This window comes from Papaver somniferum, chromosome 11, assembly GCF_003573695.1.
Source record: "Papaver somniferum cultivar HN1 chromosome 11, ASM357369v1, whole genome shotgun sequence".
Classification (NCBI taxonomy): domain Eukaryota; kingdom Viridiplantae; phylum Streptophyta; class Magnoliopsida; order Ranunculales; family Papaveraceae; genus Papaver; species Papaver somniferum.
Genome location: NC_039368.1, coordinates 127,810,117 through 127,882,205, shown reverse-complemented (window position 1 = coordinate 127,882,205; position 72,089 = coordinate 127,810,117). Strand labels below are relative to the sequence as shown.

Below are 72,089 nucleotides of genomic sequence, written 5' to 3'. Positions count from 1 at the left end.
TTGCCATTGGGTGATAAATGTGGATGTGTGGCAAAATGGGACAAAGTGGTGGACAAATTCATTGCTAGATTGCCTGGCTGGAGGAAACCATTTATCTCCCGAGCATGTAAAATTACTTTAATCAATAGTGTTCTTGCTAGTCTACCAGTTAATTACATGTCACTTTATGAAATCCCAGTTTCTGTTTTGAGGAAGCTTAAGCAAATTATGAGGAAATCCCTTTGGAGTGATAATAAATGGAAAAAGAAGATTCATTCTGTTAAATGGAATGCTCTGTGTAAAAAGAAAAAGTTTGGAGGTTTGGGTATAAAAAAATTGAAGCTAGTCAATCAATCTTTACTCTCTAAGTGGTCTTGGAGATATGCAACTGAAGAGGATGTTCTATGGAAGCAAGTTACTGATGAGAAATATGGTGTTGGCGAATCTGTGTGGTGTCCAAAAATTCCTAAATGCACATATGGTAGATCAGTCTGGAGAGCTATTATGAAGACTAATTCTTGTTTTGTAAAACATGTCAGGTTCAAAGTAAATGATGGAGTTCTGGTCAAATTTTGGCATGACAATTGGCTGTATGAGCAACCAATTAAAACTTATTATCCAATTCTTTTTGGTTTATCAAGAGCTAAAGAATTTTCAGTTGCTGCTATGGGTGTTTTAACTGGCAATGTTGTTACATGGAATCTGAACATCCCTAGAAGACTTACTGCTGCAGCAAGAACTGAGTTAGTCCTTCTTCTAGCTGACTTGCAATCCTTTAAATTCAATCAGAATCAGGAAGATGAGTTGTTCTGGCCTTTTACCTCAAAATAGATTTTTTAGTAAAATCAATGTATAACAAGCTCTCTGTGGAAGATTCTCATCAAAATTATGCTGCCTTTTCTTATATATGGAGTTTGAAATGTCCTCCAAAAGTTGAATTTTTCCTTTGGTTGATTGTTCATGGCAGACTTTCAACAAGAGATATGCTTCTCAGAAGAAGAATTAATGTGCCAGATAATTGTCTTTTTTGTGCTGCTCCTGAAAATGTTTCTCACTTATTTCTTCATTGTGCTTTTGCAAGATCAGTTTGGGATATTATGACTGCCAACTTAAAATGGCTTTATACAATGCCAGAAGATGTTGTACCTGCAATTCAACCTTGGCAGCTTTCTCTTTCTGACAATGCTAGAAGTGAAATCTGGAAACTTGTTCCAATAGCAATCATTTGGTGTTTATGGAACGAGAGAAACAATAGAGTTTTTAATGATAATCCTAATCCTGCTGCTGTTGTTGCTTATAATGCAACCTATGTCTTGTTCACTTGGTCACTGACTTTCAAAGAATTTGAGGATGTTGATTCAAAGGAAGTGATGAAAAATGGTGTAAAATCTACTTTGATATAGCTTGATGTTTTTTTTTTGTTTTGTTTGAGTGCTCTTAGCCTGTTTTGAGTATTCTTTATTTTTGTACTCTGGCAAGGATGGTATAATTTTTTTATACCCTCTTTTTTTGATCAATGCATCTTTTCTTTATCGATCAAAGGAAGAATAAAATCGGTATACATTAACCTGTAAAAGAATCATTTTTAACATAATCTTTCCTCATGTATTATGAATTTATGGTTTAAATAAACTTTGCATATGATATATGCAATATAACTGGCAAGTAACATGTACGTATGGGTTAGACTGGGATATGTAAAATTTGAAAAATAAAAAAATTGATAAAGACCATAAGATTCCGTAATCATAAATACTTATATAATTTAGGGGGATTTTGCATTACCTCCCATACCGAAGATCATAATTTGAGTTACCTTTCCTACAAAAATACAATTAGTAAAACCTCCTCTCGTTACATATTCCATCCAATACCAGTAAACTGAGTCACCAATTTTATATAGAAAAAAAATGAAAAAATCAAACTACCCAAAATATCCTCACTTTCTCCGGTTCTTTAAACCCAAAACAAAAAACACCCGGCCACATAACCGCCGCTCTCACGGTCGAAGAAATCCGATGGGGAGAAATCAAACAGAAAAAAAAAAATAAAAAAAATCTTACTGCTTCACAATTGTGGCCGCCATTAATTCCATCAACTTCCCCAGATCACCAGAAATCAACACCTTAAATCCCAGATCCATGCTCTTGTTTTTTGCTAATACCCATCTCAATTTCCCAGCAACATCTCTTATTACTTCTGTTTCTTGATCAAATCCCCTGAGTCATCAATCCATTACTTCTCCATATCCCCAATTTCTGCCTTGCTGAAAACTCAAATTCATCTTTATTCGAAGCTATGGCCATGGCAACACATACCCATCTGCTCTTGATACCAGCAGATCTACAACCACCGACACCTTTGTAGGGTAAATAATCGAATTCCATGAAAACTTGGTCGACTTTATCTCAGTTAATACTAGTATTTAAGATCATATGAAAAACCCCAATTAATTTCCTTTTTTCTCTCGTACAGCCACCGTCTATCACCTTTTCTTCTCAAAGTTGTTGTGTGTTTCTCAATTGAATTTCGAAGGAACCAAAACAGCAGTGAGCCTAGAACCCTAATTTGTTGTTGTCAATTGCCTAAATTTCAGCCGACAAACGAGCCCGATTTCAACCCAATCTGTATTTCCTTCTTAGCTCTCTAATATGCAATCTTATTCTTCATCTCCCAACCCATCTGACCTTCGAACTCTCAAGTGTTCTTCACCCTGTCTCAATTGAAAACAGCTACAGATCCCCTTCTTCACCAGCAGCAACTGATGAGAAAGAAAAGAGGAAGACGAGGATAACTCGGGCATTTCACCAAAAATTTTTACTTTTTTGCCACGTGTATAGTACTGCCATGTCAACTGGAAAATCAACGGAATATATAACGAGAGGAGATTTCAGTAATTTTATTTCTGTAGACGAGACAATTCAAATTATGATCTTCGGCAGGAAAGGTAACGCAAATTTCCCCTATAATTTATTTTAGTCTACAAATTCACGGAATTAAGTGGAAGTTTCAAACGATGACATTATACGGAAAATTCGCGAATTTACTAAGATTGGGACTACAGTCTACAGTATTACGTTATCAAAATCAGACAATCCATAAAACAGAATGGCGCAGCAATAGTTAATGTAGTGATTGAACCAGATGCCCACAACTCCACCTGCAACTTTTACATAACTCGAATAACATATCTTTGCTTTATCTTCGGTTAATTTAACTCGAATAATATATCTTTGTTTTATCTCCCGTTAATTTATTTAGCCGGTCCGCGAGTTATAAACCCAAAGTGTCACTATTCATCCACAAAAACCCGTCAAAACAAAAGTACCACAAAAACCTCAAATTTTTTTTTTTGATGAAACCTCATAAAATTTGACGAAACCAATTTTGAAATTTGGGATTTTTGTATCAATTTTTTAAAATTTGGACTTTTTGTATCAATTTAGTTTAAGATGGAGTTTTAATGAATGCCAACATTTGAGTGGGGTTTTTGTACCACAAGTTTGGTCTCCTTGGGTTTTTATGACTAGTTTTGTTATTTAGCTAGCAATGGATGGTGACAAATATTGAACAAGCCGTTGAAGATGACCCTTAATTACAAATCCATTTTTTTTAAGTGTTTCCAATGTTAACTGAATTTTAATAAACTTAAATCAAACTTTTTAAACTCCTAAGTCATATAAGGCTCCACGTCGCGCGGTGAGAATACCCACCCTTGGATGAGCGTCCCCGCCCCCTTGAAATTTCTCCATTCCGCTTTTCCTCAAATCATATGAATGTAACACTAAATATCTTTTTTGTTTAAAAAAAAAACAGCATAAATACACCGGATAAAAAAACATAAGATAAGGCTTTCTCTTTCAGCAAAAAGAAGAAATCCTATTCTCTGATTTCAGAACCCTAATCTGATTAACTAACTCTTTCGTCTTATCTGTTGCAGAGATTAACGTTGATTCACGGTTGGGTTTTTCTAAAAAGAAGAAATCCCATCGAGACCAAGCTAATATGAACCAAGTTTTGTGTTTAGGGTTTCAATTAAATCTTTTTCTACTGTTGATTCTTCGTTACCAACAGCAGTATCTGATCTTTAAAGAAGAAATCCCATCGAGACCAAGGTAATATGAACCAAGTTTTGTGTTTAGGGTTTCAATTAAATCTTTTTCTACTTTTGGTTCTTTGTTACCAACAGCAGTATCTGATCTTTTTTAGTATATCTTTATCTAATCAAGGTATTATTAGGGTTTTCTTCTTCTCTTTTATTAACGATAACAATATGCTTTCCTAGGAGCAGAACCCTGTCTTTCCTAACACTATTCTCATTCATCAATTTCTTTGATTTGTGTTTGGGGTATTTATTTTTCTCCTACCGGAATCTTCACAACCCTAATCCAAATCCTGCCTATTTTTGAATTCTTCTTTTACTTATTGTTTTATTACAAACGATCTTTTGTTGTAGGTTATGAAAAAGCGGGGGTCTAACAACACCACCCAATATTTCGATTAGCAATCTGTATGGACTAACTCCGAAATACTTTGTTAGAGAATCAACTAGACAGACAGACTCAATCTAGATAAAAAGTATCTCAAGGAGTTAATATCTCTCTCTTGATTTGATTTTTACTCAAGCTAAAAACAATAACGAGTCTTTATCAAATACTAGGAATACTTGGTTGGATTTCCAAGGATCAATCAATATCAATCAACAACCAAAGGTTGGATTTCCAATTGATGATCACAAACGCACAACCTATATTATTTCAATTATATAAAATATAATGCAGAAAAGAAATAACACAGACACCAGAAATTTTGTTAACGAGGAAACCGCAAATGCAGAAAAACTCCGAGACCTAGTCCAGATTGAAAATACACATTGTATTAAGCCGCTACAGACACTAGCCTACTGCAAACTAACTTCGGACTGGACTATAGTTGAACCCCAATCAGTCTCCCACTGATCCAAGGTACAGTTGTACTCCTACGCCTCTGATCCCAGTAGGATACTGCGCACTTGATTCCCTTAGCTGATCTCACCCACAACCAAGAGTTGCTGTAACCCAAAATCACAGACTTGATAATAAACAGATCTGTCTCACACAGAAAAGTCTATAAAAGGATAAATCTGTCTCCCACAGATAAACCCTAGGTTTTGTTCCGTCTTTTGATATGAAATCAAGGTGAACAGGAACCAATTGATAATCCGGTCTCATATTCCCGAAGAACAACCTAGATTAATTAATCACCTCTCTACAATCCTTCTTGACTACATAAGTGGATTGTCGAGGAATCAGAAACAGTGAGGCGAAGATGTTTGTGACCTCTTTATCTTGCCTATCGGAGAACTCTCACGATCTCAAGCCAATAAATCGATTGTACTCGTACGATAGAAGATGCAAGATAAGATCACACAACTACGATAAAGTAGTATCGGTCTGGCTTCACAATCTTAATGAAGTCTTTAAGTCGTTAAGATGATTTTAGAGAAGAAAATCAAAGGTCAATGAAGATCGACTCTAGCAGGCGCACTAGTAGCACACAGACGTGTGGGGATTAGTTTTGCACAATGCTAGATGTCTCCTTTATATAGCCTTCAAATCAGGGTTTTGCCTTAGTTACAAAGCAATCCTTATTCACCGTTAGATGAAAACCTGATTTAAATTCAAGCTAATATTTCTCAACCGTTAGATCGAAAACTTAGCTTGTCACACACACTTGGGTACACGTTTACTGGGTTTGTGAAAACCATGCCCAAACGTGTACGTGTATGTTGGTTCAACATAGTAACCCAAAATGTTAACCATATGAGCATTTCATATTAACCTTGTTCTTCTTCACCACAACTAGTTCAATTGACTCAAATGAACTAGTTAAGGAGTTGTTCAATTGCTATGAGATCTTATGTAACTACACAAGACACAATTAAAACAAAGATGATTCGATTCGATTGAATCGGCTCATGAACATTATATCCACGATTTGCATATAGAATTCCTTAGTAATTTAATATTTCATGTCCAGAGCACATCTTTAGATCATAACCTCTTAAGTTCACAAACAAGTTCTCGGTTTGCATAAAACTATGATATCTTTTCATGACTTTCGTCACTAGGTGAAGATAAACTTGATCAAAGCGAAACACTTTACCTTTACCAACACATGATTTCGCGATAAAAGATAAGCAATGAATGCTCAGCTCGAAATGTCAAATGTGTATGATCTAGTCTATATAGCATACGACTTTTGTCTCATAAGAAGTAAGAGATAGAAGAGATAGACTTTTGAGTGATAGATAAGTTCAAGTCTCCACATACCTTTTTGTTTATGAAGTTCCACGGTTCCTTGTATAGATCTTTGTCGTTGTATGATGAATCGCCATGAAGTCCTTGAGCTCAACTACACTTTTCAATCCTAGTCTGAGACTTAGCTATGTAGGCTAGAAATCAAGACTTATAGTTTTGATCACTAACATTGACAAACATGCTTGAGATAGCAACGCATGCGAGGTTGACCGAGCTATGCTCTAACAATCTCCCCCTTTGTCAATTTTAGAGACAAAACTATTAATACATATGGAATAAAAAAAAGATAAACTTTAGTGGCTCCTATTCCATAGTCTAATCTTCAACGTTCCTTGAAATCTTCGTCATTCCAAGTACTCCAATGATCCCAAAGGTTGTAAGTTTAGCACCATCGTTGTTGAAGATCCGTAGCTACAACAATGAGAGAAATCGAGATTCTCGATCATTATTATACAGTGTCATAGTATTATTACATAACATCAAAGTCCAATTGTATCACGACGTTAACAATAATACTACGGTGGTATGTATCACTCCCCCTTAGTCAATACTCCATCTCGATCATGGAAACCACTCCCCCTTACACAATGATCCGAAAAGCATATGTATTTGTAGTGTGAACTACAATATTTCTCCCCCTTTTTGTCAATAAAATTGGCAAAGGTACAAGAATGGGATCATAATGAAATTTCCACAAGAGACATTTCATGACCAAAAGAAAAATACATACCAACTTAATTTAGATGCCATCTAATAGCCGAAGCTAACAACATTCATCAAGGAGTTTTAAGATACAAGATAACCCCTATAAAATTCAACAGCCGTACTCCCCGCAAGATATTACCATTAAGCACAAGTTCAAAAGAACTCTCCCCCATTTGATGTCATTCCCGAGAGAACAACAAGAGCGACCTTAATTTCGAAAGAAAAGAAGGATTTTTTATTGGACACCAAAAACCATAGGAATGATTTTCTATATCCAAAGATCAACCAAATTAACCACAAATAAACCCATGATTAATTTAATTGGAATACACAACTAAATCAAACCACAAAAGTGATCAATTTAATTGAAAGTTCTCACCATAAGTAAACTCACGGAGCTACGACTAAGTCAATCACACGGAGGTGACTAACTTAACCGTTCAAATAATCAACATAAGGAAAACCTTACGGAATATATGACTACATTAACCAAAGAGCATGATAGTGTAGCCTTTCATATACTCAACACAAGAACTTGTGGAATATATGAAAACTCAACTAGATTAATTACAAGAGAACCTATAATTAATCTAATTGGAATACAAACAACCAAACTAATCACCGAAGTAATTAATTTAATTATTTTGGGCTCAACATAAGAGAACTTATGGAACCCCGACTAAGTTCATCATAGAATATGACAACCTTAACCCTACATGTACTCGACATAAGAAAGAAAACTTATGGAGTACTAACTAAATAACCAAACTAGTTGATTAATTTAGTTCCTAATGCTCAACATATAACATCTTATGGAACAACAGACAAAGCCAAGGTAATCGACTTAGTTGTAAGGTGCTCAACATAAGACACACAATGGAGCCTTCACGGTAAAACATAATACAATGGATCAATGAAGATCAATACCGTGGATAACATACAAGGATCTATTTTATTTTCCATCATAACGACATAATAGACTTTATCCTTGTTGTACAAAAGATTTCATCCTATTTTCCATCAAATACATGATTGCATAGGCATAACTTTTGTATATGTCAAAAGTCAAATCGTCTTTTCATCAATAAGAATACCGATTCATGAACGACTTTACTTTTGACTGCAATACGGGACCTTCAAGTTCACGGACGTAAACAATACATATCCCATAAAAATATTGCAATATCACAAACCATTAAAATACTGCAATAAACATCATCCTCCAATTATTTCTAGAATTTAATAACCAATAAACCTAAAAAATAGCATAAGAAGATGAAAACAAAAATAGCTATGTGTAGTCACAATCATCGTTATTCAAAGCACTAGTTATTCTTCCAACTAATCCAAAAAGAAGACATCCTAGGTGATAGACACATTTTTTTGTCTAATTTGATCTCAATATTGTATTTTGTTGGCACTCGATTTTGCATTTATTATGGTTTTTGTCTTTGTAGGTGTTTTTGGAAAAATAAGCTTTTGCGGCGAAATTGGCTCGAAAATTGGTATTTGCATTCACCGGAGAAAAGTGCTAAATGGACCCAAGATTTGGATAAGGGGCACCTCGTTTGCTAAGGGGTAGCCCAGCTGTTATTTACACCCCATCAGAGGATAAAGGGCATTCCATTCAGGGCACCTACTATTGGCAGATCGGAACTGGTTAAGGGGAGGCCATCTTCTCCCATTTGAAATTCAGAAAAAATGGCGGGAAATGTCACGTTTAAAAGCTGCTCACCTGCGAACTTCTGGATTGGATTTTGGACGTGATTTTGATAGATTCAATTACTAAATTTGATTGGTCTAGACTTGTATGAGATGAACAGAGTGAGCATGGGTTTTGAAGCAACGAAATTTGGCTGGATCATCTATATGAAGTTACACAGGGAGAAGAATAATTGTCACCTGCGAACTTTTCTGCTTTGATTTTGCACGAGAATTTCTTGTAGTTTTTTCATGGGTATGGATTGGGTTTGGCCTGTTAATATACAACATGATTTGTGGTTGCTTCGAAATCGAGAAAAGGAAGGTTCCCACATGGTTATCTTAAAACAGGGAACTAAGTTATTACCGGGTTTGTTTGGGATTGTCTATGGAAAGTACGCGTGTAGAAAGGAAATATATCTGTTCGGGATTTGGTTTTATCAAGTTAGGGAATTTTTGGAAGTTTGAAAAAACTTATTCGACGCGTGAATAAGGTAGCAGTGAGATTTTCCCGTGACTTGGCTTGGAAGGAAAGAAGAGATTTCGAAGAGATTTCGAAGAGATTTGGGAGAGATTAAACCGGCCTGTGGTGTATAAATAGATTGCTGGGAGGGAGAACAAGGGTTATGCAAGTTTGGGGGACCGAGCAGAGGCTACAAAGCCGGAAAAATCAGAGTTGCAGAGTGAAGCTGTACGAACGGAGTTGGAGAAGAAGAAGAAGAATAGATCACAACCTTAACAAGACTGTCATCTTTACTTTGTAACAATTCTCCAATTGTAACAGCAGGTTCTGTAACGCCTTCACAGCTGTTGCGAATCCGCTATAATATTATTTTTCTCCAATAAAACACCTATTGAGCTATGGATTATTATTTTATGCATGTTTTTGATATGAGGAGCTAAACCCCAACACTGGGATGATGGAGGAAGCCTTATTTCACAATTGTTTGGTAACTATATTTGATTCTTTATGATTTTTGCACTTGTTTTTAATTGATTTATGATTTTCATTGATTATTTGTGATTTTGTCTGATAGCGTATACTTAGTCTAAGAACTCTTGATGCGCTATACTTATGATTTACATCTAATTCTTTATAAAATCTGCTTTTGGCAAAGAAAAAGAGTCCACAAAAGAGCTATAATTGTTAAGAACTAATATATAAACCAATTGATTTTGATTAATGGTGGAATCCTGAATCCCAGTTTCTCCCGATATTGTTATCATTTTTTTGTATATATTTATTAGAATTAATATTTAAGTCTAGAATCGAGACTACACAAGTCCGAGTTGAACGAACTTTACTACCACTTTCAAAACTACACCACTAGGCGACAATGCCTTTGAGAAATTCAGCATCATTCCCCAACTCCTTGTTGTCAACAGCCATTGGAACATACGGTTCACGAATATAGGAGTTTATATCAACGAATTGTCTTGGATGATTATGTCGTACCAAGGCTCTCTGAATTTCTAAGGACTTTGACACAAAAGCCTTTATTTCAGGAATCTCCTTTCTTACTTCCTTCAACTCATCAAGAACATCGGAAAACTTTTGAGAGTTAGAAGGTACAGCCCTGGGATTTCTTGTATTCCTTTTTTTTTCTTTTCAGCGACTTAGAAAAAGGAGATTTTTCTTTTTCCTTGATTGAAGATTTAACAATCATGTTGACATCCTTTCCATCTGACATGGTGCTTTGAGAACAGTTATAAACAACTGGATTTGTGTGATTGAATCACTTAACTCAACAAGAAATCTTATATAGGATGTCAAAAAGGAAAAAGGAATGTAGGGTTCGAAACCTATTAACGAGTAGATAATAACCAATAAGAAAAAGCAATCTTATTCGTATACGCCCAACTCTAAAACCCTATAAAGAGTAGAATTGTCGATAATAACCCTTTATTTTATTTGATAGACAGAAAATAACAAATCTAAGAAAAGAAGGAAAAACTTTACTGAAGCGTGAAACAACACTCAATTTTGTCTCTTTTTTATCAGGCACATGAGACAAGATTTTCCCAACAACACAATCAAGTTGTGTTGCGATGAACAACGATTTTCCCATCTTTTTCCTCAAGGGAGGAATCTTTAGACTTCAGTATATCAAAACGATTCGACCATACTTTTTTTCAAATGGTCTTACTCTATCCCTGGAAACCAACTTCTTAGACGAAGATAAGATCTTACATACCTCGGCGGTCTTCTAAGGAAGTTTCAGCTTCCTTGCTAATCGATCTGCTCTTCGTTGAAGTTTTCTGGCGTGCCTTATTTGGTGCTTGTACTTGTAACACCTTGATAGTTCGTGTACCTTCATCGAACAAAACGTGCACGTCAAACTTGGATAGTATTCAGGCATCTGAGATGTGCAAGCAGCTAAACATACAGTAGATCTTGAAACATTACTGACAGGTTTTCCAATTAGAGAATCTTCCAGCTTGATTGGGTTTCCTTCTTCTCCGAACCCATTTCGGTTGATATATGTATTGCTACAAGTATCAAAATCGATGTTTTCACCAAGGAGCCCTACACTTGATTTCATATCTTCATCGGAATCATAGGTTTCAGACATTTCATCAAGTGTTACAGCTAGACCTTTGTTGCCAGTTTATTTTCTACGATTTGGGCATTCGTTAGAAAAATGGCCAAAACCCTTACACTTAAAGCACTGAGGCATGTCCTTGTCATCAGCCTCGTCAGTATCCCTGTTTTTAGGAGGTACGCGACCGTGAAGTTTGTCTGATGACCTAGGTTTGTATCTTGAAAACCGTTTACTTCTCTTCAACAGAAGATCCCTAAACTGTCTTGTGATCAAGGAGACCGACTTGTCAAGGTCTTCATCTGAAAAATCATTCTCAGACTGATCATCCTCAGAGACATGAACACTTTTACCTTTGGCAAGTAATTTAGTGTTCTTCTGTGCTTTAAAGGCAACATCCTTACCGACTTTGGATGTATGCTCATGGTCAAAGATCTTTAGCTTCCCAACCAAGGTGTTTCTGGAAAGATTATTGAGGTTATTACCCTCAACGATGACATGCTTCTTAGACTCGTATCTAGATGGTAGCGATCTGAGAAATTTCATCACAATGTCCTTTTCAGGAATAGTCTTACCCAATGCAAAATATGCATTAACAATTTCAGACACTTTGTGATTAAACTCACAAATGTTTCTTTATCTGCCATACGAAGGTTCTCCCAATCGAAATTAAGGTTTTGAAGCCTAGCTTCCTTTTCACTGGAGTTTCCTTCAAATACGGTTTCTAAGATATCCCAAGCATCTTTAGACCTAGTGAAGTTAGACACATGGTGTTGAAGACTTGGGGCAATGGCATGTATGATAGCATTTAACCCTATAGAATTCTGCTTTGTAGTAAGAATCTCGACAGCATTATATTCACCAATATTCTTGGGAACAGTTCCGTCTCCAGCTGCAACAACGGGCGCATCATAACCATTCACCACATATACCCATGATTGAAAATCACGCGATTGAAGAAAAGCTCGCATAACAATTTTCCACCACAAGTAATTGGAGTCATCGAAGACTGGTGGTACGTTAATAGAGATAGCACCTCTGTCTATAAAGTCAGATCGCTACAAACACTGACTTGTTAGGTCTTAAACGTGTTTTCCTGCTCTGATACCAATTGAAAAAGCGTGGGTCTAACAACACCACTCAATATTTCGATTAGCAATATGTATGGACTAACTCCGAAATACTTTGCTAGAGAATCAACTAGACAGTCAGACTAAATCTAGATAAAAAGTATCTCAAGGAGTTAATATCTCTCTCTTGATTTTATTTTTACTCAAGCTAAAAACAATAGCGAGTCTTTATCAAATACAAGGAATACTTGGACGGTACCAAATCCTAATGTCCAAGGATCAATCAATATCAATCAACAACCAAAGGTTGGATTTCCAATTGATGATCACAAACGCACAACCTGTATTATTTCAATTATATGAAATATAATGCGGAAAAGAAATAACACAGACACCAGAAATTTTGTTAACGAGGAAACCGCAAATGCAGAAAAACCCCGGGACCTAGTCCAGATTGAATAAACAATGTATTAAGCCGCCACAGACACTAGCCTACCACAAACTAACTTCGGACTGGACTATAGTTGAACCCCAATCAGTCTCCCACTGATCCAAGGTACAGTTGTACTCCAACGCCTTTGATCCCAGAAGGATACTGCGCACTTGATTTCCTTAGCTGATCTCACCTACAACCAAGAGTTGTTGTAACCCAAAATCACAGACTTGATAATAAACAGATCTGTCGCACACACAAAAGTCTATAAAAGGATAAATTTGTCTCCCATAGATAAACCCTAGGTTTTGTTCTGTCTTTTGATATGAAATCAAGGTGAACAGGAACCAATTGATAATCCGGTCTTATATTCCCGAAGAATAGCCTAGATTAATCAGTCACCTCTCTACAATCCTTCCTGACTACACAAGCGGATTGTCGAGGAATCACAAACAGTGAAACGAAGATGTTTGTGACTTCTTTATCTTGCCTATCGGAGAACTCTCACGATCTCAAGACAATCAATCGATTGTACTCGTACGATAAAAGATGCAAGATCAGATCACACAACTACGATAAAGTAGTATCGGTCTGGCTTCACAATCCCAATGAAGTCTTTAAGACGTTAACCTGATTTTAGAGAAGAAAATCAAAGGTTAATGGAGAACGACTCTAGCGGGCGCACTAGTAGCACACAGACGTGTGGGGATTAGTTTTGCACAATGCTAGATGTTTCCTTTATATAACCTTCAAATCAGAGTTTTGACTTAGTTACAAAGCAATCCTTATTCACCGTTAGATGAAAACCTGATTTAGATTCAAGCTAATATTTCTCAACCGTTTGATCGAAAACTTAGCTTGTCACACACACTTGGGTAGACGTTTACTGGGTTTGTGAAAACCATGTCCAAACGTGTACATGTATGTTGGTTCAACATAGTAACCCAAAAGGTTAACCATATGAGCATTTTCGTCTTACCATAACTAGTCCAATTGACTCAAATGAACTAGTTAAAGAGTTGTTCAATTTCTATGAGATCTTATGTAACTACACAAGACACAATTGAAACAAACATGATTCGATTCGATTGAATCGGCTCATGAACGTTATAGCCACGGTTTGCATAAAGCATTTCTTAGTAATTTAATGTTTCATGTTCAAAGCACATCGATAAGCACGTAAGTGCTACATTTTATGCCCATATTTATATTAGTTAGGACTCGATATTTTGGTTAACAACACTATTTTAGTGCTTTTGTTGAAAGTACAAGTATTTCAATCATCCGGATGAAAATGGCTAATTGGGAAGCTAAATGGGTGTTTGCGACGAAAATGGCCAAAACCTTTCGCCGCACCAAAAAACGGGACTTAATTACTGGCTCATGGTGGTGCATCACTGGAGCCAATATAACTACTTCATTTCGTAGTCATCACTCAGAAGGGATTGAGGTGAAAGAAAAGGGAAGACCATTTTCTTATCAAGCACTTGGAATGGAACACGATGGCGCGAGATTGGCGGATTTTAGTGAAGGAATGGAGCTGTTCATTGCTTCCGCACTCTCAGCATTAGTCTCTTGGATAATACATTTGAAAGCAACTAGGATGGACCTCAACAGCTGCAGTGTTCAAGGTGTTGAGTGAAGTGGTTCGGTTTACAAACGATTAAGTGAAGCTTGGCATCTGACGGGTAGCATGGCTGAAGTCTTGGTGGCAGTAGAAGGAGGATTTGAACAGCTCATGTCTAACGCATCATCGACATATATTTATTATCAGATTTGTGTGTGACGTTCCCATGCAGGTGATTGAAGGATACAGGTGTTAGACAGATGGATTTTGTATGCGGTCTAACTGCGACTTCGAGAACAACTAATTCTGCTGGTTTGTTTTGGCTTTGAACTCGATTTGTGCTGGTGAAACAGTCGGAGAATGAGATCAAAAGCAAGTGGAGACGATACTCATTACAGCAAACTATGAGTTGTATGGCTGTGAACTAGGAGGAGTTATTGCAGTCAGGAGTGATCTGAAACGATTGTTGGCTGATATGGCATGTTCGTATAGTGAACTGCTGGTCTCGATTATGAAGTTTGGGGATACGAATTGCATGGATTTAACAGTAGTAATTCCAGAGAAGAATGGAGTTGGGATGGACTTCCGAGTGATGCTGTTTTGAGCAGCAAGTTTGCTGATGAACTGACTTGAAGTCGAGATGGATGATTGGTTGAGCTGATTGTAGTGGTGAACTATGGGTGTCAGTTGCAATGGTGATACTGTTTTGCTGCCATGGTTGTTGTTACGAAGAGTTTTTTCGAATGTGAGATGCTCGAGAAGATGGAGTTGCACTATGAAGTCGCATTCGTTTTGTGTTTTACAACATCAACAATGGGTTAGAAATGGCTCGAGCTGTACAGGCTGTGGCGATGTGCATTAGCTGATAATGAATCAACAACGGCGGTGTTGAATGCTGGTGGAGATTGAAACTGGGTTTAACCCATTTGGTGTAGCCGGAAGCGATGTTGTGGTTGAACGGAAGGAAATTGTTTCAGTGGGGTGACGATATCTTTGGAGCTGGAAAGTTGGTTGCTAGGTGATCAATTGGAAGTTGTTGCTGTGGCCGGACTTTGAGCTGAGCCATGATTCAGGAAAGTGTTTGGACGTGGACCGAATTTGGAATACGGTGGCGTAGAAGGAATGATGTGGCACGTTCTCATTGGTTGGTATTATATGCGTGACGCAAAGAAGAAAAGAAATAAAAAGAAGAAGTGAAATCTGAAAGAAAGGGAAGGAGGCTGCGGTCGCAGGGCTCTTGACAGAGAAGAGGCGACAGGGGTTTGGTGTTTTTGAGTTTTCTTTTCTCATGATTTTCTAAGTTATTTGTTAGGGTTAAGATTGAAACCAATTTATTTATATAGACTCTATGATGATATTTCTAATAATGATTCATTGATTAGTGATTTATCTTCTTATAGCTTGGTGTTTTATCGTTCATGAGGTTTTCTAGATTATTTATGCTTTTGAATTGATATTTCGTGCTTCGGTTACATCCCTAGACGAGGTACGGAAGGATTGATAGGTAATGCTTTAGAATCACTACCCATGAAGCGAAGGAAGTTACAGCGGAGAAACTATATTTTAGAATTTAATATAACATCTTCCGGGACATGAGATTGATTTCGAAATTTGTCTTGAGTAATAAATAGAAATTAGTAGAGTTTTATATGATTGAATTGGTGGAAATCGAAAACCCTAACAACCCTTTCTTATTTTGGTTACGTCTTTGTTATTTATTTTTTCATTTTGTCCGAATTTCTGAAAACTCTCAAAAACATCATATTACGATTACTTAGTTTTTGGTATTAGTTGGTAGAGTATTTCACACTCCCTTTGGGAACGAACCGCATTTTCTATCTATATTACTATTGACCTGTGCGCTTGCGGATATAACTGGGTTTCATTTAATAATTAACTTTGGTTATCTAAAATCTATACCACACATCTTTAGATCATCACCTCTTAAGTTCACAAACAAGTTCGCGGATTTAAGTTAATTGGTTGATCAACAAAGTTCTCGGTCGAGAACTTCCGACAGTTCGCGGACTTGGCAAGCCAATTCCACAATCCTCCTGATTTCTCTTGATCAACAAAGTTCGAAAACTTCGGTTCAAGGAATACATGGTTATGTAATCTAAACTCTCATTTCAATCATTGAGACATTCTCAGAGGACGCTATGTAGCCGTTATTCACAGATCGATTCACGTCAGAGCAATTCTCAAAGTGATTGAAACTTTTCATGACTTTCGTCACTAGGTGAAGATAAACTTGATCAAAGCGAAACGCTTTACCAACACACGATTTCGAGATAAAAGATAAGCAATGAATGCTCAGCTCGAAATGTCAAATGTGTATGATCTAGTCTATATAGCATACGACTTTTGTCTCATAAGAAGTAGGAGATAGAAGAGATAGACTTTTGAGTGATAGATAAGTTCAAGTCTCCACATACCTTTTTGTTGATGAAGTTCCATGGTTCCTTGTATAGATATTCGTCGTTGTATGATGAATCGCCATGAAGTCCTTGAGCTCAACTACACTTTTCTATCCTAGTCTGAAACTTAGCTATGTAGGCTAGAAATCAAGACTTATAGTTTTGATCACTAACATTGACAAACATGCTTGAGATAGCAACGCATGCGAGGTTGACCGAGCTATGCTCTAACATGTTATGATCTTTATCATTTCTTTATTCCGTTCATTCTACTGCCTTAAAGTTTTGCTAATTATATTTCTTTTCTTCGATTTTGTAGTTCTTCTTTCATGGATTGATGAAGACAGTTGGTGCAGTTAAAAGGTAATATTGTTTCTTATGCTTTTATCGTAACTGAATTATACAATGATTCTGCAAGTTTTGTTAATCTGCTTATCTAGCTCTCTTTTGCAACATGACACTTTTTCGTATTGAGTGTAGAATGAACCATTTCATATGCGTATTCTTTGATTCATGTTCTTATCAGTAGAAGACACATTTTTGGCTGGTGACATTTACCATGGTTACTACTGCTAATCCTAGCTTCTTAATTATTCATGGGCAGAAGTAGTTGTCGGGAGAGTGATAAGTAATATATGGGTATTTGAAAAATGAAAAATGACTCTCAGAAAATCAGACTGAACGGAGTGGTATTGATGGACTCATTGGGTTCCCTGGATTTAGACTTGGCAGTAATCAAAAGAACTTTGATGATATCTTAATTGGTGAGCTTTTACTATCTTCATAGCATTTACTGTCCCCAATAGTTTTGATTTGTTGGGCTTACTTTTTGGTGACATGTTTATTAAATGTTACACTAATAAAATTCCGGATATTGTTGCATCATCATCTATAGTATTTTCTTACTCTCTGTAAAGCCCGCAATTCTTTTGAGTAATTCTGGATAGATATAATCCTTGGGTGAAGTTTGATGCAATTTTAGAAATTGATAAAATTTGCTTGAGTAATTATGCTGCTGGATAACCTTGATATTTAGTTAATACACATGTTGTGCCTGCCCAGATTCAACCACCAAATGTTTTTGATTTGAAATTCAAGTTTCAAGAATTATATATTGCTGAATGGTTATGACTATCTGTCTTTTTTACATCTATTCTTGTGAAATTGTGAACTATTATATATTCATTATTGTACGTTCAGTTATATTTCCGTGCTATCTCTGTATTTTTCGCTTTACAGAAATTCTTGGTTCCGGTCTTTCGCAGTGTACGGGTTCACTAAATGGTGCTTACAACTCCACGAACCAGAAGTGTTATACCGGAGATCTATGTTTGGTAAAACCCCTATGCTTTACATGTCTTTGTGCAAGAACATGCTGAGATAGGAGTGGCCAGCTTTGAACACTTGAATCTATTATTAATTTCGGCTGTACTATTTTGTGATTTGATTAGATTAGTAACGAGTTTTATTTAAAACCTGTACCAGGTCTTGATCTTGGCATTGAAGCATTACTTTAAGAGGCTCTTTAAGGACCGAGGTGTTTAAATAGTTCACTGGTAACTTCGCATATGACGGTGATGCTGGTGTATTTGCACTTCTTTTTTACTCACCTAGCCCACTTTATATATTTATCATGGGCAGCTGCCTTTGTCTTCCATGTAACTTCAGACCTTACAGTATGGTAGCTCTATTAATTTGCTTGAAATGCATTTACTGTCCTGAAATGAATAGGATATAATTAACATATAACCAGTGGAGATGTAGAAAATATAAGTAGTTATGAAGCTCTTTGGCATACAGGGAATTGGCATTTGTTGTAAATTTAAACAACTTTTTTTCTGTTATGAATGTAGTCATCTTCAAATAATATGCAAAATTAGTTTATTGGTATAATAGAGTAGATGACATTTATGGAAAGCTACAAGTGCTTGACTAAGAAACAGTGACTAGGGACTGCATTGATTAGTTATTTTAGGGGTCCTGTTTAAATGTCGATGGAAGTTTCCAAGTTGGTCAGTGTTATTGTATGTATTACGGGTCTTTGCTCCTTTGGTAAAGATCATAAGCGCGATCTGTACTAGAAGTTTGTCACACCTGCTACTAGAAATGATCCTGATACTGGTACGATCTTCTACAGGAACTGAAAGTCCTAGCCATGGCAGTGAGAAGCATACGGCTGCGGCCATCGGAGTTGGATTTTAGTTCTACGGCTTTAATGATAAAGCTTACCACGTAGTCTTTGTATCCTCCACTCATCCACTGAACATCCTTATATATCTAAGAATTTGAGAAGTTTGTTTTTTGGACATGAGATCCGAATGTAACAAGATGCAGTGAGAACAATAACAAAGTAGCTGTAGTAGTTGAGAATTGTATAAGAACTGATGTAATTGCTGTTATGGATACATAATAAGTTGAAAATTAAGTTCTTTTGTTAGATGCTATAATTTTTGCTTGGTCGTTTTCGAAATTTTGAACATAGATTGCCAAGCATGGTTACAGATGCATTAACATTGCATAATGTCACGATCTTTTGTTTTATTTGCGTTCTTTTGCAGAGTCAAAGTGTCAATCTTCCAGCAACATTCAAATGAGATAAAAATGAAAAAAAAAAATGAGGCATCGAAGGCTTGGGTGTTGTGTTTGAAGGGAACTTAGTTCACAGTTTGTTTGTTTTTTTTGAAGCTTCATAGAATTTAGCATGTCATGTTCGTACTTCTTCACAATGGCTCTTGGCACTAGGATGGAGTTTATATATGGGTTCTGAATCTAAATCATTTTTAGAGATGCAATCAGCTTCAAATCAAAACTTCTCATCGAACCCGGTGCATAGACGAGCTATATACCAATTTTCACTATCGTTAATATATGCCCAGTGCGTAGCATGATACACACCAAATCAAAATTCTCATTGAATCATTTTTCTCCAGAGTGTCTCTTAGTGAAATGCTTAAAAAAAAAAAAAAAAAAAAGGTAAGTTTGTGAAAAATATATGGTATTTTTGTTACTTGAGTTGTTACATGTAGGTAGCTAAGAATCTAGCAAAGACTTTGGGTGCTTTCGAGTCGATAATTAGAGAACTTCACGTAGCCAGTGTAGTCCTTTTTTGGTTCCTATGTTTCTCACACAATCCATCACGACGGGGTGGTCGAAGCCGAACCACAACAAATGAAAAATCCTAAGCGATGGGACGAGGTGAAGCCGAACCACACCAAATAGAAAATGCATCGCGATGGGGTGAGGCGAACCCAAGCCACACCAAGTCAAAAATACATCGCAAGGGGGCGAGGAGAGCCCCGCGACACCAAATTAAAAATACATGACGGGGCGAGGCGATGCCATATCACACCAAACAAAAAATATGGTTAGAAGAAAAAAAATGTCAGATGCATAGCACGCCAAATAAAAAATCCTAAACATATATCGGGACGGGACGAGGCGAAACCGAACCACACCAAATAAAAAAATTCTAAAACATGTATCAGGACGGGACAATGCCCCACGACAAAAAATAAAAAATGTACGACGGCGCGAGGCGAAGCTACATTACACCAAACGAAAAGTATGTCTAAAATAAAAAGAAAAAAGATGGTTGGTTTTCGGGTCTGCCCTGTGCGTAGCACGGACACAAAATCTAGTTGGTTAAATTTGTATTAAAAATGATTAGTGGAGTCTTGGTCTGTGAATTGTCTTATTTACCAGCACTTATGGGAGTCGGAGAAACTGTCGGAAACTCCGAATTTGGGATACCTATCATTCCGTCCAAGAACGACCTCTCAAAGAGAAAACGACTTCTATAGTCTGTAGTATATTTATTTATTTATATTCGTTGAAAAGGTAAAATAAATTGATTAAAAGAAGGATTACCACGAGGAAGTGGCAGACCGGAAGAGTTAAAAGAAAAGCCAATTAACAGTCTAAAGAAACGACTGCTAAATACAGCAAATTGCAACAAAAACCTCTCTATATTAATCAAGTGATTTCTTGATACATAATTATACATAGACCTGACAGCTATAATGCAGACTACTTGAATACTCACAAGTTAAGATATTTGTTTGTTTGATCCACCAAAAGGAATTATATTAAGAAGCACAAAAGTTGTGCGCCAACGAATACAACCAAATGAGGGTCAAATAACCCTAACCAAAGCAAAAGCAGAAAGAAAATTTTTTATTCATCTTGTTCATTAGCATTAATTAGATTTACTCGACCACAGATTTTATTCATCTAATTAATTAGCATATATAGGAATCTTAATCTAGTGTGCGTGGGGTGAGTTGAACATCTAGTGGCACCACCTTGTTGTGGAAAAAACCTGGTCTTGCCCTCATGTCAATTTTCCCCTCTGGTGCCTTCATCTCGAACTCAAGAATAAGACGAGTAAGAACCAAATGCAAGACTTCCAAGGCAAAAGATGCACCAGGACATATCCGCCTGCCTGTTCCAAATGGTATCAGTTCATAATTCTGACCCTTCACATCTACCATCCCTTTGTCATTGCTCAAGAATCTCTCAGGTAGAAATACCAGTGGATCTTTCCACACCCTTGGGTCCCGTTGCATCTTCCATACGTTAACCCATAATCGTGTCCCAGCTGGTACGTGGAAGCCACCAACATCACAATCATCACTTGTCATTCGCTCCATCAATGTGCTAGCAGGGTATAACCGCATTGATTCTTTGATGATTGCTTGGATGTAGACGAGGTTAGGAACATCGGCAGCATCAACCACAGGTGTGTTATCCGATATCTTTTTCTTCCCGAAGTATGTATCTACTTCTTCTTTAGCCTTGTCCAATATGTCTGGATGGTTCAACAGCAAAGAAAGGGTCCATGTCATTATCAATTTTGTAGTGTCACTCCCACCCGATAACATGTCCTGCACATATGTGTGATTGATAAAAAATAATATGTAAGTATATATAGAGGTAAAATCTGCTAACATGCTTATGAGACGTATTACCAAGGCAATAGATTTGACAGAGATTTCGGGGTGGTTTCCCGGAATCTGTGACTGCTCCATAATCGACAAGCAAACATCGATAAAGTCTTCTTCTTCGTGCTCCGTAAGTGCTCCTGTGTTATTTCTAGAAATTTTGAGTTTCTTTTGGCGATGATCCTCCACTGCATCCCCAACTACTGCATCTAATTTTTTACCACAATTCTTCATCTTTCCTGTAAGACCAGTCAATCGATCAATCCACCCAAGCCGTGGAACCACATCTGAAACGGCAAACGTTGCCATAAGATTTGACACTTCATCGATTGCAAGCTTGTATTTTTCCTGGCTGTTTGTGGCACCTATGTTGTTCAATTATAACATATAATTCAGTTTAGAATATGAATGAGCTGTGTGTGTACAAACCAAACATATAAAAACCTAGCTATATGAGCTCACCTGCCACTGCATTTGATTGGAATCCGCTGACGATCCGTCCTATTACGTTAAATGTCAAGTACGCGAACCAATCATCCATTCTCACAAGACTAGCCACATATGTAGTATCACCTCCCTGTTTGTTGTTGCTGCATAACTCATGAAGCTTTTTAAAGGAGTTATCGACTTCAGAAATCCGCAAGTGCTTGAACTTCTCTAATTGCTGATTAGAGAGGAGTTTGTGTGTAGATATCTTTCGCAACTCTCTCCAGTATTTCCCATAAGGTGCAAAACCATAAGATTCAGTGTCATAAAACATAAGTTTAACCGCCAAGGAGGAAGGACGATTTGAGAACAACTTGTCATTGGTACCTGTAAAACACTCCTTTACCATCTCCCAACTACTAACAACTAGAGTTCTATGTCTACCGAATCTTAAGCTGAAAATAGGTCCATATTTATCAGCCATGTGACCAAGAGTTACATGATTTAGATCGTTTTCGTTCATGAAAAGAAGAAGATGACCTATCACTGGCCATGCACCTGATGCCTCTGGTAATGGAGTCGTTGTAATTGCGGTGCGATTTCGCCTCAAACCCCTCTTCTTCTGTTCATAGTAAATAATAACAGGCGAAAGTGTCAGCAGAAAAGCAAGTATAAGAGTGCCAACTGCAGTTGGTTGATCAAAAAACAAATAGATAGACTTCTTGATCATCAAATACGCCATGAATGAACTGAAATTACTCAATTATTGTAATTGTAGATAAGTGTTTAATGGCTTATATTATATATATATATATATATATATATATATATTATTTGTCAAAATTTTCTCGAGGAATCCAGTGGAGTGGTACTGGTCCACATCAATAATGTTTTTCTGAACTTTTTTGAAAAGGGCAAAAAACAAATTGAAAAGGAAAACCTTGCTAAATTGGGTATACCAACATTAAGTGGGTTATATCAATTCAAGTTAGTGGGCTAAGGGGTGTTTTAAAGGTATTAAAAAATCAAATTGTCCAAAAAAAAAAAAAAAAACAACAACATACCGACTAAAACCTATCTAAACAATTTTCAAATCTTTCTTCAAGATTATAACTATACATGATGAAATCAAAAAAGAAAAACAAAAACAAAAGCGAAGCATCAAAACGGAAAAATAAAAATCAAGAAAAAATTGAAAATTTGGATCATCGGGTTTTGAGATTAATAAGATTTTTAGTCGTTCATGTTTACAATTCTCAACCTTGATGACTACAATTCGACATGTTATGAAATTAATATATTGCCGACTAATAATCGTGCATTTGTAACACCTTTCATGTAGGTCAAAAATCATATAGTTGACATAATGATTTTTTACTATCCTATCGGCTATTTGTGGTCATTATCTTCCAATAATGTCGACCCTGCCGACTTTTCATACTTTCTGTTTCAGAAGTGTGCATTTCTTCTCAAATTTTGAACATGAAATCTCTCAATAGCTTTACAGTCCCATCTTTATAAGTGTTTGGGTAGTGTTGTTTCATTTCCGTTACAAACAAAATTCTCAAAAAAAGAAAGAAAAAGCTCAAAAATTTAAATTAATTAACCTAAACGGGATTAATTAGTGTTAATTAAGAAAGGGTAGATTAGGCATTTTGAAATAAATAGTTGAGGGGTTACTTCGTAATGATCCGGATTTTTTCTTATTAGATATACCCTAATTAATCCAGGTATACCCCAATTTTCCAAGAAAAGAAAAGGGTTATCCCCTTCGATTCCATCGAAGTGACCATCCACACTTCAAGAACAATTATTAAAAAAAAATAGAAAAAGAAAGATAGACTCGGTGATTTCCGAGTATGGGAGTCGTTATGTTCAAAAGTTTGAGGTGCAACAAACGAATATGGGTCGGATACATTATGGTTGGAAAAGAACGAACCAAAAATAATTGATTTCGAGGTCCTACGCGAATAAGGAGTATTTCACCCAAGTAGTTAATCTCCATAAACCTTGATGTTGTGGTGCACGAGAAGCTCGTGTTCGCTCACGCCGTCTCTTTTTGCCATAACTTTTTTGATCAGCATCCATTAGTAGCTAAAATGATTGAAGAAAAACAATGATATATGTAATTAAAGGTAAGCCAAATCTGCAGGTGGGGTTATGAGCAACCACTACACTGATAGTGTTTGTTGTTCACCTACATGATTGGAGAAAAAGCAAAGATATATTTAAATTTCCTACTTTTCTTCAGCGGTGACCTTGTTGGACCTTAATGTAAATCCACCCACATGGGTGAAATCCGTGATACAACCAGTAAATTTTATTTGGAGATGCGGATCAGAGATTTTGTTAATTAACGTGTGATCAAAATGTATGATCTATAGGTGTTGGCTTTGGAACACCCTAGAGAACACTGTGATCTTTTCTACGAGTTTTCACCACAAATTTACCTAATCAAAACAGTGTTTGTTTACCTACAATTTTACTAGCACCAGTAAGTGCAATCTGAATCTAAGCAAATCAAGCTCTAAACTTGCATACATATTGGAAATAATGTCAGTGAACACAAAATACGCGAAAAATAACGAAATTACACATTTTTGTTGCTCTACTTTTTTAATTCAGGGTAACTACAAATCCAATTCCAAGCAAGAGCAAGCAAAAGTGTTCTCACAAGATATCAGCACCGACCACATATACTAGTATTCCTTACAGGGCTAGCTTTGATTTTCCTCCCTAAGAGCAACTGCAATGGACGAGTAAACCTATAATTATGATCCAGGGACGAGACGCAACGGGACGGAGTAAAGACTAAAATCTGGACCAAAACCAAATTACAGACCATATTTGGTCTGGGACCAAGACCAAAACTATATATAGTGGAGCGGAGGTATAATCACCGTTTAGCATCGGGCGTATATATAATCTACGCCTGTTGTGAAACGTAAGTAAAGTCACCGCCCCATAAAGAGGCGTGTATATAAGTTACGCCCGATTCAGGCGTTGATAAAATGTTCGCCCGTTGGGACGTTGATAAAGTTTACGCCCCACGTCAGGCGTTAATAAAATGAACGCCCCATTCAGACGAAGATTATACAAACGCCCCAGCCCGGCGTTGATATTCTTAACGCCCACGCCAGGCGTTGATAAAGTGTACGCCCCACGCCAGGCGTTGATAAAGTGTACGCCCCATTCATGCGTTGATATAGTTAACGCCTCACGCCAGGCGTTTATATAGTTAACGCCCCAGACAGGCGGTGATATAATTAACGCCCCATGCCAGGCGGTGATATAATTAACGCCCCACGGCAGGCGTTTATATAGTTAACGCCCCAAGCTTGAGTTTAAAAAAAAAAAAAAAATACTTAGACAAAATTAATTTTGAAATTTTTTTATACCGTTGGTAATTCGACCGTTGAAGAAAATGGAACGTTGAAGAAAATGGAACGTTGGATAATTTGGAACGTTGGAAAGTTTGGAAGACATTTTCGGAAGAAACACCTATATATACACATGAGATCCTGTGACATTTTCCCACGACCAATACTTCAAACTATCCACACCAATAAGAAGAAATATTATTTCTGCTTTCAAATCAGTTGGAAAATTTTCACGGATTCGCTTACAATGGCACCAAGAGTAGCACGAGGTCCAAATTTTACGACAATCGAAGATGTAACAATGTGTAAAATTCATTTATCTATATCTCAAGATTCTAGTGTTGGAGCTGATCAATCAGAGGCGACGTTGTGGACTCGTATCAAGGATGATATTGAACTTCATTTACCTAATAATCCAGAGCGGGCTTGGAGTTCTTGGCAAAAACGATATCAGGGAATAAGTAAAGATGTGGCGTTATTTTCGGCAAAAGAGGCAGAAGTTGAAGGTGAATATCATACTGGATGGGGTCCTGAAAAGAAGGTAAGCATTCTTGATTTTTCCAACCATTGTTTTCTAATATTTAATAAGCGCCCATGTACTTAAGTGTTTTTAAAAACATTAACAGCCTGAAGAAGTTAACAAGAGGTTCAAGGAATGCAACGATGGGAAAAAATTTAAGCACGAAGAGTGCTACCAAGTTGTGTTAGAAAATATAAAATATAATCGACGATCGACTTTTGTATTCGATACGACGCATGATTTGGACACTTATGAGAATAACGAGGAAGATGATGAAGGACCGCAAACAACAACTCAAGGAGAGACCGGTAACGATACAGATGGGGGAGACATAGAGAACACATATCTTCGTAGGATGGGGAAAAAAGCATCAAAAAGATTGAAGAAAACAGGGAGAGAGAAATCCAGTCACCAAGAGGAATTGATGGGAATAATTATTAAAGAACAACAAAATTTCAATACTCATTACCAAGCACAATCAAGATTCAAGATGGAACAAAGAGCAGCAGAATTTGCAGCAAAACAAGCTGAACATGCTGCAAAAATAGCCAAGCAAGCTGAAGACGAAGAATTTCGCATCATTATGATGGATCTTGAAAAAATGGAACCTGTACAACAAGAGTACTTCCGACTTCGCAGGGCGGACATAGTTCGGAATAAAAGAAACCAATCTTAACACAAAGGCGGAATAGTTCAAACCTTAATTATTTCTCCTATTTAGTGATTAGTAGTATTATTAGTATTATTATGTTTTAAATTTCTTAGTATCTGAACAATTAGCATTATTATTATGTAATTTTTGGATTTTAAATTTACTTCCGTTGATTTGAATTAAATTTCTACTTTTTTGAAACATACGACCTTAATTAAAACTTGAGGATGTTTACATACAAAGAGATAATAGAAAGGAAATGACAAACGACAATTTTTAATTCCCATATTCTGCCCATATATATTCGATCAAGTCATCACGCAAGCGAATATGTGCATCTTTGTTACGCATTGCACATCGGCGTTGCTGAGCTCTAATTTGGGAAAACTCGTCACTATTGCCTCTTAATATATTAACCGGTGCTGCGTTGCTACGTTGTTCATAAACATGTGGCCAGTCACCGGGTAGACGTTCATCCTCGACTATCATATTATGTAAGATAATACAAGTTTTCATGATATAGGCAAGCACATCTGGATTCCACATTCTTGCAGGTTTTTTGATGATTCCAAATTGTTGTTGAAGTACACCAAATCCCCGTTCAACATCTTTTCTTGCACCCTCTTGCATCGATGAAAATATTTCCTTTTTCCTACCCACCGGATGTTTAATGGCCGTAATAATAGTAGGAATCTCTGGGTATATTTCATCACCTAGATAATACGGCATATCATATGAATGTCCGTTCACCTCATAGCTCACCGGCGGTGCTTTTCCTGTTACAAGACTTCGAAAAACATATGAACGGTTCATAACATTAATATCGTTGTTAGAACCGGGCATACCAAAAAAAGCATGCCAAAACCATAGGTCATATGACACCACTGCCTCCAACACGATACTTTCGCTCCCTTTATACGCGGTGTAAGCCCCAGATTCTGCCGACAGACATTTATCCCATTTCCAATGCATGCAATCTAGACTACCCAGCATCCCAGGAAATCCCCGGTCTTTGTTTTGCTTGAGCAACAGTTCAATATCACCAGCCGTTGGTTCACGCAAATATTCTTTCCCATACAAATTCACAATCGTCTTACAGAACCTACGAGTAGCTTCCAACACAGTTTTTTCTCCTATGCGTAAGTACTCGTCTATTGCATCTGCCGCACATCCGTAAGCTAACATTCGTACTGCTGCTGTTACTTTTTGATGAGGGTTTAATCCTAAAACTCCACAAGCATCGGGCTTTTGAATAAAATATCTGTTTGCATTGGTAACACCTTCCACTATCCGGTTAAACAATTGTCGACGCATTCTAAATCTTCTGCGAAAAACATTGGGTGGTTGGTTTGGGTACGGAGAGAAATAGTCGTTCCATAGAAGTTCAGCCCCTGACTCACGATCTCTTGGTATTCTGATACGAGTTTGAGGCCATTTTGAATTTGTAACAAGGACTCCCAAACTAACGGCCATGTTATTTTGCATAATTGCTATTGCATCATCATCCGAGGAATAAAAACTACTATTAGAAGAAGAAGATGAAGAAGAAACAGAAGACCGATAATGAGCGGTTTTCTCATATTGTTCCATTGCTATATGAAGCAGAAGAGATGTATTGTTATTCATATATTGAGTGAAACCATTCTTTAATTTATAACCCATTTTCAAGAGCATTAAAAAAACCAAAAAAATAGATATTTTTTTGGGTTCACGCAAATGTGTTTTCCAAAAAAGATAAAGTTTTTGTCAGTGACCTGATATGACAATACTATATATGATTAGACTATACTATATATGATATGACTATACTATATAAGATAAGAAAAGATAACTCCAAAGACAGTTCATCTAAATAATCATAACAAATTAACCCTTCATATTATCATTATCCGAAGTGGACGATCTTGGTGCCACAAAAGGCATGTGCGTTCTCGGATTGGTATTGACTGAGGACATTGTTGAAGCTGATCCCTGATTCATACCACTCCAAACTTGTGATGGCAGGGTTTGGGAAAAGGAACCGTATCCAAGCTGAGGTTGGACAGTGTGCGGCATACGGAAAAGAGATAGTTGTTGCTGCAAATCAACGTTCGCATTATTTAGCCTTTGTATTTCTGCTTCTTTCGACATGATAACGTCCATCCTCTCCTTCGTTTGTTTTAATGTAAATTCGCGAAATTGTTGATTAAAATCAGCATTTTCTTGAAATAATGTGTAAGCTTCATACTGTGAAGAAAAAATAAAATATATAAGTACAAATATACCAACAAAAATCGAACGTACAATAAAAAGTCGAAAGTACACTTACGTGGGATAATAGATGTGGAGGAGGGATATGTACATGTTCAACAGGTTGTTCAATTGGGACCGTATACAAGTCACCGACATACCCATATGTGTGGGCTTCCCAAATAGGATGAGTCACGTAATCTTTGGAGTTGGTTACCATTGTCCAGTATTGTAAATATATATCATAATCTTTAACAACTTGCACTATCTCTGTTGCATCGACCAAACCTTCTTTTTTTAGGCGTTCGGCTTGAATATTGCCAATATCCCCTATAACTGTGTGTAGTCTTATAGGAACATCGAAGGTACAATGGTTTTGCCGCCAACACCTTTCACCAAGATACATGTTGTGTTGTACAGTTAGAAATGGAATAAGAATTTAGTAAGTATGTTATATAGGAAAAAAGTATGTTATATAATAAAATTTACAAATTAACTCACAATGCCCATGTAAGAATATATATATCTCGAGTCTGATAGCCGCGTAGCCGTGCATCCCATATCAGATGCAAGAACTTCTCTGTATGATTCCCATGGGCGCCATGTCACTTGTTCAGCAGTAAGCTTACTTAGTAAATCCCTACAACGGAAAATATCATTTGTATTCTTCGGTACATTCCATTTAGAAGATACGGGCCATTTTTGTTCTGTACTCGCCTCTGGGATTTCTGGTCGACATATGCCCAGGTATTCATACCCCCAAAACTACTCCATCAAAATAATTAGTCAATTTAATAAATTATCAAAAAAATAAACAATGAGAGGAAAAATAACTAGATTGAAAGAATACCTCTAATACTTGGAATGGACCACATAGTGCCTTTTGTCTCCTCCCAGATAAACGGAGTGCCGCATACAATTTCGAAAACGCAACACCACCCCAGTCATACGTGGATACTACATCAAGATTTTCAAAAGCAGCTAACCATCCAGCATCAATATAAGTCTTTGCATTAGAAAAGAAAAAATGTCCCAAAACATACATGAAAAAGGCAATTGCTACTCTATGAGCCAGGGTGCTATCATTTTCAGCCTCAACCAACTTGTCTTCGATGAAATATGACCTTAAATATTTAATTGTAATTGAATTTGAAACCCACAACGGTGCTTTTGGACAGAGCGTGACATCTTGGATATCCGGAAATATATGCTCACGAACATGTTCAAATTGGTACTTCCCCGAATCATAAGGAACATCAGGCCCATCACCGATACTCAGTCCAGTCAACATGAGCCAATCTAGGGGGGTGAATCCCATCTCACCAAATGGGAAGTGAAAAGTGTTTGTTGTATCCCAAAACCGCTCAGCAATATAATCAACCATTGAATGGTTGGTTTCGCTACATTGTATGTCCAGTAAATTTTGCCATCCCGCTTTTTCAATAATATATTTAGCTCTAGGACAGTGTTGTGAAATAGTTTGATAGTGATGAATTACCGATGCCAAAGATCCACGATGTTGATACTTCAATTTGTGCTCCCCTGTAAATGTGATATCCATAGTAGCGTGCGGTTTATCATCTTGCAGTATAGGAAACCTCCCTAACCGGGGAATATCAACCTCCTTAATTGTACCAGTAGCGATTAAGTCATAATCCTCTTCGGCTACAGATTTTTGTTTCTTGTTCGTCTTCACGCGACCATTGAAACGCGCTGTGAATTTGTTCAACATCTGTGCACACACAATATAGATGCAGTTACATTATTAAAAGACCAACCCTCATTAACGAATATTTTTATTAGTCCATCACCATTTATATTCCAAATACTATAAATCCTTAACACAAACCATATCAATTCCAAATTCTATAATTCCAAAAACACAAATTAAATCGTCACCGATGCATTTCCAAAATCATTACAAGATTCCACAACCCAATTTAATCACTTCAAGATTCCATAAAAATCACTAAAAAATCAATTCCATACTCACGCAATTAGCTCTTCTACATATGTAACTCCCAAAATTTACATAACTACAATTTACATAACTAAAATTAATCACCTCAAAATTCAATAAAAAACAATACAAATTCAATTATTGGTAACCATATTCACATACAACATGCAGAAAACCAATAATTAATCCAATAATTTACATAACTACAATAATTTAAAATTAATCCAATAATTTACATAACTACAATTATTGATAACCATATTCACTAAAATTAATTACCAACAGACAACATGAAGAAAAACAATAAAAGGAAGCTCTCAATTGAAATAGGTTGATTGAAACAGTTGAAGGGTGAGAACTATTTCCCACATAATCTACATAACCACGGATTTTTACAATACCCAAAAATAATAAATCAAATTTTTACAATACCACTGTGGAAGCTCTAATAAATTTTAGTGAATAGATTATAAATCAAATAAAAATTTACAATACCCACAAATCAAATTTTTACAATACCCACAAATAAATTTTTACAACCACTGTGGAAGCTCTAATAAATACCCAATTTTTAAGCTCTAACTATTTTAAAAAAAAAATTCACTGTGTGTTTTATCTCTAACCACTGTGTGTTTTATCTCTATAAAAACATAAAACACACATACCCAATTTTTAAGCTCTAACCACTGTGTGTTTTATCTCTATAAAAACATAAAACACACATACCCAATTTTTTCACATACATATTAATCTCTATAAAAACATAAAACACACATACCCACAAATATTAATCTCAAATTTTTTTAAGCTCTAACTATTTTAAAAAAAAATTCAACCAAATTTACATAATCATCAAATATGGTTTTTTTCACATACATAATCATAAAACACACATACCCAATAAAATTTAACCAATTTCATATTCTTATTTGTTCGTTAAAACCAAATTTTAGATAAACTAATTTTAACAAATAAAACCCTAAATAAATTATACAAACAATATGGATAAAACAAAAGGGATTAAGAAAAAAAAACATACCTCTTTTTTAACCCGGGTTCATCAAGTATCTTGGTTTTTTCTTTTCTTTTACTGCTCTTCACTGTGATGTTTTTGTTAAGAAGCTGTGTTGTGTTTGTGGGCGGTGGAAACAAAGAAACAAAGAGGAGGTAGAAAAGAAAAGAAGAAGACGGAGAAGATTAGGGTAAAGGGAAAGTGAACGCGTGGGCTATACGTGTGATGAGTGCCAAATAATGTATATATTTATCCCTTTTTGTTGGCATTTAACTCATCTTTTGTGCATTAATTCTACATTTTATCCCATATTCTGTATTTTCATTGTTTTCAAGAATAAATATTTTTCTTACTTAATTTTGCATTTTTAGGTAATAAATAAAGTCTGGATGACTTGCGGAGAGGAATAGAGCAGAAAAGTGGTGGAAGCCAAAAGGAATCACACAAGGATGCCGCGAAGAATGTTGCGCACAAGACCAAAAGGCTAGAAATGGGCTCAAGAAGGAAGAATTTGTTCTTAAAGAAGACATGGGCTCAGAATTATCCCAAGCCCAATCTCCAACCCAAGCCTGTTTCCCCTCTTAGCCGTCAGATCAACCCACAGATGCATCCAGTGGTCGCTTCAACGCCGGTACATCAAGCTGGAAGGTCCTACTTCACACCACAACACCTAGTTCTAATCTGAGACATTGGTTTAGATGTATTATGCATCTAACGGTCTCTCAATACATGCCCCCATACCACCGTTGGATCCACCTACCATCTTCACATCCAACGCATCTCCTCGCTAGACATCAAAGTTCGATGAACCCGCCTCACACCGAAATAACCCTAGGATATATAAGCCAAAAACAAGAGAAACCCTAACATTTTCTTTCCTTCTTCTCTTTCATTCCCACCAACTCCACCGTACCACCTTCTCCTTCACCTGCAACCGCCTTACTTCCACCATCTCCACCATGTCCGCCACCACCAACTCTGCCACAACCACACCACCTTCTTTATCATCACCACCACCTACCACACATGGTAACTTTCAATCAACTTCATCAACATCACACGATTTCAGTGACGTGTGGAATTGATGAGAATGATTGCATGTTATCAATCGAAGCTAGAAAAGGCATGGGAAGGAGCAGTGAAGTCAGAGGAAGGATGGGTCAGCGATTGATTGAAGAAATTGCGCCATCAAAGTAAGATTTTACGAAACCCTAATTTCTCAATTTTTGGGATTTTTATAGAAAACCCTAATTTCTGTTAGGAGAAGCAATGAATTAGTTATGGGTTCAATTTGTACTGTCAAATATTAGGTAAATCATATACCTAATTTCACTGTTTGAATTTGGGTATTTTTCTATAAACCCTAAATTGGGTATTGGGTATAAAAGGGAACTGTGGGTTTGTGTGTGAGGTTTTATGCCTGGATTAGCCAGAGCACCACCTTAGAGGCCTGGACTAGCCAGTGCTCTCTACTGTTACCTCTTGTTTAATTTCAAATTCAGTAATTTCAATTGTATTTGTTCACCATGTCTAGTGTGTTTGAATTATCTTGTATGATGAATGTTAATGTTGTTTATATGTTGAGCATGAGCTAAATTGTTGCAGATAAGGTTTAGATGAAACCTCAGTGCACTGTATGATAGTGGAATGATAGGTTAGAGCCTTAGTGCATTGTTTTGATTGAGCAATGGGAGAAATTAGTGCTCATAGCAAGCTAATTCTCTTTCCATTCCATTTGTATGCTTAGGATGCATTGTTTTGATTGTGCAATGGGAGAAATTAGTGCTCATAGCAAGCTAATTCTCTTTCCATTCCATTTGTATGCTTAGGATCATAAGTTGACCTTAGCTGTCACTTAGTTCCATTAGGAATTCAACCTAGAATTACATTGTCTGGATAGGTCACAAGGGTGGATTCTAAGCCTTAGCTTAGCCACAGCTGCAAACTCCTCCCTGCCCTTGGCTAACAGCCTTGGTTTATTTGGCTTTGTTTCCTGTTAACTGCCACTGTTACCTTTGCTTCATTGTCTTTATTCTACTTCACTGTCACATTTACTTCACTGCCTTGCACTTAGAGAACTAGCTTAGGAAAACATAAAGCTTCAACTATACACCCTAGTCCCTGTGGAGATGACCTGTTCTTGCACATACACACTACAATGACAACTGTGCACTTGCAGTTTAACATGTAGGCCTTTCTGTCTCTCCTTATCCTTTGTCTTATTTTCTTACTCCTTTAAAAGCCTACCAAGTATTTGGTGCCGCTGCCGGGGACTTGGCGTTGTGTGTTGAAGTTTCTTGGCTTGTATCTTAGCTATTCTTGCACTTTCTTAGCTGTACTTGCATTTATCTTTTAGCTTTTTCTCTTGCTGTTCATTTGCATCATCACTACATCTTCATCTTCTCTGCTCTAGTAGCATTTGCATTTTGCATCTTCTTTGCATACTGTTCTGCATCATAACTTGCATACTTTTCATCACTGCATCACTGCATCTTGTCCTGTTCTCCATTTCTTTTCTTGCTTACAGCAGCATCTCAGTTACAAATCTGATTGTATCATAGTGTAACGTAGCTGCACTGCACCTGAATCTTGTTCTTCTTGTCTATGCAATAGTCACTTTGCACCAGTTCAAATTGGTTCCTAAGAACTGCAATCTCTGCAATTTCTATGTTCATTCCCATTGTTGTGCACTGAACCATTGTTTCTGTGCTATGTTGGCTATCTCTGTTGAGCCAATTTTGAGTTGTTGCAAGAACTAATTAACTCTATCTGGTGCAGGTACCTGAGGAGCTGTTAATGGACTTGAGAAGCTGTTGCTAGCAGCACTGAGAACCAAAGACTGCAGCTGTTGAAGTTGCTACACAGTCAGTTCTGTGGGCTTGAGTTAAACAAAACACTGCTGGTGCCAGAACTGTTGCTTGAAGCCTGAACCTGCCTTGATGAGCTGCTGATCTGGTGCTGTTGGAGTAGAAGTCGTGACCCAACTGGGCCTCAGAAAAGCCAAAGCATAGGATGATCCAAAGCCCAACTGGGCTTTTGCAACCAAACTGAACAGCTGGGCTGTGCTTCAAAGGTAAGCCTAAACCCATTAAGAGAACCCAACCTGTGGGCTTCCATTTTTAATTTGTGGGCTTGTAATAATTTTTGTTTTTCTTTATTTTTTAATTTGTGGGCTTGTAATAATTTTTGTTTTTCTTCTTTTTCTTTCTTTTATGGGTTTGTAATTATTATTGTTGTTTTTATTTTCTTTTATGGGTTGTGCTAATTTATGCTAGGATAATTTCAAAAAAAAAAAAAAAAAAAACCAAAATTTTCTTTTGCTCCCAATTTTAAACCAAATTTCTACTTTGCTCCCATTTTTAAACCAAATTTTCTTTTTCAAATATATCCCATCAAAACCAAAATTTTCCCATAAAAAACCAAATTTTTGAAAACCCATTAAAACCAAATAGTGGGCTTGTGTCTTTTCAATATGGGCCAACCTCGTGCTCTCCATGAATACATGTATCCGTCAATAAAAATTCCATTATCATGTATTGTATTACCTCAAACCAATAACCCTTTTAAAATAAATGCAAGCATGATACAAATACTTCCTATATTTCGAGGGTTCGATTCTGAGAACCCCTATACTCATGTAAGAGAGTTTGAACAAATTTGTCGGACTATGCAACCTGATCATATGTCCGAAGACTCTCTGAAATTGCGTTTGTTTACATTTTCTTTAAAGGAAAGGGCCAAAACATGGTTTTACGGTTTGAGACCACAATCAATCAACACTTGGGACCAACTCACAGATCTATTTTTCAAAAAATTCTTTCCACATCATAGGACCATCGCTATTCGTCAAAGTATCAATTGTTTTGTCCAATTGGATGAGGAAACTGTTTTTCACTATTTTGAACGTTTTAATGATTTGTTGAGCGAATGTCCGCACCATGGATTTGAGAAGTGGAGACTTGTCGTCATCCTCTATGAAGGACTAGACTTTAAATCTCGAACCATGGTTGAGTCTATGTGTAATGGTGAGTTTATTGATAAAACTGTGGATGATGCATGGAAATTTTTAGCTGAGATTGCAGAGAAAACCCGTCACTGGGAATCCATTAGGTAAACTGAGACACTGTCACATGATATAGGTGGTAATGAATTGAACTTTGGAAATAGCATGTCTAGTCCTTCTCATGTGTATGATATTGAATATGAACCTAATCTAGAGGAACATGAGTTGACTAATGACACCACAACTGCTAATAGGGACAAGTATGCATATTACTATGATGATGATGATGATGATGTTATGTTAGAAGAACATGTATATGCTGAAAATGTTGTGGAACCTTTGGTTTCAAATACATTAGGCTTTTCTGCCCCGACCTTCATGAATGATATTTCTTCTAGTATTTCATATGCATGTGATGTTGATACTGATTTAGATATTGTGCAATTATCCTGTGAAGAGCATGACTTAGGTAAATCTTATGTTGACACTAATGATCCTATGCATGAAAACATAGTTGATGTGTCTGATTCCATACTTAAGCCATAATATATTGCTTCTGTTGATGATAATTTGAATATATTGGATAACCATGATTCTGAATTAGGACTTGTGCAAATTTTTTGTGATGATGAGCATGCTACACATCTTGAGTGTGACTTAGATAATGCTGATGTGACTGATAATATTGATACTCTTGATCTCATGCATGTGAGACGCTTAGATGTCACTTTCTTGCCTAAGTCACAATCTGATAGCCTTGTATCCTACCTAGATTTAGTTTGTCACAATATTGTCAAACCAATTTTCATGAGAATACCTAATCCAGGCCTGGAACTGTGTGCCTCTCAAGTCCTCTTGGACTATTTTGCATCTAAGTATAATATCTTTGAGGAACCACAGTTGGAATTAGCATGTGTACCCGTCCCTAGCAAAGTTCATTTCGAATTAGACCTTGTGCATGATGAACCCCAAAAACTGCGAGATTTTGTTTCCAAAATTTTATCCATTGAAAAATCCAGGTTTGGGGGTAGCTCATTTTGTTTCACAGCTTCACTTGCTGCCTATCATATTATTATTGTGTGAAGCTGTTGAAACCTCTACACTTTGTCTTTTGGGTTGATCCTCAACTCTTTAGATTGTTAGTGTATGGTGAATTTTTTGTATATAATCCAGTAGATAAAATTTCTTAAAAACCTTTTTGTTCATTTTGTATATATTTTGCTAATCCAATATGATCTCGGCTGACATATGTTGGATTCTTGCCTTGAATAACGGAGTTCTAATATTGCTTTCGCCGAAATCGGGTATTCTCTTTCCTTTTTCTCTACTCAACATGATCCTCTTCATATGTTGTATTATAATTTTGTTCATATTTTGAAACATTGAGGCAATGTTTAGTTTAGGTTTGGGGGTGAAAAGTAGATACTTTGATAATATGCCATAATTGAAAACAAGAACTCCTTCTTTTTGAAAAAAAATGAAAAAAAAATCAAAATTAAAAATTAAAAAAAAAAAAAAATAAAAATGGAGCTCATTTACCTTGAAATGTTTGACTCTTGTGCAAATATGTAATTATTAGGAGTCTTAGTCTAGATATTTAGGCACCCTGATTCTAGCACAATTCACATAGTGATAAGAAACTTGCACGCGCACGATCTACCAATACATGTATAGCCTCGATCTTCAAGGTGTTTGATAGGAAGTTAGATTGCCAATCACTTTAGAATACTGAATGAGACTTGACTAGCTTGTTCTTTGGTTGGCTGGGATAGAAGTTGGAGAATACGTTAAGAAAAGCAACCATAGAATTTGACCGGATGCATTCGATAAGGGCCACCTCTTGCTAAGAGTCATGTAATTATGTTTTTCTTTTTTTCATGTATCAAAAGTGTCACTATGTTGTAAAGATCAAAGTTATTTCTTAAAAAAAAAAAAAAAAAAAAAATCAAGTATTTATTTATTCCATGTTTTGTCATGTTAAAGACAATAGTTCTCTCTTGTTCCAAAAATAAAAGAGAGTAATCAATGTAAATAAGAGTCATGTAAAGAGTCATCTTTTTGTTGTAAATAGTCTTGTAATAAGCAAGGAGGGTGCAGCCATCGATGTATAACGCGGGTAAACTGAAATATCACCAACTCATTGGGTGAACATTCACAATTCTCGTAAAGCCGGACAGCTAGCTTGGCTTAGAATTCGGTTCTTAGCCTAAAAACTATCTCTTGGTGGTTAGTAGTCATAACTTCAGGTCATTCTAGAAACATGTGTAGATACACTTTACACTCTTATCACATGTCTTTATTTGTTATCAGTGCTAGGATTGTGCCTTGATAGCTAGATTGACATCTCCATTTTGCTGTGAGCTTAAACTGACTTGCACATGTCACATTTGATGGAATCTGAGCTCATATTTTGACCTAGAACTTTGTAGGTACGTTCTAAGCAAACCTTCACGAGACTTCAACTCGTCCACTAGGGACACTTAGTGGTTTAAAAGGCTTAGTGCATACGCTAAATGCATTCGAGAGACCAGCGACAGTGGTATAGTTAGTATTTCCTTAGTTTTGTTTTACTTGAGGACAAGTAAAATTCAGGTTTGGGGGTATTTGATGAGTGCCAAATAATGTATATATTTATCCCTTTTTGTTGGCATTTAACTCATCTTTTGTGCATTAATTCTACATTTTATCCCATATTCTGTATTTTCATTGTTTTCAAGAATAAATATTTTTCTTACTTAATTTTGCATTTTTAGGTAATAAATAAAGTCTGGATGACTTGCGGAGAGGAATAGAGCAGAAAAGTGGTGGAAGCCAAAAGGAATCACACAAGGATGCCGCGAAGAATGTTGCGCACAAGACCAAAAGGCTAGAAATGGGCTCAAGAAGGAAGAATTTGTTCTTAAAGAAGACATGGGCTCAGAATTATCCCAAGCCCAATCTCCAACCCAAGCCTGTTTCCCCTCTTAGCCGTCAGATCAACCCACAGATGCATCCAGTGGTCGCTTCAACGCCGGTACATCAAGCTGGAAGGTCCTACTTCACACCACAACACCTAGTTCTAATCTGAGACATTGGTTTAGATGTATTATGCATCTAACGGTCTCTCAATACATGCCCCCATACCACCGTTGGATCCACCTACCATCTTCACATCCAACGCATCTCCTCGCTAGAAATCAAAGTTCGATGAACCCGCCTCACACCGAAATAACCCTAGGATATATAAGCCAAAAACAAGAGAAACCCTAACATTTTCTTTCCTTCTTCTCTTTCATTACCACCAACTCCACCGTACCACCTTCTCCTTCACCTGCAACCGCCGTACTTCCACCATCTCCACCATGTCCGCCACCACCAACTCTGCCACAACCACACCACCTTCTTTATCATCACCACCACCTACCGCACATGGTAACTTTCAATCAACTTCATCAACATCACACGATTTCAGTGACGTGTGGAATTGATGAGAATGATTGCATGTTATCAATCGAAGCTAGAAAAGGCATGGGAAGGAGCAGTGAAGTCAGAGGAAGGATGGGTCAGCGATTGATTGAAGAAATTGCGCCATCAAAGTAAGATTTTACGAAACCCTAATTTCTCAATTTTTGGGATTTTTATAGAAAACCCTAATTTCTGTTAGGAGAAGCAATGAATTAGTTATGGGTTCAATTTGTACTGTCAAATATTAGGTAAATCATATACCTAATTTCACTGTTTGAATTTGGGTATTTTTCTATAAACCCTAAATTGGGTATTGGGTATAAAAGGGAACTGTGGGTTTGTGTGTGAGGTTTTATGCCTGGATTAGCCAGAGCACCACCTTAGAGGCCTGGACTAGCCAGTGCTCTCTACTGTTACCTCTTGTTTAATTTCAAATTCAGTAATTTCAATTGTATTTGTTCACCATGTCTAGTGTGTTTGAATTATCTTGTATGATGAATGTTAATGTTGTTTATATGTTGAGCATGAGCTAAATTGTTGCAGCTGAGGTTTAGATGAAACCTCAGTGCACTGTCTGATAGTGGAATGATAGGTTAGAGCCTTAGTGCATTGTTTTGATTGAGCAATGGGAGAAATTAGTGCTCATAGCAAGCTAATTCTCTTTCCATTCCATTTGTATGCTTAGGATGCATTGTTTTGATTGTGCAATGGGAGAAATTAGTGCTCATAGCAAGCTAATTCTCTTTCCATTCCATTTGTATGCTTAGGATCATAAGTTGACCTTAGCTGTCACTTAGTTCCATTAGGAATTCAACCTAGAATTACATTGTCTGGATAGGTCACAAGGGTGGATTCTAAGCCTTAGCTTAGCCACAGCTGCAAACTCCTCCCTGCCCTTGGCTAACAGCCTTGGTTTATTTGGCTTTGTTTCCTGTTAACTGCCACTGTTACCTTTGCTTCATTGTCTTTATTCTACTTCACTGTCACATTTACTTCACTGCCTTGCACTTAGAGAACTAGCTTAGGAAAACATAAAGCTTCAACTATACACCCTAGTCCCTGTGGAGATGACCTGTTCTTGCACATACACACTACAATGACAACTGTGCACTTGCAGTTTAACATGTAGGCCTTTCTGTCTCTCCTTATCCTTTGTCTTATTTTCTTACTCCTTTAAAAGCCTACCAACGTGGTGGTTAGAGATTGGCAGGGCTTTAATGCCACACGTGCTAGATACGTGTGTTAATGGAAGTCCAACACTATACATACGCCTGCAAACCAAGCGTTCATTATACGTACGCCTGAGAGAAGAGGAGGCGTTGATTATACGTACGCCCCACGTCAGGCGTTCATTATACGTTCGCCTCAAACAGGCGTTGATTATACTTACGCCTCAAAACAGGCGTTGATTATACGTTCTCCTGCTACAGGCGTTGATTATACGTACGCCTGATACAGGCGTTGATTATACGTCCGCCCCACGTCAGGCGTTGATTATACGTACGCCTGATACAGGCGTTGATTATACGTCCGCCCCACGTCAGGCGTTGATTATACAAACGCTTCATTCAGGCGTTGATTATACGTTCGCCACACCAGGCGTAGATTATACAAACTCCCCTTCTCCGAGCGTGAAATATATGTACGCCCCACAACAAGCGTATTCTTTATCAACGCCCCACAAGCAGCGTTAATTATATCTCCGCCCGGCCCAAACGAAGATTATACCAACGCTCCACATTCAAGCGTGGATTATACATCCGCCCGACTAAATATACTCCACTGTCTTAACGTGACACTACAGACTAAACTCAAATTTGATCGTTTGTTTTGGTCTTTGATCTTTGGTTTTGATCGTACCACCGTGGACGCTCTAAGAACTTATTAGTCCCAGATCCAGAAAATGTAGTGCTCCACAAAGCACTTAAAAACGTGCAACATAGATAGGAAGCAAAGTTATACAAATACACCAATGAACTTGAGACATCAGTATGTAAAAACCAGGAAATTATTTTCGATTATGTAATTCACCTCAATTAATGGTAACCATTTATTTTCTGGATAAGGTTAGCATAAGGGTTAATGTACAAAACAAAATTTGCAGGAATTACTGTCAAGAAAATAAACCAATCCCACTTCCACTACAGCCCATATCCTCTTCTTTCCAAACAATTAACTGTTGTAGAGTTGTTTGGTTAAATGAAGAACTGTAGGCTTTACCTAATTAGATTAAAAGTACTATCAGGGATTTAAACTTGGTGAACCCATAGACGCAGTTTGCATGGTATACTCACATGCAGAAACCAACACCAATGAGTATTTATCTATAGAGATTCTATTGTTAAAGTAAGAAAATTCACAATTAATTTCCCCAAATCTTTTCTTATTGACTGAATTTACCGTTGGATTTTTTTTTTTTAATTTGATCTTGGTAATGGATTTATGTATTGGTTAATGAAAATTGTAGCACCAAAATTTCAAGATGATGTCAACCTTAGCATGTGAAAGGATCCTGCCATATTTTTGGATGTGTGGGATTCATCCATCTTTGAGTGTTCTGAAACCCATTAGTGGTTTCAAATGATATAATAAGCCATGATTTCAGAAAATTGTAACGAAACATCAATATGCATACTCAAATTAGTCACATGCACATGCCTTGAAAACAGAGAAGAAACTTCAGTTACTTGAAAACCAACCAACCAACAAACAAACATACATAAAAGGGCTCAGCAGAATCCGAATGCCCCAAACAGTTTCTACCGGAATGAGAATGCATAAAGTAAAGGCACAATTGCGATGTTAACAGATTCAACACGCCCCCAACTTATTCCCGTTCAAGTAAACATGCGGGTGACTTAACTAAGGATAAGCAACAATAATTGATGGCATGGCAGATATTGGAATTATTTCATGCCTACTAAATCCAGACATCTCAATTAGATTTCTCCAATCTTCTTTAGTCCTTTCTCTACCTCCTCCATGGTTCATCACAGTGAGATCAAGGCTCAACTTTGCCTGCGTTAAAATACTGTTATCATCGTCGTCTATTACTAAATCCATTATGATCACTTTTCCTTTGTCTGCCGGAACTGCTTCCTTACATCTCTTCAGTAAATTCACACATTCCGTATCTTCCCAATTGTGCAGGACATACTGCAAAAACCAAAAATAAGAATAAAATGCATCAGAAAAATTTGTGGAATAAATTAGACGCACTAAGGTTAGCTACTCTTTACATACCTTCAACAACACAGCATCAGCGTTAGAAATGGACTTGAATATATCACCGCTGATGAACTCAACACCTGGACGCTCCGGAGCGGCTTCAACAACATGTGGTAAATCGATTACCGCACCTTTTATGTGAGGAAAAGCTTCAACTATGTAGGCCATAGTGGCACCGTGACCACCACCGACATCAATTAACGATGTAACTCCGTTCAGGATTTTGCCACATCCTTGTATTAGCGCTGGCTTAGTTACACTAGTATCACTAGTCATAGCATTGTTGATCAGATCATTCCATTCTGGAAATTCCCCTGCTAATTCTAAAGCATTTTTACCATGAACCTTCTGGAAGATTGGAGGCTCATCCGCAGGAGTTGAAACAGAGCTACTTAGTTCGTGCCAAACAACAACCATCATTTCGCAAGAAATTGCCAATACCCAATCAATTAAACTCTTTTCTTGGTTTCTAAGTAGTAACTTGGATGTGCCTGTTAATGAAACAGTTGCTTCATTCAAACATTCTCCGATACTAATGAGATCCATTTGGGATAAGTATCTCACTAATCTATACAAGTTGCAGGGTTCGATTGAAGATGAAGAGGGTGATGAAACAATGCTTGATAATTCGGTTAAGGTAATCATTGGTTTGCCAGAGTTATGAATGGCATCAAATATACCTAATTGAATTGCACATCTCAGAACAGAGGTATCAACAGTGCCACATATTTGGTTCCAGATTTGAGATTGATATTTCATTTCTTGTTCTTGGCTTTCTAAATGAATTTCCATAATGGATTAGTGTGGCTCTTATCGGAAACTAACAGTACTGGTATTGAAAGATTTTAGAAGAAAGTTTCTGATTCAATATCAACAATGAGACTTATAAAAATGGTAGAATTAATGCTATTTATAGAGATTTTTTTTTTCTAGACCAAGAGGCAAGCCTCAACTCCACGACCAAAATTAAAAGGTAACGGTATCTCTTTTCTAAAAATAAAGGCAGTATGATTTTTATTCTAATTTTTCTCGAAGCAGGAAAGGTTCTCCCTCTTGATCTCGGGTGATCCAGAAAGGACTTAAAAAAGAATATTGGAAACCTATCTACCGGTACTCTTTTGGGAAAAGGCACTTGCCACTCTCTACATATAAATTTCTCGCTTTTCTATTCCTGATTGGGCTCGAGCCGGAGCCAAGCCATAACAATAACGGTCCCCTAAATGGAAATTAAAGAAAATGAAGTCAAATATTCTTGAATTAGCCATATCCCGCCTCACCTGCTAGTTAAGATAACACCCTTGAGTAACTTTCTTCTCCGAAATAAGCTTTTCCAAAATAAAAACGGGAAAAAGTGCAACCTTTTATTTTATTAGAATTTAAAGACTTAAAGACCTAGACAAATAAAGCTTTCACGTTGAACGTTGAGGAAATCCTCGCTTCTTATTGGTCGAAATAGACCTTTTTTGAGTTTTGTATAACCAACGTTTTGGTGAGGACACTTGGCAACGTATGTTTGGTTTAAAAAAAATACGAAAAAGATTAAAAAAAAAGGAAACCAAATTCAATTTGGAATTTATAAAGTGAGGTGAGGACACTTGGCAACATATGATTGCTTTAAAAATTACCAACTTAAAAGGAAAACCTAACTTACCATGTTTGGAATTTTATGTAAGTCCAAATTCAATTTGTAAATCAAATAATTACAAGGGGGTAGTAAAACAAGATTTCCATGAACTTTCATAGATTTTTAATTTGAGTGCCTCCCAGAGATTCTCTGAAAATCTAGAGACTTCTGGTGATTCTCTGAGAGAATTTTAGCGAGTCTTTCTGACTTGTAGAGACGAAAAATGAGATTTTTAGGGACAAAAAAGAAAATGAGACTTGCAGAAAGTTTATGTGATTTATAGAGACAAAATTGTATGATATTCCCTGATTAATTCCAAACATTGCCTATTTTTTTATTATTCACGTTACGTAATAATAAAAGTACCATGACCACCTAATGAAATATGTGTCCATTGTCAAAATAAATCTCATTGTTGTCCTATGCCTAAATTTTCATTCACTTTATTCCACTCGTCCCCTATTTTATTTTCTATGTTATCTCACCACTTAGCCGATTTTAAATCGATATATATCACAAAGACACACATAGCCGATTTTAAAATATATATTCTCCAATTTAAAAAATTACTTTATTCCACATTTTGTCTTGATTACCCCTTTCCAAATGGCCCTTAAGTGTATTACTGAACAAGGAGAGAAAAAAATGGTTCACTCCTAAAACCAAAAAATCTCCAAATTTCCAAGTCTCCTGAAATATCACCTCTTGAGGAGAGATTTATACCATGCCTATTTTCAAGAAAAAGTCTCTCCAAATCTCTGAAAACAACAAATCAATGACTTTCAATTCTCCTTTGAATAACAGGAGTGTTGGAGTGACTCTTACGAAATCATAATCCAATAACATGGAGTTTCAGAGAATTTAAATGACATGAAAAAAGTCTCTAACCAATAACAAGAGACATTAAGAGACTCTCCAAAAGTCCCCATGGACTAATAGTAGATTTGCAAACTCCCCAGAAGTCATTCAAAATCTCATTTGACTACCCCCTGTTAGTATATTAGGACTATTTTTTCCAAATAAATATATAAAGGGGGAAAATCCTTATATTTTTTTGTGAAAATAAAAGAAAAAAAATAAATAAAATTTGCACATATCCTCCTCCTATTTAATGTATTTTCCCGCCACACCAAATTAAAAAATACATCTACAAGGGGAGGGCGAAGCCCCGCGCTCACCAAATCGAAAATGCATTTCCACGAGGTGGGGCGAAGACCCGCGCACACCAAGTTAAAAGGAAAAAAACAAAAAAAAATCTGCACATATTTTCAACCTATTTAATGTATTTTCCCCGCCACACCAAATCAAAAACACATCTCCACGGGGCGGGACAAAGTCCCGCGCATACCAAATCAAGAATACATTTCCACGGGGCGGGGCGAAGCCCTACACACGCCAAATCAAAAATACATCGCCACGGGGAGGGGCAAAGCCCTGCGTACACCAATATAAAAGAAAAAGTATGCCCGGTGTGTAGCACATGCACAAATCTAGTGTTGGTAAAACTGGAAACTAAAATACATTGAACACCGATAACGACAATGATCGATGGAAGAAAAGGAGGATGATTGTTTGGTTTTATTTCCATAACTTCTGTGTTTTCTACAATCACTGTTCAGTTTTTCAAAAACATCAATCATTCAACACGATATCGCTCTGAAACTTTTTTTAACCTAAGAGATTTAGGATATCCGGATTCGTTTGAGTACAGGCAAAATACTCCTTTGTAATATGTGTATATCTTATCAAAGAAGAAAACAATCAGATTAAATGGTCGGAATTGATTCCAGATAATACCAACATTTTTCCATGTATCTATGTCACTATCAAAGAAGATAGCGAATGTTGTACTATCGTCATGAAGATTATCCGTATTGTAGAAAGAGATATGTAGTAAGACGAACCCAATAAATTATTTGGCCTCTCCCACTCTTATTTATTTAGAGGCAAGTGACAAATTTTGTTTGTGGGCAGATTGGTTGCTGATGACCTGAAATCCAATGGTGGATTAATGATGTGGAATTGTTTAGAACGATTTTTTGGGGACCATGGTTTTCTTGGGGGACCATGGTTTTCTTTTGGGTAAAGACATTAGAAGTAAATCTAGGTCACCCCTTATCTAGATATTTATATTAATACCTAAATTACCCTCCTGATTAATTTTGGGTGATGATTAGTGAATGATTTAGTTAAAAACAATTAGTGAGATTAAATTAAAAGATGGGTTTATTATTAGTTGAGTAGAATTATTGAGAGAGTAGAGTTAAAGAAGATGAAGGAGAAAAACATGGAAAATAGATTTTTTTTCTTCCAATTCACTAAGTTTGAGTATTCAAATGATGAAAACTCATCTGATTCTTCATCTCCATCCTCTCCTAGAATATTTGTTAATCTTCAAAATGATCCGGATTTGAACTGGATTTTGAACAGTTCGGTTACTTTATATGAAGAAAAAGTAACTGAACTCATCTGAAGTTGTAGTTCGGTTACTGTATATGAAGAACAAGTAACCGAACTCATCTGAAGTTGTAGTTTGATTGCCCTGTGAGATGAACAAGTAACCGAACTCATCTGAAAGTGTAGTTCGGTTACTTGTTCCAAACACGCAGGTTACCGAACTCTCTAATAATAGAATTTCTAGGAGTTACAGCGTTATGTTCGGTTGGTTCTCAACAAACCGAACTTTGGTGTACAAAGTTCGGTTGGTTCGCAAACTACATGCACTTTTGATCTAACCGAACTTTACGTAATATAAGAGTATATAAGTTTACAAAGTTCGGTTCTTTCTCAAACTTGAACCTAACAGCTAACCAACCGAACTTTGAGTTCGGTTTCTGCGATAAAATTGTGAAGTTACCGAACTTAACAAACAAAAAAAATGTGAAGTTCCAGCGTCTATTGGCTAAGTTCGGTTACTTTGTAGTTTTAAATTTTTTTACGAAAAAACCGAACTCTATTGGCTAAGTTCGGTTATTTTGGAACTCAACATAGTGGCCACAACAACACAGTTCGGTTAGACTGGATTTGATTTTTTTTCGGTTCTAAGGGTGGAGTTCGGTTACTTTGTAGTTTTAAATTTTTTTGCGAAACAACCGAACAGAGAGTTCGGTGACTTAGTTTTAAATCTAATAGAACCGAACTGTTCTTCGTGTTCTTCATTTTCAAGAAGTTCGGTTAGTAAACTATGGTTTTTTGGAAAATCGGCCTAACCGAACATGGCTCTGTAACTCCTACTAAAACCATATTTTGATGATTTCTATTCGATTGAAGCAATCAAAATCAAATTAAAGTGAAGGGTTTGTTGGAAAATACCTCCGGAGTGGTCTCATGGCAGAATCAGGCTGCGGCTGGCGTCTTTTATACTCGATAAAATTATCATGTAACGGAACTTAATTGTGATTGCATTGATGTTGTTACATTTCTTAAATAGGCGGCGGTGGTGGTGGTGGTGGTGGGAGGAGGTGGTGGTGGTAATCGGTGGTTGGTGGTGGTGATAATCGGAGGTGGTGGTGGTGGTAATCGGCGGTGGTGGTGGTAATCGGTGGTTGGTGGTGGTGATAATCAGAGATGGTGGTGGTAATCGGCGGTGGTGGTGGGAGGAGGTGGTGGTTATATATATATATATATATATATATAGGTGGTTATTAGTTGGTTTTAAATTAAATTAGGTTAAAGGTAGGTTAATCATTTCAACGTTTTAGAACACCCCTTATCACTATAGGGAAGATGGCCTAATAAAACAGTAGTCCCCTCAAAAAAATCATGCTCCCTAAAAAATCATTCATTGTTTATAGCACACACATCTTCCAATGTATATTGGGAGGCCCGACACTTTTTTAGCATCCACAGCATTATTGGATTCGGTATGATGTCTCTTAAAGTTAAAAATAAAGTCCATGGGGCTGATATCTCGTGGGAGTCCAGGTGAAGCACGTTGGTGTCAATTGAAGTATTCAAGTATCCAGTTAAAAAAAAAATTCAAGTATTACTGAAAAGCACAAAATTACTGAAAAGCACAAAACACAGTGCCGTTATTAAAAATTAATAAAAGGGTGAAACTCAAAAAAGAAAACCAGAAATAGCCTTAACCAGAGGGAGCAATTTACCACGGGGTAGAAAAGAAACCATATAGTGGAGAGGGCATATCATATGACTCGACCTCCGAACAAAAATATACACTTGGGACAATTGCCAACTTATATCGTGAGAGATGACTCATTATTTTTTCCGATATTCCAAGAAGAGAGAGAAAATAAGAATGGAAAATGCATTTTTGATACTGTTTAAGAAATGATGATATCATCCCGCACGGATAACTTTTAGATCAAACTGATCGATATATTTTTTAAAAAGAGGATCTTAAAGCAATTAGGCTAATCAAAAGGACAAAACTGACATATTATATTTTATGTCACAAACTTGGTCAATTAACCCAATAATTACAATTTCTTGGTGAAAAGGACATGTTAAATTTGATATTGTTCAAATTGACAAGAATGTAAAAATAGTCAGGATGTAAACAGTTTCATCCTACCCATTTTCAAATATTTTTTCTTATTTTTAATTTACATCAGGATGCATCCAGTTTCATCGTCGCTCTTTTTTAAGTTTAAGACCGGATGAATCCGGTTTCATTCTTGCTATTTTTTTGGTGTCCATTTCACTCATACTAATTTTTACTCGTCCATTAGAACCATGTTTTAAATAGACATTGCAGGGGACAATATATGAACAAGACACGAATAGATTGAGTTAATTTACGGTGATGTCGAGCATGTGGGTTAATTTAATTTATGGTGATGTCAAGCATGTGTGGAAATTATGTGCGGTTTGTAAGGGTAACTACGTCTGATTCGCAAAAACATATCATACCCTAGCTTAAAGGGTAACTATGCCCGATTTGCACACACATAACAAACCCTAGCTAACGAGTTGACACAATTTTTGTTCTTCCAATACTAGTACAAATTCTTTTTGCTCTCCTTCTAACAAAAATTACAAATGTTGATCACAATTTCGAGTACATTATTAAAAGAGGTAAAAAGGTATTTTAGTTATTTCAAAATTTTAAACAAATAAGGATCAGATATGCTATCTTATCTGTGGGTGGACCAAAAAAATGTATTTTAGTTATTTTAAAATTTTAAAAAAATATGAAGACGACATATTTTTTTATTTGTGGGTGGACCAAACTGCCTCGAAACTATCTAAAATAAAAACAATCCAAATTCCAGTGAACAAAGAAAATTTTGGATATAATATTTTAAAAAGTTATAAAGAAAAACAAAGAAAATATTTTTGGTTGTTCTATTTTCTTATAATAAAACAATAAAACGTTAGGTTTGGATCCATTATAATATGGATCTGATCGCATTTCAAGCTTACGAACAAAGCCATGAAACTGTTATACTTTAAATATATTTTTCTCTTTAATTTTGGTTGTGATTAGGCCTCATTCCTTCCCTTAGGTTGTTTGATAGATGTTACTTCTGTGGAATTTTCATATTTCTATGGAAATAACGTGTTTTTCGTCGTTTGATCAAAAATTTATGTTCCATAAATGGTAAAAAAAAACGTGATCTAAAATATGTTCTAAACTTAATTCCATAAAATTTTATGGAAAGTCTTTTCTTGCCATTCTCAGGAACTGATTCCATGAATTTCATGGAGTTATTTCCTTTCTTTGTTATCTAACACAACCTTATATTTATTTTTGTTTGATTAACAAATTTCCACACAGTTTCACTAATAATAAAATAAAATAAAAAGTCCATTCAGAGGAAAAAAGCCAACACAAAGTCTTCCGTTTGTAAACTGATGTATTGTGGATGTCCCATACTGATATTGAAGCACCATTTATAGTCCATCCTAGAATTACTTTGAATATGTCTGGTATGCCCTTGGTGCTAGTATAAATTAGAAGAGATAAGAGTAAAGGAGGAAATATTGGTTTTAGAATATTGTGTGAGGATGAGAGGTTCTCTTCTTTCAAACCTAATTGTTATCTCTAGGGGGAATTAGATCATCTAATTCTAGAGTATCAACTAGATGCCTTTCATAATCTTATAGTTTCCAATTTAATTGGGTAGAAATTATAAGTTATTTGAGAAGAATCTCCATTTTTATGTTCTTCCTTTATTCAAAGGGTAGAAGAAACTAAATTGGTTGATTATTTATCCTTTTCAAGTTATCAATTTCAAATTATTTCCATTATAACCTATTGCTTCTCATCATTTGGTATCAAGAGCTTTGGTTTGATTCTCAAGGGGAAAAGGTGTGATTGGTGAAGATATTTGTTTTTGAGGTAAACACTACTAATCTCTTTCTCAAGTATTTTTGGTCGATTATTATGTTCTTTGATAGTGTTTTCAAATTGGGTTATTGAATCTTATATTGATTTCACTATGAGTTATAAAAGAGAAGTTAATTTGGGTAGGATTCATTCAAAGGATGTGTTAATGAATACTGTACATGAAGTGTTTCATGATATGTATCTAAGAATGGGAGAAATTTGTGAAGTATATTATTGGAAACTTGTAAGTCTCCATAACTAAGAAAGGATTCTACCTAATGATTGTGATGATGTAAGTGAACTAGATGTATTAATTTTGGTTGGTGGATATGACGATGAACAAATTTCCCACAAGATGTTTGATGAAATGTCTCCACCAAAATTTGATAGTTATTTGAGTCACGAGAAAGGTGAAATAGTGGGTAATCTTCCAATCTTTCAAGATGGCATGAATGTGGATCAAATCTAATAGAATGGATATTATCCTGTTTATCTTATTTAGAATAAGGAGAATTATCTCCGACTTAACTCTTGTAATATTTAGAATAAGGAGAATTATCTCTGACTTAACTCTTGTAATATTTAGAATAAGGAGAATTATCTCCGACTTAACTCTGGTATTCTCCAGAGATATTTATTGATTTGATATAAATATGTTTCCCAGAGAATATTATTCTCTAAGGGAAATTATCCCCAATCCAAGATGGTATCAGAGCAGGCTCCATGGGCGTGGTTTCAGAGGTTTCCCAAGTTTATTACTAATTGTGGTTTTCGTGGTAGTGTGTGTGACCCATCTCACTTTGTTTATCTATCCGTCTCAGATACTGCATATTTACTGCTTTATGTAGATGATATTGTTTTGACTGCCTCTAACAATACTCTCCTACACCGCTTCATTGATCTAATGAAACGGGAATTCGCCATGTCTGATCTTGGACCGCTACATCACTTTCTGGGGATTACTGTCACTCGATCATCTTCAGGGTTATATTTGTCTCAGTCATTATATGCTCAGGACATCATTTCTCGTGCCTCCATGACATAATGTAACCTAGTGTCTACTTCGGTCGACACCAACTCCAAGCTCAGTGCTACTTCAGGTCCTACGATTAAGGATCATACTCTATACAGAAGCCTGGATGGAGCATTACAGTACCTCACCTTCACCCGGCCAGATATTTCATATGCAGTTCAACAGGTATGTTTATTCATGCACGACCCACGAGAGCCTCACATGCAGGCCCTTAAGCGAATCATTCGCTATCTTCAGGGCACAATTCATCACGGTTTATTTATCTCGGTCTCCACTACTTCTGGATTAACAACATACTCTGATGATGACTGGGCGGGATGCCCTGACTCTCGTCGATCGACTTCCGGTTACTGCGTCTTTCTTGGTGACAACCTCATCTCCTGGTCATCCAAACGTCAGGCAACAATTTCTCGATCCAGTGCTGAAGCTGAATACCGGGGGTAGAAAATGTTGTTGCTGAAACTACATGGCTTCGCAACCTCCTTTTAGAGCTTCATCTTCCTCTACGACGTGCTACTATTGTATACTATGATAATGTGAGTGCGATTTATATGTCTGGATACCCTGTTCAACATTAGCGCACCAAGCATGTGGAAATTGATATACACTTTGTACGTGAACGTGTTCGTATTGGTAACATTCAAGTTCTACACGTCCCCTCTGAAAACCAGTATGCTGACATATTCACCAAGGGACTACCTCTTCAGCTATTTGTTCGTTTTCGGTCTAGTCTTAGCGTTTGCTCCTCTCCCGTTCAGACTAAGGGGGTGTAATAGAATGGATATTATCATGTTTACCTTATTTAGAATAAGGAGAATTATCTCCGACTTAACTCTTGTAATATTTAGAATAAGGAGAATTATCTCCGACTTAACTCTGGTATTCTCCAGAGGTATTTATTGCTTTGATATAAATATGTTTCCCAGAGAACATTATTCTCTAAGGGAAATTATCCCCAATCCAAGACTTTGATTATTTCACTACTATGGAGCAAGTGCTATCTAGTAGAAGTAAAGAGAAAGAAGAAGAACATAAATTATTATTGTGTCCCACATTTGGCAAGGTACTTGGTGACGAAATAGAAGATGGGAAACAATTATATGATATCAAATTGGAAGATACCATATCGAGGAGATCTCGGGAACAATTTCAAGTATGTGAACAAATAATTATCGGAAGCAAGCCTTCACTCAAGTTACAACAAAATAGAAAGTCAATATATATTGATCTAATTTGGGATTTCATTAAAGACAAGTTCTATGGATTTGTTCACCGTGCAAGGTTGAGAGAACTACTTCATGTTTCATTAGTTATTTGGTATGCTCCCAACTACGACCACAAAGTACTACATTTGGTGAGTAATTATAATGGAAGGTGTAGAGGTAGAATTGTCTTCATACAAGGAAGAAGTTCAAGCACTAATGGAGAATATGCTTTGAAGAATTCGTGGACGAATTTGTTCAAACAAGGGGAGGATGATGTATTGACAAACGAAGAAATACTTGGTGTGTCATTACTACTTGGGGATGCTCTCTACTATGACCACAAGGATGTTGTATTGTGGATGTCTCATATTGATATTGAAGCACCATTTATAGTCCATCCTAGAATTACTTTGAATATGCCAAGTATGCCCTTGGTGCTAGTATAAATTAGAAGAGATAAGGCTAAAGGAAGAAGTTTTGGTTTTAGAATATTGTGTGAGGATGAGAGGTTCTCTTCTTTCAAACCTAATTGCTATCTCTAGGGGGAATTAGATCATCTAATTCTAGAGTATCAACTAAATGCCTTTCATAATCTTATAGTTTCCAATTTAATTGGGCAGAAATTATAAGTTATTTGAGAAGAATCTCCTTTTTTAGGTTCTTCCTTTATTCAAAGGGTAGAAGAAACTAAATTGGTTGATTATTTATCCTTTTCAAGTTATCAATTTCAAATTATTTCCATTATAACCTATTGCTTCTCATCATAAACCAGATGACAATACGTAAAAATAAAGACGGTAGTTTTTTTTTTCTTTTGATAAACAAGGAACCTTTTCATTAATGGGATTCCAATGTTACAATGAGTTTAAAGCTTAGTTTGGGATTGCTGCGGCTTTTGCGAAAGGACTTTTCTGCTGTGCTGTGCTGTGAGAAAAAAACCGTTAGACGTTTGGTAAAATATTAATTAAAGTTAAAGCTGATTAAAAAAGCAATCAAAGTGTGTTTGGTAAAATACCATATTCAACCATTGTTGTTGTAGCAAATGACAAAACCAGACATACATCTGAAAATAGTTTTGCTCAATTTTATTAGGTTTAAAAATAATTAATTTTTTTACTATTAAATATAAACATAAACATATATAATATTAAATTTACTTAAACACTTTTTAAAATATATATATATATAATTTTCGAACAAAATATGAAACTAAAATTAAGTAATTATTTAATATTATTATCAACTGTGTTATTAAACAAATATTTTATTATTTAATATTTGTTTTTATTCTTATTTTTGACAAACTAAATGAAAAGGTATCATAAAATAGTTTGAAAATAAAATATAATAATATTAAAGAATGAAATATTAGAAATAAATAAAAAATTGATTGTATACATATTTAAGGGCAATTTTTGTCATTTACAAAATAAAATAGGGACAAAAAAGATAAATCAAGCATTGAATTTTGGTGGGACCAAAGCTTATGCTTTTGTAGCTTTTAAAAGCTCCTCCTCCCCAGCTTCTGAAAATTGAGGAATTTGGGAAGTGCTTTGGGTAAAAAGCGCTTTCATTTTTTATCAAACACCAATTTCAAAAATTATTAACATATATAGGTTTTGAAGGTGCTTTTGGAAAAATAAAAGCATTACCAAACCCAGCCTAAAATTGAAAATAAGAGAATACAAAGTAACAAGAACATACCGTAAGAGTACAATACCGAGAAATCCGACAAGAAAAAGAGAAGGATTACCGGAGTAAGACAAATACAAGTATGAAAACAAGAGAATAAAGATGGTAGTTAAGATGGACAAACACGACAATTGACCTCTATTAGGGAAACGGTTGAAAATCAAAACAGTTGGAGGATCTCTCTTAGGTGGTGTTCGAACTTGGTCATATCATCCTCCAGAAAATTCACCCACACTTCAATTCCTTCACCACATTTCATATCGTTCATGAAAACCATGTTCTTGTACTTTGGCTCAATTAATGGAACAGTAGTTACCCAAACTGGCGTTCCCCAACCAAAATCAGCTTCGTAGAATCCAAACTTGCACCAGCTAGTCATAAACAAAGCTGTCACCTTATCTTCAACATCACTGTCTTTCGCTACGGAAGCATCATGACCATAGATGAACTTTTGAATGATTTTCTCCATGCAACCTTTATCACCCTTTACCTTATCTATTTCGCGCCTCAATAGGGCTACAAAATCACTTAACTCATCAAGTGCCACTTGCTCTTCATTACTCGTACTACTAACTTTTTTGGTTGCTGGATTTGTTGTTGTCGCCGTTGTTGCTGGTAATACTGCTGTAACAACCACACAAAGATTCCCGAATGACGCATCTTGTAATGGTGGATCCATTTTCTTTCTAAAGTTCATGGCATGGGTTACAGTGGATATAGAACCGGGCGGAGCAGATTTCACTGCTGACTTCCATATCAAAGCGGAAACTACCTCAACCCTTGTCGGCCTATGGCATTTGTATTTATCATGCATCAAGGATTGCAATTTTTCACGTGCAGATGTAATCTTTGCCGCATCAAACACAAATCTTTTGCTGACAAGTTTATCTACGCTGGTACTATCCTGTGTAGGATAGGAAACTTGAGATGCCAATTGTTCACTAGGTGGAAAGAGTGATGTCGAATCGAAAGAAGGAACCAAATTCTGATTTGTGGTTGGTGCAGCAATAGAGCTCCCACGACGAGCTATGTTGGTGGTGCCTGCCAAACTACGAATGAAGGTAATCATGGTGCATGCATCTGCAATCTTGTTTGATATACAGAAACAAATGGCAGTTCCACCGCAATCAAACATGTTCACTTGAACAATCACCTGTGCTTCCTTCACGAAGTTCGTGGAAGCGACTTCAGACGGAAGAAGCAGACTTAAGTGTGCATCTGATTTCATCATGAAGTCACACATTCTACCTTTGATTCTTACTTCGAAAAAGTCAATACCTTCGTCGTTACAGTCAACAGTCATGTTGTCTTTCATCCTACCAGCCATTGGATAAAAGTGAACTAGCGTTTCAGAAAGAGACCTCTTAAGCAAGTGAAGATCATCATGGTGCTTACTTCCGGTACTATTAGCGTCGGAGGCAGCAGGGTAGAAAAGAATGATCGGAACATAAACTAGAGAAGAATATTGGTCGAGAAGTGACATATTGTAGTTTCTAAGTTGATATGGTGTTGGATTTCTTGGTTTAATCGTTTCTTTCGAGATCACTTCTACAGCAGCACTAGACATTGTTGCCATATCCCCTAATTGTTCCTCAAGGTCGATAAACAATGCAAATTGGATTATATGCGTAGTGATGAAGTGAAACTATCCAAATATAAGAATGAAAAGTGAAGGAAAATGAAACGAATGGTTAGTGGGTGCACGAGAAACTCGTGGTCTCACTCTCTTGATTAACAACAGGAGTTTTTTTATATCATTATCAATTTATCATGTTGGGTCATTGTGTATCCTCCGACAAATTAATCCAACCAGGGGCCACCTTTTTATTCTCTTCCATTGAAAGGGGTTAAGGGTGTCTTAAAAATAATAAATTGTCTATATTGTCATTTACCTTTATACTAAATCTAAACCTATATCTCTCATATCATTCCTCGAATCCTCTTCTTCTTCTCTTTTCTATCTATTGAAATTTTTTTTCATCATTTTAGTTTTGATTGAAAACAAAGATCGTCGATCAAACAAATGTTATGATTGATTGTTTAAAATTAAAACCACAAATTCATCAACTTTAAAGTTGAAACTTAGAACATCAAAAAAAAAAGGAGTTAATCAAACAAAATGAACAGATGATAGTAGTTGTGATTCAAAATTAGGATTTGATTACTTGAAATCAAAATTTTGATCCGAAAGTTTTCTTGCATTTACAATAGCAGAAACATAATCGGTGGATAACAATCCATTTTACCTACCAATTATGGTTGATGTTCTTGGATTTACACTAGCAGAAACATAATCGGTAGATAATAATCTACTTTACCTACCGATTATGTTTGATGTTCTTGGATTTACAGTAGCAGAAACATAATCGGTTGATAAAAATCTACTTTACCTACCGATTATGGTTGATGTTCTTCATTTCTTAAGAACATCAACCATAATCGGTAGGTAAATTGATTGTTATCTACCTATTATTCTTGATTCAAAAAATTCAATTTCTCTGTACTAAAAGTTATGCACAATCGGTAGATAATGAACATCATTAACTACCGCTTGTGAAAGTAGAAAATTTCGAAATTTTATTAAGTTTTGAAAATTTGAATTTTGGGCCATGAACACAATCGGTAGATAATAAGTATCACTTATTAACACAATTTACTAACGATTATGGTAGTACCAAAATTCGAAAATTGAGTATATTCGGAGGTTAAAGTAACACACTTTACTGCCGATTATGGTAGTACGAAAGTTCGAAAATTTTAGGATTTTGGCAAAATCACATTTTAGGGCCAATATATATTCGGAAGTTAAATTTTACCACCAATTATGATAGTACCAAAATTCGAAAATTGAGTATATTCGGAGGTTAAAGTAATACACTTTACTACCGATTATAGTAGTACCAAAGTTTGAAAATTTTAGAATTTTGGCGAAATCTCACTTTGGGTCAATATACATTCGGAAGTTAAATTTACTACCGATTATGGTAGTACTAAAATTCGAAAATCGTATTGGGAGATTAAAGTAACACACTTTACTACCGATTGTAGTATTAACTACCGATTATGGAAGGACAATTTTACCATTACGAAATACGCGAGATAAGGGCTAACTTCAATTTAGATTTGGATGATCCTATTTTGTCTTATTGTTGGTCCTAATTTTTTTTAGGTGGTACCTAAAAATACAAGGAAATTAATAAAGATGATGGAAAACATGATATCTCCTTATGGAAAAAGCTAAAGGTGTACCAATGGTGGACCATCAAATTGTAACAAGTTGATATTGTTTTGGCCCTTTTAGGTGTCCCATTTGGATATTAAAAACCCAATCCCTCCCAATCCAAGGATGAAAAGGATTGTCCATCAACTTATCATGTTTCAAAATAAAAAAAATAACAAAATCATGTTGCTTATGCCTCTGACAGATGATGGAAAACCCAATCAAATTACTTTGTAGTCACTGAGGATGGAAATTTAATAATCATTATATATCCTCCGACATCATTATAATGTTCCGTGACTATAAATTTAATAAAAATGATTAATGTAACAGAAAGTCTAGATTGACCTTGAATATCTCCCGCAAATATCACCGCGTGAAATAAAAAATGGGGACCAGATCTGCCCGTTCACCATTCCAATGCAGAGCCTAGTTAGCAATTCGGGATTCGTCAAACGTACGGAACGGTAAACGTACGAGTATTATACGGTTTTGTAAAATCCAGATTCGGTCCAAAATTCGATCAATGGGACGTGATTCGTCAGTAATTCGGAACGACATACGTACGTGTATAATTCGATTTATAAATGTGAGTTCGGTTCTGAAAATTCGGTATCTATATATAACAAATAATTTGTATTTATAAGGTCATACACCAATTTTTATGCATATGTGTGAGTTATTTAAAGAAAAAATAAACTTAATATGATGATATTAATAATATATACAACATTAGTTATCTAAGAGGACGTCGTATGGTGGTTTAGATGCTTGGTTAGTGAGTTTGAGATCTCTCTCACCTTCACCTTCAAATCTCTTCAGTCGTTTTTGTTTCATAAAAATTACAACACGTCTAATATTCGGTCGTGTATGTTCGGGAGGCAGTAAAGCCCAAAAAGCGGAGTCTTTGAAAAGTAAAACCTAAAGAATTTATGGCGAATTAAGCGGACGTATCATTCGAGATACGTAAAATTCGTGAACGATTCGCGAATAATCCGGGAATGCCACATAATACGCGATTTGGGTTCGGAGTTGCAAACGTACGCGAATAAGACGATAAAATTCATGATACGAAAAAATTCGCGAATCATTCGCGAACTTACTAACTAGGATGCAGAGAGGGTTTTTCTCTTCCGTTCATTTCTTTTTCGGTGTGATTCACGGTGATTTGCTTCGGTGGGTCTAGACGCTCTTAATGTAAGACCATTATAGCTCATTTATTGATTCACTCTGAACTTGTCAAAAGCCTTCGACTGACTGGAATATAATTTTCTTCTAAAAGTCTTTACAAGCTTTGGTTTTTCAGATGAATCAATTAACTTGTCAATGTATGAGCACTAGCACAGCTATTTGTACTTCTTAAAGGCTTATTTTAGGCTTATTTTGGAAAGAATTTAAACCATCAAAAAGGTATTTATGGGTATCCGCTAGACATGGATAGCATTTCCGTTAGTTTATCTATTTATATTTTCATTCTTGCAGTGAAATGATTTTCAAGAACATCCACTTATGCCCATCGCTCTAAATCTACGGGGGGTCAACTTTTACAAATTATCTTTAAAAAAAATCCTATTTCTTCTCAGATAATTTTTTTTTTTAGAAAATAACCCCACCCAAATCCTTGCATCAGGATCCACTATTCATAAATGAAAAGTAAAATTAAAAAAGTAATGGTTAGAAAGACGAACTACGAATTTGCAAAACGTGTCAACTAGCTGCCACAAAAAAGTGCTCATCTCAGTTTTAATATGTTGTGGTCGGAATAAAACTCATGTTCTTTTACCTGTGCTCTTTTATGTTCTTTTACGTGTGCTCTTTTATGTAATATTGTCAAGCACAGAATGCCATTTCTGCTTGGTTGGGTGAATTTTAGATGTCCATGGTAAGTTCATTCGACGTCATATTTATAGGACAAGTTTTGTGTTATTTTACAGTTGTGTGATAGTTGGGATTTTTTATTTTATTTTTTCCTTGACAAAGATAATTAAATTGAAAAACACACCAGCCTTATGCAAGCTATTACAACTAAACAATGCCAAATAGCCAAAAACAAGAACAACTAAAGAGAAGCACAATGTAGGATTGAGAAGAAAGATCCAAAATGTGGGATCACTCCCAAATTAAAAAAAAAATGTTAACCATAAGGATTGAGAAGAAATAACTCGCATAGACGCGTTAAACCTCCAATGCTATATTAAGTACTTTATTTATGGGTATCCGTTAGACATGTCTAGCCGAGGGACGGGCCTAGTAAGGGGCGTGGGGGCTATAGCCCGTCCTTTTAAGAAAATTTGTAGATTTTGAGTTAGGCCACCATTAACCAATGAAAATTCTAGTGATTATCATTATACAAATTAGGCCACATAATAAGAGTATTGGACATAAAATCTTACTTTTCTTCCTCAACATATTTATTTCCCATTTTTCTTCAAAAGGTATTAATTTATCACCTTTTCGCTATTAACTTCGGTCGTTTTAGTGTTTTTTTTTCTAGCAATCTAGTAGTCTATAGGTGACCCATTGTTGCCTACTAGTTTTGGGGTTCGTGCAGAGAAAATTGCCGCGACCTTAGGTCGCCTTGCCAACCAATGGGATTCTAGCCCTAACCAAGAAAAAATCTTGCGTTCGTCCCTGGGACTCTCGCCGAGCATTAGTCGAAGCATCCGCCACTGGCTGAGGAGGAAGGTCAGATTTATTTACAAAAGGCAAAGAACAAATAATGGTTCTCCTCCTAGAAGTTGAACATGCTTGCCATTGGGTTAGTCCACCAAGTCAAAGAAATTTAGTCCACCACTTAGGCCCATATGTCTCACTTTCCAAAATTCAATCGGTGGTTAGTTTACAGAGTGAGAATAGAGAGAAAACGATAGCCGAGACAAACAGTTTAAGGGGGTGGTGAGTGCAAGTGTTAATCACGATTTCTTTAGGTAAGGGATTTTGCATTTATACTATCTTCATTCACTAGTACCCAAATGCCTCATTTTTTTCCTCCTGTTACTTCAAATTTTTTGATTGGTGTTTAGTGTTTTTTAAATTTTCTAGGATTTGGTAATTTATTGGGGTTTGGTAAGAGACGAAAGTTATTGGCTTATTGCTTTCCTAATATTGATACAATGATATTGAATCACTGATTATTGAAATTAGCTATAACTAGTTAGCATCTAGGGTTTGAGTTTAATTAAATTTTTTTTGAAATTGTGAAGTTTTGCTCTGATTTCTGGATGACATTGAAACTTGTTTTAATTTTAATCCAAGGGGTTTGTTATAACAATTGCTAATTCAGTGGCTTAATCAAGTCTGGGAGCTATTGCAATGGTTCAGACTTCTCTAGGTAGTGAAGCGGGATTAATGAGAGTCTTGGAACTGCTGCGGCAGTGCTTTAGATAAACAAAATACAATATTTTGGTGAATTGATCCACACTTCAACTGGTGGAAAGGTAGAAAAATATATAGGGATTACATGTCTTTCTTACAAGGGTTACAGAGATGTTTTTGGCGTAACATAAGCTAGCAATTATAGAGAATATATTTGCAATAAATCCATATCAATATGTAGCTTAACACAAGCTAGTGATTGATACGTGATTTTCTCTTGGCAGCTGTTACCAGAAGAGCTTTGACTGAGTCTTGATGAGATGTATTCCTAACATCCCCCCTCAAGTTGTGCATGAGTGGCCGAATGCTCAACTTGTCTCTGAGAAACTCAAATCTTACAGAAGCAAGACCCTTTGTAAAAATGTCAGCTAGCTGATCTTTTTAGGAAATAAACTTTACAAGTAGTGTTTTGTTTGCAACTCTTTCTCGTACAAAATGGTAATCAATTTCAATGTGTTTCATTCATGCGTGAAAGAATGGATTTGCTGTCAGATAAGTCGCCCCCAGATTGTTACACCACAATGTTGGAACTTGTACTGCAATGCCCAATTCATGCAATAGTGACTGAAGCCATATCAATTCTGATGTAGCTATGGCTATGCCTCTGTATTCAGCCTCAGTACTGGATTTAGAGGCCGTTTTTTGCTTGCGTGCACTCCACGAAATAAGATTACTGCGAAAGTAAATACCGTAGTCACTTGTTGATCTTTTATCATCTAAACTGCCAGCCCAATCAGAGTCTGAGTAGGCATGAAGTGTTGTATCCGCTGAAGGACGGAAAACTAAACCATAATGCACTGTATGTTTGAGATATCGTAGGATTCTCTTAACTAGATCCCAATGCTCAACAAAAGGATTATGCATATACTGACAGACTTTGTTGACGGCTACCGCAATGTCTGGTTTGGTGAGATGAAGATATTGTAAACCTCCACAGACACTACGATACAGAGTAGGGTCCTCAAATTTCACAATTTCGTGTTTACTGATATTGGCATTTACTGGAAGAGGTGTAGAGACTGGTTTAGCAGCATCCATTTTTGTTCGTTTGAGTAGATCAACTACATACTTCTGCTGACTGAGTATCACTGATGTGTCTTGGTGGATTACTTCTATGCCTAAGAAGTAACTTAGGTTTCCCAGATCCTTTACTGAAAAGGCAGAGCTCAGATTAGTAATAAGATTGGTGATAAGAGCAGAGTTTGAACCTGTGATGATGATGTCATCAGATGAGGACATATGTAACTCCTTCCGATGCTTGTTGTATAAAGAGAGAACTGTCAGAAATAGAACCCTTGAATCCCAGTGCAATGAGAAAATTACTTAATTTGGAAAACCAAGTTCTCGGAGCTTGTTTCAACCCATAAATCGATTTGTTGAGCTTACAAACATGATTAGGATAGTCAGGATTGACATACCCTGGTGGTTTCTTCATATATACGACTTCAGTTAACTCACCATGCAGAAATGCATTTTGGACATCTAATTGCTTCATCGTCCAATTTTGAGACACAACAATTGAGAGAACAAGCCTTATCGTGCTAGGCTTTATCACTGGGCTAAATGTTTCATAGTAATCAAGTCCCTCACGCTGATTATATCCTTGTGTTACCAATATGGCTTTGCGTCTGTCAATTGACCCATCAGCTTTTTCTTTGACACGAAACACCCATTTTGAGCCAATTAGATTCATCCATTCCTCATATGGAACATAACTCCAAGTTTCATTGCGAATGTGAGCATTAATTTCATCATCCATGGGTGGTCTCCCTGTTGGATCTTTTGATGCTTCAGTATAAGATGTTGGAGCAGTAATATGTGTTGTCTCTAGTGGATATTTAGTTGCTTGCAGACATAACTTGTTTACAGGCTTTCTAATGCCATATCGAGCTCGTGTGACCATATGATGCTGCTGAATTTGTGGTTGAGCTTGAGAAATAGTGCTATCAGCTGCTACTGATGAAGTACCAACTGTAGTATTGTATGTGGGTTGATCAATGACTGGAGATGATACTTCTGGAAGACTAAAGGACAACAGTTGATCAACTACAGCTTCAGCTTCAATGGATGGTGATGCTGGTTGGACAGGTTCAAGTGATGCACTAGAAGATGGAACTGATAAAACAGATGAGCTTAAGAGCTTTGTAGTGAGTGATTTCTGTGTGAATTTAGGAGAATTTACCTGTTGCCTGGCAGCAAATGGGAAGCTTGTTTCCAAAAATTTGACATGTCGAGAGATATATAGCCTGTTGGTTAAAACATGTAAGCATAAATAACCTTTGTGAGCACTACTGTACCCTATAAAAACACATGGTAAAGATCTTGGTTCGACTATGTTTGAGACATATGGTCTAAGACATGGATAGCATAAACATCCAAAAACTCTAAGAGAGAAGCAGTCAGGAGTCTTGTTGAATAATAACTCTAAAGGAGATTTAGACTCAGTTTTTGAAGTTGGGAGTCTATTGATGAGGTAACATGCAGTTGTGAAAGCCTCAAACCAGTAGGATTTTGACATTGAGGCATGAAAAAGAAGTGCTAAGCCTGACTCTGTTATGTGTCTAATTCTACGTTCTGCAAGACCGTTTTGAGTTGATGTATGAGGACATGAAAATCTATGTATAAATCCTGAGCTATTTAGAAAGGCAGTGAACTTTTTATACTCTCCCCCATTATCTGACTGAAAAACTTTAATCTTGAGATCAGTTTGATTCTCAATGAGTTTTTTGAACTGAATGAACACAGGAAATGCATCTGATTTACGAACTAGTGGATAGATCCATGTGTAATGTGAGAAAACATCTATAAGCAGAAGATAATATCGATATCCATTTCTAGATAAGTAAGGAGATGTTCATAAATCAGACACAAGTAAGCTCAATGGCTTATCGATTACAATACTACTATTTGGAAAGGGAAGTTTATGACTCTTGCTCACATGACAAGAATGACAGAACTCAAACTTCTTATTGGAAACTGGAAGGGAAAATTTTTTAATGACTCGGAAAACAGTACGGAGCATTGGGTGTCCTAGACGCTGATGCCACAGCGGAATAGTGTTGGTTACTAGAGCAGCTGGAGTTGTATTGGTAATCTCTCGAACATCATCAAACATGTAGAGCCCATTCTTACTCCTGCCTTGCAACAGTGTTGTCCTGGTTTTGAGATCCTTTACATCAAAGAAATTGGAGTGAAATTCAAAATATACATTATTATCTTTGCAGAACTTTGAAACAGAAAGAAGATTTTCTTTTATGTCAGGCACATGAAGTATATTTTTGAGATTAAAGGATCGATTATTATGGGTAAAAGAAGCATTACCAATATGTTCAATGTGTAGAGCATTGCCATTTCCTACACGAACTTGTTCAGTTCCATCATATTCATGCCTGATGTTCAGATTGTTGAGATTTGCAGTTAAGTGATGAGTTGCTCCTGTGTCAATCACCCAATTCTTATCAGCATGACCACCAGGTAAAGCAAGATATGCAGTTGGTTCTCCTCTTTGTCGCGCATTGTTATCTTTGCGAAACCAGCAGAAACTTGCATTATGGTTTTTGCGATTGAAAATCCGACAAGGACCTTGTCCTTGATCTCTTTTAGGCTGTCGATTGTGTTGATTTTGCTGACGAAAACCTTGATTTTGTTTAGATCGATACTGGGGAAACCTTCCTTGCTCTTGTCTTTGATATGGTGGTGCAGTAGATGAAGAGCCAATATTTTCCATTGGTTGCTGAATAGAAGCTAGTTGTTTCTCAAGTCTCATATCATATGCGATCAGATGTGCATAAAATGCATCCATATCTATCTTTTCGACAGTGCTCAGCGAAGTGACAATTGAATCATATGTTTGATCCAACCCACTCAAGATTGATTGCTGCATATCATCTTTAGAAAGTGCATTCCCTGATGCTGTAAGGGCATCAAATAATTGTTTAGATTTTGCAAAATAATCATACATGGAGCTGTTACCTTTGCGCAAACTCATTAGTTTCCTTCTTAGATTCATCTGATGTGCCCTTGTCTTGGGTGCATATCTTTTTTCAAGTGCATCCCAGACTTCTTTTGAAGTTGTTAAACCAGATACACGACCTAATACTCCTTCTGTGAGGGATGAAAGCATCCAGCCTAGTAGGATCTGATCCTGCTGTTCATACTTCTCATATGCAGGATTTGATAATGGTGGTAAAACATCTTGTGTGTTTGGTATGGTTGGTGATGGTCTTGCATAAGTACCATCTACATATCCTTCTAAACGATAGCCCTTCAGTAGTGGCTTGAATTGTGTCTTCCATAAAAGATTGTTGGTATCATTGAGTTTGATGTTGATGATATGGTTAATATGAATTGCTTGAACAGTGGATGTTTCTGGTGCTGCCATTGATGCGGAAAAATGAAGAAAGCGTGGTTTAGGATCTTTCTGGCTGATACCAAAACATAATACAATATTTTGGTGAATTGATCCACATTTGAACTGGTGGAAAGGTAGACAAATATATAGAGATTACATGCCTTTCTTACAAGGGTGACAGAGATGTTTTTGGCGTAACATAAGCTAGCAATTATAGAGAATATATTTGCAATAAATCCATATCAATCTGTAGCGTAACACAAGCTAGTGATTGATACATGATTTTCTCTTGGCAGCTGTTACTAGAAGAGCTTTGACTGAGTCTTGATGAGATGTATTCCTAACATAGATTTGTCGTAGTCACAGTTGAACTGTTGACACCTACATCACAATTTCTGTTCCTGCAGCGAATTGCAGTTTACTTGCAATGGTGGTTTCCTATTTTTTCCTGCCTCTGTAGCGTGTTTAGACTGCTGCAGGCTTGGTACATCCATTCCAAACTGTTGCCGTCGCTTTTTTTGGGTCTGCAGTCAAAGAAGGTTATGAGTTGGGAATTTGTGCTTTGATTATGCACCAGCAGTTTATTACACTCTTTCTGCGTTGGTTGACAGTGCAGATTATACCTCTGCAGACTTTGTTTTTGTTATGCAGTTACAACCCTTGTCTGTTGAGACGGCTAAATTTTTTTTTTCCAAACAAAGAATAACCCTTGTCCTGTGATCACTACCACATGTTGTCTATTTTTCACTGATGCCTGACTAAACTACCGCTAATTCCAGTTGTTGGTTGTAAAGGTAACCAAGGATCATTCCTAGTGAAATGTTATATTAAAAAGAACCCCCCATTTAGAAATCCTGGCTCCGCCACTGTCCCCAACTAAATATGCCCATTAGTTCCTTTTAAGGAAATGAGAATCATTATTAAGAGATATTTTGTAAAATGGTCTTAAGATTTGTGCCTAATTAGGGTCTGGGTCATAGAAGATGCAGTTGATGCATTAGGGTTGTAGACTAACCGAGGACCGTTATGAAACTGTTAGCTGACTTTTCTTATTTTACAAAACACCTTGACCATCAATTGACTGTCGTTGACTGTCTAAGTATGATAATAACTTATTTCACTTTCATCCTTTTCCATCTTCTTCCTCTATTAATACCAAGTACCAACTCAGCTCCGCCATAGCTAAACCAAAAAAATCCAAATCCCGATTAGCTATGGAACTTCTCATAATCACCGCCAACAATTTCTTTCAAGAGAGTTTCTGGGTACTGGGTTTGCTAGCTCTTGTAGTTGCTATTGACCAGAGCGTCTCTGCTGGTGAATTCCCTTCTGTAATAATACTTTTTCATCTCAGAAATTGAATGAACCTCAAAATGCCCATTCTCTTCCAACTTAGGTTGGGTTTGGTAATGCTTCTATTTTCAAAACCTATATATGTCAATAATTTTTGAAATTGGTGTTTGGTAAAAAAAATCAAAGTGCTTTTTACCCAAAACACTTCCCAAATTCCTAAACTTTTAAAAGCTAGGGAGGAGGATCTTTTAAAAGCTACAAAAACATAAGCTTTGGTCCCACCAAAATTTAATGCTTGATTTATTCTCTTTGTCCCTATTTTATTTTATAAATGACAAAAATTACTCTTAATTATATGTACAATAAATTTTTTATTTATTATATATTTTATTCTTTAAATATTATTATATTTTATTTTCAAACTATTTTATGATATCATTTCATTTAATTTGTCAAAAATAAAAATAAAAAAAATATCAGAAAAAAGATTAAACTAATATCTTTTGTCGTCTCTTGTTGTTGATGATTTTGATTAAACAAATATTAATTAATTACTTAATTTTAGTTTAATTTTTTGTTTGAAAAATTCTATATATATATATATAAAGTGGTTAAGAAAAATAATTTTTTAACAATAATAATAATAGTATAATTTAGTAAATTTAATATTTTATATATTTATATTTAATAGTAAAAAATTAATTATTTTTAAACCCAATAAAATTGAATAAAAATATTTTCAGAGATATGTCTGTTTTTGTCATTTGGCACAACAACAATGGTTGAATCTCATATTTTACCAAACACACTTTGACTATTTTTTAATCAGCTTTATCTTTAGTTAATATTTTATCAAATGTCTAACTACTTTTTTCTCACAGCACAACACAACAACGCACAACAGAAAAATACTTTTATAAAAGCCACAGCAATACCAATCTAAATCTTAGTCTATCAATGTTTCCACTTTTGGCGAGCGGAAACCGTCTTTGTATTTATATATTCTTGAATCAGTAGTGCAATTGTTTGTTGTTTATAAAATTCGAAATATTCATTGTCTTTTAAGAAAAAGATAACATCAATCATTTTTTCTTGAGAAGATCACTTATGCTAAAAAGATAAAAATAGATCCACATCAAACCCCTTGTAACTATATCGTTTCTTTTTTGCTTTCAATGGCTGGTTGGTATGAATGTTGGTTGAAAAAAATGGTGAACCATTGAGACTTGAGAGATTGATTTTGTGGCTGTAAAACAGATCAAAACATATGAATTTTTGAGATTTACGGTGGTGGGTTAACTAAGCTGAAGACTTTAACAATCTTCTTATAGATTTGGTGAAAAAAGATAAGTATAAATATGCAGGTTAGATGTTCAAGGAAATGCCGCTGTCACTGTTTGTGCTCGTTGAGTTTTTAATCGCGGTTAGGACATGATGTAATTTAACTATTCCTTAAGGATATTTTAGTAAACAATTAGACGGTCAAAGTCAGTTTCCGACCCTAATGCATCAAGTGTATCTTTTACAACCCAGACCCAAATTAGACACAAAACATAGGACTCTTTTACAAAATATCTCCATTATTAACGATAAAAAACCAAAATAGGAGATTTACTTGAAAGCTCCTGAAAACGATTTTAGGATGAAACACTTTACATGAGCTTGTTGATGTAATTTCTCGCTTTTTCTGTTATTTTATTTTTGATTATATATTCTGCTTCTTTCTTTATTTGACGAAAGTTTTGGCTTATAGCCCTGTATATATTCATTATCTCTCTGTCTTTTATGAATAGCGAAAATCTCCTTTAGAGTTTTAAAAAAAATGCCACTTAAATTTGAATTCAAAGAATCCATTTCGTTTATTAAGGCTTGTTCTCTACGTTGTAAAAGGCGTCCTGGGTGCTCGCCTAAGTGTTCTAGGCGCGCGAGACGCTCAGGAAACGGCTAGAAAAAAAGGTGCCCTGAGTGCTCACCTAAGTGTTTTAGGCGTGCCAGGCGCTCAGGGAGCGCCTATAATAAAACGCGCCAAATCATACCTGTTCGTGCAGTTTTCTAATTTTTCCTCGGCGCGCCTAATACAACATAGCTTGTTCGATTGATTCTTTTGACGATTCTGTCATCATCATTTTCGCTGATGATCACATACAAGCTTAAAAATATAAAAAACAAAAAAGAAACTTAAGAGCAATACATTTCATAATCAAAGATGCTAATGTAAAATTGGAACATAAGATTTAACTCCGCCTCGGCTCCCGAGGACTGATAATAACTTCAAGAGGGCTCATCTTGTGGCACGACATGGCTATCATTTCTTCCATATTCACCTTCCCATCGAGGCTGGCTGATTTCATTTCATATCCTTGAATAAGACGCGCCAACGCATAATGCATCGTCTGCAGTGATGAAACTATAGCCGGACATACCCTCCTACCGGCCCCAAATGGTATCAGCTCATAATTCTGGCCATATAAATCCACACCCACCTTATCGCTGCACAAAAACCTCTCTGGTTGAAAATCTGATGGATTCTCCCACACACTTGGGTCTCTGTGGATCTTCCATATATTCACCAGTAAGCGTGTGCCAGCGGGTACGTTAAACCGACCAACCTCGCATTCTTCAGTCGTGTATCGTTCGCTTAATGCTCCGACTGGATACAATCTCATCGTCTCTTTGATTATTGCATCAATGTATCCGAGCTTCGGAATATCAGACACTTCCACTTGCTTACCGTTTTCCACATGCCTATCTATTTCCTCCCTTGCCCTCTTTAACACGTTTGGGTGGTTCAGCAGTAGAGAGAGGACCCAAGTTAAGGTTGCACTTAAACTGTCCGTCCCACCTGCAAAAGCTTCCTGCGTCAACAATATTCATATATTAGTTCCGGATTACATTTATCCAGATCAGAAAAATATTCATGGTTACGACATCCATTAATCCATAACTTAAAGAAATACTGTTGTAATATATGTTACCAGGATCATAATTTTGATAATAAAATCTGGGTCATCTCCGGGAAGCCGTGACTGATCCATTATTGACAAGAGAACATCAATGAAATCTTGTTCATCACCAACGGATTCATTTGACAAAGATAACAATGAGGATAATGATTCTCGTCTCTTTTGACGATGTTCTTCAATAAAACATCCAGCAATGGAGTTTAATTCGTCTCCCAAGATTTTCATATCCTTTACAAGACCTCTCAATCGGTCTATAAACTCCAGAGATGGAAATATATCTGAAACTGCAAACCTCGTCGCTAAAACAACAAACATCTCGTCCAACGTTTTCTTGTATCTCTCGACATTCTTGGATGTTGTAGAAGCGCCTAATTCGATTTGTGAAAATGATCAGAACGTGTCAAAGTGATCAATATAACATGTAAACATAAGATATAGTACAAGTTAATTTGGTTTTAACGAAAATTTGATGATCACATACCAGGTGCATCGCCTCCTCCGCTTTGGTAACCAAATGTAATCCTAGCAATAATGTTGAACATCATGTCAGCCAACCATTCGTCCATCCTAACTTTTGTGCCTCCTCCACTGACATCGTTGTTGCATAAATCATTAAGCTTTACAAACGAGTTGTCGATTTCTTTCGTTTTCAGATTTTTCAATGCCTCTGATCTTTGGTTAGAGATCAGTAGTTTTTGCACCAATATCTTCCGCATTTCTCTCCAATACGTTCCGTAAGGTGAAAACACGACAGAATTAGTGTCATTCAGCATGTATTTAGTGCTTAACGTACTTGGACGATTCGAGAATGACTTGTCGTTTGTTGTGAAACATTCTTTTACCATCTCCCAGTTGCTCACAACTAGGATTGCTTGGTTTCCTAATCGAAGTGTGAACACCGACCCGTATTTATCAGACATGGTTCCTAGAGTTCTGTAAAACTGAGTATCTTGTTTCATGAATAGTTTGAGATGACCTATGAACGGCCACGCCCCCGATGCTTTTGGTGCTGCTATCTTCTGCTTATTCTTAGTCGTCCTTATCAACAAGACAGTGTAGAGAAAAACAATGGATATTATTGTAACAATAAAAGTACTGATAATGGTGGTCGAAGGAGAATCAGTAATCCGTTGGAGAAATAATAACTTGTTCATCATTAACGACTTCATTGAAATTTTATAATTAACTAAATAACAGTCGCACAAAACTTTTTCACGACTCTAGCTAGATTGAGGTTGTTTGTTTTTTTTCTTTTTCACTTGCAGTGCAAGTCGTTGTGTAGGGAGTGACCCTTTTATCTTATAAATATAATCTCCAATTTTCAACAACTCGTGAGTTTTGTTGGCCCAGTTCACTAAAGTTGATACTATATCTTAGCAATACCTCATTATGATCACGCACTCCATTTTTTACAAGCGGTTAATTTCCACAAACCTTGATGCTGTGGTGCACGAGAGGCTCGTGTTCGATCACGTTGTCTCTTTTTGCCATAACTTTTTGGATCAGCATCCATTGGTAGCTAAAATGATCGAAGAAAATCAAAGATATATGTTATTAAAGGTAAGCAAAAATTGCAGGTGGGGTTATGAGAAACCACTACACTTACTAGTGTTGGTTGTTCAAGTAAATGATTGGAGAAAAAGCAAAGATATTTGTTATTAAAGGGAAGAATGAGTTGAAGGTGGGGTTATGAACAACCACTACACTTATTGTGTTTTTTGTTCATCTAAATGATTGAAGAAAAAGCAAAGATATATGATATTATTGATCAGCATCCATTGATAGATAAAATGATTCAATAAAAAGATAAGACATGTAATTATTAAAGTTTAGCTAAAGTTGCAGGTGGGGTTAGGATCGAGCATCTTGTTCAGTCACTACATTTGGTGTATCTTGTTCATCTAAATGCATGCCATCAATAATTCTCATGGAAAATGTGCCACTTAATTAATTCACTCCGCTTTCCAAAATAAATTTAGTGGTCATCCTGTTTAGCCATAAATCAATCATATGTGTAAGTGTCAGTGAGCAGTAGCACTAGCAGTAGATTAGTGGCACACTTCCAAAAAGAAAAATCTACAATTATAAAGGAAGCCACGATAATGAAAAAAAATCATAATAAGTGATCGATACCGATAACCCCACCTGCACCTTTTAGCTAGCAATGGATGGTGATCACAAATAGTGTTGGATTATCTTCAACATAAAAGTCACCAATAAGCTGGTTAGGATAAATTAGGAAATTGATGTAATCCTAAGAAAATTAGAAATCATCTGGTTCAAAGAAAAGGAAAAACATGTAATAAGATAATAGGAGTAGGAAAAGGAATTCATAGTTCTATATATATATATATGATCACCAAAATTGTGGTTGATCATATGAGCAAGATTAGAGCTTATGTTTAGTTTTGAGAGATTTTCTAAACATCAATAAAGAGAGTTGTCTTTGTATAAGCTAAGTGTCATCTTGCAGTTGCCATTAATTGGTATCAGAGCTAGTTTCTGAGCCATGGAAAACGAAACCGCCATTGTGGGT

The 72,089-nt window shown here is 36.3% G+C and overlaps 6 protein-coding genes across 6 annotated transcripts; 2 read left to right on the top strand and 4 right to left on the bottom strand.

Annotated features, from left to right (window-relative positions):
• The first annotated feature begins 1,978 nt into the window (after nt 1-1,978).
• Nucleotides 1,979-8,573, top strand: LOC113323592. Its single transcript, XM_026571914.1, has 3 exons — nt 1,979-2,926; nt 3,920-4,094; nt 8,441-8,573. Exons 1-3 carry the CDS (start codon nt 2,827-2,829, stop codon nt 8,556-8,558), a joined length of 393 nt encoding a protein of 130 aa, XP_026427699.1. The 5' UTR covers nt 1,979-2,826; the 3' UTR covers nt 8,559-8,573.
• A 12,195-nt stretch (nt 8,574-20,768) lies between these two features.
• Nucleotides 20,769-22,878, bottom strand: LOC113322396 (bifunctional protein STORR-like). The gene is made up of 3 exons (XM_026570475.1): nt 22,114-22,878; nt 21,679-22,016; nt 20,769-21,594 (listed from the first exon to the last, which is right to left on the bottom strand). The coding sequence occupies exons 1-3, from the start codon at nt 22,817-22,819 to the stop codon at nt 20,968-20,970; spliced, it is 1,671 nt and encodes a 556-aa protein (XP_026426260.1). The 5' UTR covers nt 22,820-22,878; the 3' UTR covers nt 20,769-20,967.
• Nucleotides 22,879-41,905: 19,027 nt separating this feature from the next.
• On the bottom strand, nt 41,906-43,540 carry LOC113322802 ((RS)-norcoclaurine 6-O-methyltransferase-like). The gene is made up of 2 exons (XM_026570953.1): nt 42,521-43,540; nt 41,906-42,433 (listed from the first exon to the last, which is right to left on the bottom strand). The coding sequence occupies exons 1-2, from the start codon at nt 43,295-43,297 to the stop codon at nt 42,140-42,142; spliced, it is 1,071 nt and encodes a 356-aa protein (XP_026426738.1). The 5' UTR covers nt 43,298-43,540; the 3' UTR covers nt 41,906-42,139.
• Nucleotides 43,541-51,124: 7,584 nt separating this feature from the next.
• Nucleotides 51,125-51,898, top strand: LOC113325107 (uncharacterized mitochondrial protein AtMg00810-like). Its single transcript, XM_026573336.1, has 2 exons — nt 51,125-51,405; nt 51,553-51,898. The coding sequence occupies exons 1-2, from the start codon at nt 51,125-51,127 to the stop codon at nt 51,896-51,898; spliced, it is 627 nt and encodes a 208-aa protein (XP_026429121.1).
• A 2,409-nt stretch (nt 51,899-54,307) lies between these two features.
• On the bottom strand, nt 54,308-55,998 carry LOC113322791 (salutaridinol 7-O-acetyltransferase-like). Its single transcript, XM_026570943.1, has one exon. The coding sequence runs from the start codon at nt 55,925-55,927 to the stop codon at nt 54,512-54,514; it is 1,416 nt and encodes a 471-aa protein (XP_026426728.1). The 5' UTR covers nt 55,928-55,998; the 3' UTR covers nt 54,308-54,511.
• Nucleotides 55,999-68,661: 12,663 nt separating this feature from the next.
• LOC113322152 (methyltetrahydroprotoberberine 14-monooxygenase-like) lies at nt 68,662-70,842 on the bottom strand. Its single transcript, XM_026570190.1, has 3 exons — nt 70,035-70,842; nt 69,566-69,921; nt 68,662-69,445 (listed from the first exon to the last, which is right to left on the bottom strand). Exons 1-3 carry the CDS (start codon nt 70,720-70,722, stop codon nt 68,825-68,827), a joined length of 1,665 nt encoding a protein of 554 aa, XP_026425975.1. The 5' UTR covers nt 70,723-70,842; the 3' UTR covers nt 68,662-68,824.
• Nucleotides 70,843-72,089: the final 1,247 nt, after the last annotated feature.

What these genes read in the sequence shown, in the direction of transcription:
- LOC113323592 (XM_026571914.1), top strand. Translation starts at nt 2,827, where the DNA reads ATGTCAACTGGAAAATCAACGGAATATATAACGAGAGGAGATTTCAGT. An exon ending in TATGATCTTCGGCAGGAAAG is followed by an intron (nt 2,927 to 3,919) that starts GTAACGCAAATT and finishes TATCTGTTGCAG; the next exon opens with AGATTAACGTTGATTCACGG. An exon ending in GAAATCCCATCGAGACCAAG is followed by an intron (nt 4,095 to 8,440) that starts GTAATATGAACC and finishes TTGTCTTTGTAG; the next exon opens with GTGTTTTTGGAAAAATAAGC.
- LOC113322396 (XM_026570475.1), bottom strand. Translation starts at nt 22,819, where the DNA reads ATGGCGTATTTGATGATCAAGAAGTCTATCTATTTGTTTTTTGATCAA. An exon ending in CCAATCAAATGCAGTGGCAG is followed by an intron (nt 22,017 to 22,113) that starts GTGAGCTCATAT and finishes TGAACAACATAG; the next exon opens with GTGCCACAAACAGCCAGGAA. An exon ending in CTGTCAAATCTATTGCCTTG is followed by an intron (nt 21,595 to 21,678) that starts GTAATACGTCTC and finishes ACATATGTGCAG; the next exon opens with GACATGTTATCGGGTGGGAG.
- LOC113322802 (XM_026570953.1), bottom strand. Translation starts at nt 43,297, where the DNA reads ATGGAAATTCATTTAGAAAGCCAAGAACAAGAAATGAAATATCAATCT. An exon ending in CTGATGCTGTGTTGTTGAAG is followed by an intron (nt 42,434 to 42,520) that starts GTATGTAAAGAG and finishes TGGTTTTTGCAG; the next exon opens with TATGTCCTGCACAATTGGGA.
- LOC113325107 (XM_026573336.1), top strand. Translation starts at nt 51,125, where the DNA reads ATGGTATCAGAGCAGGCTCCATGGGCGTGGTTTCAGAGGTTTCCCAAG. An exon ending in GTCACTCGATCATCTTCAGG is followed by an intron (nt 51,406 to 51,552) that starts GTTATATTTGTC and finishes TACTCTATACAG; the next exon opens with AAGCCTGGATGGAGCATTAC.
- LOC113322791 (XM_026570943.1), bottom strand. Translation starts at nt 55,927, where the DNA reads ATGGCAACAATGTCTAGTGCTGCTGTAGAAGTGATCTCGAAAGAAACG.
- LOC113322152 (XM_026570190.1), bottom strand. Translation starts at nt 70,722, where the DNA reads ATGAAGTCGTTAATGATGAACAAGTTATTATTTCTCCAACGGATTACT. An exon ending in CGGAGGAGGCGATGCACCTG is followed by an intron (nt 69,922 to 70,034) that starts GTATGTGATCAT and finishes AAATCGAATTAG; the next exon opens with GCGCTTCTACAACATCCAAG. An exon ending in TTATCAAAATTATGATCCTG is followed by an intron (nt 69,446 to 69,565) that starts GTAACATATATT and finishes TTGTTGACGCAG; the next exon opens with GAAGCTTTTGCAGGTGGGAC.